Source organism: Humulus lupulus, chromosome 2 (assembly GCF_963169125.1).
Source record: "Humulus lupulus chromosome 2, drHumLupu1.1, whole genome shotgun sequence".
In the NCBI taxonomy this organism is placed as follows: domain Eukaryota; kingdom Viridiplantae; phylum Streptophyta; class Magnoliopsida; order Rosales; family Cannabaceae; genus Humulus; species Humulus lupulus.
In genome coordinates this window covers 86,472,669-86,544,757 of record NC_084794.1, presented here as the reverse complement: position 1 = coordinate 86,544,757, position 72,089 = coordinate 86,472,669, and the positions used below count along the sequence as shown (strand labels likewise).

The window sequence follows — 72,089 nt, the reverse complement described above, 5'->3', positions numbered from 1 at the left end:
AACACATAAATCATAAGATAACATATGGCATAACACATAATATCCTATCCTATTTTCCTTACCAATATACCGGGATGATGAGAACAAAGTCGGGATTTTGGAACACTGCTAAAAACCATAATATAGAGGTGAGTATTCTAAAAGAAATCGATGAATGAACTAAAAACCACCGAGAATATTCTTACCGACAAGAAACCTCAAGTTCAAAGAACTTAGATACCTAACCAAGAATAGATAAGACTGAGTTAGGACTATAAAACTAATGAAACAATACTGAAAGGAACTAAGAATAGGAATACCTTTGAAATTGCTATGATCGAACTACACCTCGAAACCAAAATACACACTATGAACCTTACTTCCCAAGTATTTATTAAGCTTATAATGATTCAAATTATAACCCCAACCCAAGTGTTTATCACTCTATAGTCTCACTAGCACTTGGAAGGCTCTGATCAATGCTTGAAGAATGAATGAAAATGCTTGGTGCTAAGTCCTATTTATAGAGTTCTAGGAATAAAAATCTTCTTTTTGGCTTTGAATAAAAATAATAAATTTAATTGAAAATATTTGAATATCCTTCAGCCAAAGGCTTAGGAATTGGTCAAATTGTTCAGAGAGATTTAAGGATTCAAAGCTTGATTTTTAAAACAAAAATAATAAAAACAAATAGAATCCTAACTTCTAACTCCCTAAATCTCGTAACTCTAAACTCCTCTACAGTAAAATAAACATATCTGGAGCTATAGGATTCTGATTTAGACTCTCTTTATACTGTTAGAAAGGTAATTAAATTATCTACAACGTTCTAGAAATACTATTTTTCAAAATTCATAACATAACTGGGTCAAAAATAGGTCAGAAGTTACAGTACCCTAAAGTTACGAAAAATCTATTTAATTATCTAAATAACACAAATAAATAAAATTGTGATAAATGTCATGCTCCTAACATATTCTGGTGAAGACAAGTCTTATATTTCCCTTATTTTATCATTAAAATAATAATTCCTTAATAACCATGCATATGACAAGTGACATAATCCTATTGGCTCTATCTAAACCTTAGGAATAACCATGCTCATGACAAGTGTCATATTCTTATTAGCTCTATCTAAACCTTAGGTTATAATAATTATCATATTAATAACTAGAAATATTAATCAAACCTTATGTTATAAGTAATATTCTTAAACTATAGGTTAAACTTATAAAATCCATAACTATTGCTAGGAGTTTCCAACTAAGTCCCGGCTTGAACCAAAATCCACAGTCATAAACATACTACAACTACTACTAGTTATTACTATTACTACTACTATCTAACTAGCTAAGTAAAGTTCTTGGACTCTACACCTGCTCATTTGTAGAAAGATATCATTAAGGCATGCCATGAATACTCACTATGAAACTGTTCAGAGCTTGAGTCTCTGTGTTTGTGCATGATCATTATTATGCTAGCAACTGTTAAGTAAGCATGATGAATGCCCATGTTTATATATTTGACCTATGATATATGCTTGGTAGCATTGCTTACTTGTGAATGGTACTGACTCATTAGTCAGGGCATTGACTCATAAGTCAAGGATGGTTTTTGCATGCCTAATGCAAGCCAACAAAGATTAGATCTAATCGACATCTGCATTGAATGACTCACATGAGCATTAATGCCGGACTGACCTCAAGTTCGATGAATATTAATACGCCCTTGTTTTGCCCAAGGCTAGAAATCTAGAGCCAAAGCCGGAAAAGGCTAAGGTGACCCACAGGTCACATGGCTAGGAGGGTATGGGACCTCCAGAGCGTGGCTCATTAGTCACCTAACCGGAGTGTGACTCATCAGTCGCTTGTCCAAAGTGTGTAGCTCATCAGTCACCTGTCCAAAGTGTGTGGCTCATCAGTCACCTGTTCAAGGTGTGACTCATTAGTCACCTGTTCATCTGATGACTAGAGACTTACCCAACAGTCACTCATCAGCTTAGAGCTGTAAGCTCTGTGTGATGTAATTACATCATATGATATTGTTTACTTACAATATGTGTTTTCTTGCTGGGCTTTGGCTCATGGGTGCTATGTGGTGCAGGTAAAGGGAAAGAAAAGCTCACCCAGCCTTAAGTGGAGAGCTGAGGCGACGCTGTGTACATATGCGGCCGCTTGACCACTACGGCCAAGAAGTTCTCAGAGGAACTAGGGGGTTTACCCTAATTTTGCCGCTTAGGTCGGCGGGTTGTAAATTTTGAATAGTAATGGGCATTTTGAGATGTAAATAACTTGTAAATGTTCTGGTGGGCCCATGAACAGTTTTTAATAAAATATATCATTTCCTTTTTATTGATTTTTCTCCTTAACCTAATAATGACACTAGAAGCACGTTTTTAACCAAAGGACTCAAGCAATGAGTCAAATTTCCGGTTCATCGATCACTGTCGCGTGTCCCGGGGAAGTTTGGGCATGACAGTAGTCCTCCAAGCCTGAGGTTGTCCTCCAAGCCTGAGGTGATCCTCCAAGCTTGAGATTTTCCTTCAAGCCTGAGGTGGTCCTCCAAGCCAGAGGTCCTTCGGCGAGAGGTTCTCCGGGCGAGAGGTACTCTGGGGCTGAGAGGTCCTCCAGGCAAGAGGTCATCCATGTGAGAGGTCTAGACGAGAGGTCCTCTGGGGCTGAGGTCCTCCAGGCGAAAGCGAGAGATACTCCGGGCGAAAGGTCCTCTGGGTGAGAGGTCCTCCGGAGCCGAGGTCCTCTAGGCGAGAGGTCCTCCGGGCGAAAGGTCTTCCAGGCGAGAGCGAGAGGTCCTTTGGGCGAGAGATCCTCTAGGGCCGAGAGGTTCTCTGGGTGAGAGGTCCTTTGGGTGAGAGGTCCTCTAGGGCCGAGAGGTTCTCCGAGCGAGAGGTCCTCCGGTGAGAGGTCCTCCATTCGAGAAGTCCTCCAAGCGATAGGTCCTCCAGGTGAGAGGTCCTCTGGCAAGAGGTCTTCCAAGCGAGAAGTCCTTTGGGGCTGGGGACTTCCAGGCAAGAGGCCCTCCGGTCAAGAGGTCCTCCGCGCGAGAGGTCCTCCGGGGCCAAGAGGTTCTCCGAGGGAGATTTCCTCCAGGCAAGAGCGAGAGGTCCTCCGGGTGAGAGATCCTCTGGACAAGAGGTCCTTCGGGCGAGAGGTTCTCCGGGGCCAAGAGGTCCTTCGGCCAAGAGGTTCTCTAGGAGAGAGGTTCTCTGGGCAAGAGGTCCTCTGGGCAAGAGGTCCTCCAGGCGAGAGGTCCTTCGGGCGAGAGGTCCTACAGGCGAGAGGACCTTTAGGAACCCAGGAGAAGGAATGTAATGCCCTGGTTACCCAAGAACAGTTACGGTGAACTGAAAATTTGACTTGCTACCCGAGTCCTTTGGTTAAAAACGTGCTTCTAAGTGTTATTAACATGCTAAGGTGGAAAACCAATAAAAAGGAAAGGATATGCTTTATTAAATACATAAAACTGTTCATGGGCCCATAAAAACATTTACAAGTTATTTACAACTCAAAATGGTCACTACTGTTTCAAATTTACAAACCCGCCGACCTAAGCGGAAAAAATAGGGTAAACCCCCTAGTTCCTCTGAGAACTCCTTGGCCATGTCAAGCGGCCGCATATGTACACATCACCACCTAATCTCTCCACTCAAGGCTAGGTGAGCTTTTCTTTCCCTTTACCTGCACCACATAACACCCATGAGCCAAGGCCCAGCAAGAAAACACAATATAGCACGATATAATATCAACAATGATCATAATAATCATTCAGGACTTTCAATCCAAAACAGGTAAGTGACAGTTGCAAAAGTCACTAAGGTGGGTACACCTCCCTTCAGCCATGTGACGATAAGGTCACCGGGGCTTAACAGATAAACGAACCTTTCACTAGCTTAAACAAGATAGGTGCATGATGACTAGTCACCAACATAACCTTCCTCATGACTCTAGAGTCATAACTATGGAACTCTGTTCCCTAGCCATGTGACAAGCAGTCACCTAGGCCTTTGGCCCTGGCTCTGAGTAACTAGTCTTAGACTAGCCAAGCGCTTATAAGTTTCATCGACCTTAGGGCCGGTCCAACATTAATACTTTAGAGCCATTCAATGCTGATATTGATTAGATCTAATCTTCATTCGGCCCTGCGTTCAGGACGCTTATGCCATTTCTGAATCTTAGGTCAGTAATACGCGACCAGTGCCGTCCCTGACTAATCAGTACCATACACAAGTAAACAACATCCTCTAGCATTTAATATGCAATAAATGTCCACATTTATCAACCAACATGCCTCAATAACAGTCATGGATGTCATATACACAGGGTGCAATTTTCTTACCTCTGATTCGAGCGAGAATGAATAAAAGAACGACCCTTGAGAACGATCTGACTTTTGGTCCTTTAGCGGTCACCTAGTCATAACCAAATATGGGAAACCATCAATAAAATGATAAACAAGGGTTCCCAAACCAAGATCTAGCCTCCAGGACAACAATCCCCACTAATCCGGGTAGTAGGAACAATCCCGAGGCCCAAAACCAAGTTCCCGGGGCCAAAACACTCAAACGGCCTCAAACCTGTCCAAGGGCTGCGGCCTTAACACCTTGGGTCACGACCCCCAGCCACCCCAGGAGCAAGGGCCGCGGTGCCCAGCAAGGCCAAACTTGCTCCACCTGCTTCTTCGAGCTAGGGTCGCAGCGCCCAAGAACAGGGCCGCGACCCTTAACCCAGAACCAACCCCAAACTCGTTCTCCTTCATCCTAAACCCTCCAAAAACATACCTAAACACTTCCAAATAATCAAATCAAAGTTCCCAAGCTTCCCAATGATCCAAAACCATCAAATCCCAAGGCTCAAACGAACCAAAAACTCAACGATTCACAAAAGCCAATTCTAAGCTTAGAAACTCTAAAAACTCAAAACTTAAAACTTAGATTACCTTTGATTGGGTTATTTCTCATCAAATCCTTCGGTCAAGAAGCTTCTAATCTTTCCTAGGATCGCTATGCCTCCACCCTCGCTTGATTCTGACTCCTAGAACTCGAGATTTCTCCGAAAATGCTTCGAACGGTAAAACGTACTAACGGGAATAGAAATAGAGGTTTTCTAACGTACGGTTCTATCTGACAAGCTACTTCAAGCTTAAGTAACCTCAAATAAAACCTAATGCTCGGGGTCCCAAAAACACCCCCGAGGACACTATAGTCAAAACTCCCAGAATTTCCTCCTGATCTCAATAACTCCCAATTTATCATCAAATAACATTCTCATAACTCCATATCCCAATAAAAGACCCCCGTTATGACAAAACTGCTAATTTATAATATAAGACCTGTTGGAAATGTGCCCTAAAAGCATATGTAGTAGACATTGTTTTATGAAATAAATAAATAAATTGAATTTGTTATGCATATATTTTATGGACTATATTATTCTGTGATAATATTATGTAAATATCAGGAAAATTCCTAAGTTCATATATGTGATCTCAAACACGTATTGGTACGGGAGGATTGTGTTTGAGATAAATGAACTTGAATAGTTCGCAGTAAAATAAAGTTATGGAATCTTTAGATTAATTACTACAAGTACGGTCCACTAGTATTATGAATACATGTGATCTAGATCCGGATCACTAGTGTGGTAAGACACTTTAGTGGGGGTGCTTTATATATTAGAGAATATATAGAACTGGACCAGATATGTTTATTAATACTTAGTTAAATACCGTTCCGAAGTATTAATTAAATATATCAATTGATGATCATATACAAATAGATCTTAATCCTGAAGTTACTATGAACTCCTATTTATGTTATATGAGTTCTTTGATTCACTTGTTAGGGTCTGTCAGAATGATCAGGCTATAAACTTTTATTTTGGGAACTCATTAATGTAGATGGCTGGGGACATAATATACAAATATGGAATCTATGCCTTCTCGCAAGAGATTGAATGATGGTTCTATTAAGGGTTGACTTTTGGGACTGAAAGCTTATTGAGATCAAATTCATAATTTAGTTATGAATTAACCTTCACTTGTAAAGTCAATGGTACTTAAGGAAACAAGAGATAATTAAAAGGTTAAAACGGTAATTTTATTCCCGATTAATTATGAACCATTATTAGAGGGTCAAGTTGTATGCAATGATTATATCAATGGACGATTTATGATTATAAAGTACTCAGTAAATGAAATGTCTATAATTACAAGAGTGCAATCTTATATTTATAGTGGAATAATCATGAGATTAATAAATTAAGATTATTTAATTAAAGAGTTTAATTAATATTCTCAAATTTATTGGAGCTTGGAATTATAGGTCCATAGGTCCCCATAGCGGCTCTATCAACACTATTCAAGGTAAGAGTTGATATGAAGGGAAAAATAGTTTAAAGACATATTTAAGAAGAAATTTGTTATTCATGCCAAATATGCAATTATATGATAATAGTAATTAATTAATTACTTACAAATTAGTTGTAGTTAATAAAATTAATTAATATTTAATTATTGTATAATTTTCGAAATTATATTAAATAATTAAATTAATTTCGAAATTTAATTAAATAATTAATTAATTATAATTTTCGAAATTATAATAAATTAAATATTTATTTTCAAAAAAATTGGATTTAATTAATTGGTAGAATTAATTAAATATCTTTATTTGAGTGGGAGATAATAATCTGATAAGTTCAAATTGAATTTGAACTTAAAAGATTAATATTTATTCAAATATTTAATTATATTTGATAATTAATTAAAAAGATAATTAATTTAAATTTGAATTAGTTATTAGGTTGTTAGATCTTATCTGACAAAGAAGTTTGAATAGATAATTAAATAAAAATTGAAAAACCAACATCTCTAAAATTAGGGAGGCTACACGTGCGCACATAGTCCATGGACTGTGAGTGGTGGACTGTGAGTGGCGTGTAGGGAAATTTTCAAGGATATGATTTTCATTTTTATTTAATTAATTAATGGATAATTCAAAAATTGGTTTTTGGATTTCTTTCATTAATATAATAATTAATTAATTAAAAAGTAAATTGTAAAATGGTTACAGATTTATTTTTTAAAATTTGAATATTTTCTTTTAAGTATGACTAATCAGAAAAATATTCAGATAAGTGAGACAGCTCAGTATATTCGCTCTGTGAAAAATAGAACGATAGTTTTCTCTCCCTGAAAAATAAAGAACCAATTCTCAGGCCTATTCTCTTGTTCTCATGTGTTGAGTACATCAAGTAGAATAACAACTAAACTATCATTCATTCTCTAAGTGCCCACACACTTCTTGAGGTGTAGAGAATGCTTTGGAAGATCTTTGTGTGAGTACGTGGGAGCGACTTGGATACGAAGATCGTTCTAAATACGAAAAGAAAGCAAGGACACTTGATAGGCTTAACTTGCTTATGATTAATGTATGTATATTAATGAATCTGCATATTTAAAGGTAGTTTAAACATGCCCCATGTCGAGCGACCATATGCAGCCGCCCCTAGGGTTTTAAACCATAGGGCTTGCATCAAAAAATTGTCCATTTAAATTATGGGCTTAATTAAGTTAACCCATAATTAAAATTGTTTTATTTTGAATTAATTGTATGAGCTCAAATTCAAAATCTGGGCCTAATAACTTATCGGGCATCAAACCCAAGTTAATTATTCTTAAAATTTGTTTAAGATAATTAAAAGTTATTTTAATTCAAAATTAAATGGATAAGTGGCTTAATGGATCAAGACTACTTGTCAAGGCCCAAAGTTATAGATAGAGATCTATTTAGGTCTTATTTAGTTTCTTACATTTTTGTGTATATTTTTGCAAGTGTTGTAATTTTTTCTAGAAATACCCAAGATACCCGGCCCGCATTTATTTTTGGCAAGTATTTATTTATTTAAATGTTTGAATGTGATTAAATTGTTTAATACTTTATCATGCATTTTTTGACATGCCATACATATAACCCACACGGTATTTAAAATTGTGCATGCATCTCATATGAGTAGAAACACGCATTAAGATTGTCCTATGTGATTATATACTGGTCCATATAATAATAAATCTAGTTTTTAACAAGTTCAAGAGCGGAAATTGATTTTAAAAGATGTTTAATTTCTAGTATTTAATAAAATTGTTTTATTAAATTATAAATGATATTCTTAGTAATTATAGCAAAATAAAATTGAACTAATTAGGGCATAGTTCTATAATTTTAATTTTGCTTAATTTGATTAGTAATTATTAGAATATCATTTGGTAAAAATAGATCACTTTATTTTTACAACCAATTAAACATAATAGGATGATTTGAGAAAACACATGTTCTAAAATAGTGAGTGGGAGAGGGAGTTATGACAATAAGTCCCATGGTCTCCATTATTAGTTAGCACCGAGGTAACATGGAGAGGGCCTCGCGACACCATTGCTTGTGTCCCCCTAAGGAAGGCTTCCGACTGTGTTATTCTCAAGGCAAACTTCTTTTTCAAGAATAGGATTTAATGATGTATTTCAAGTTTGACTGACCCTAAGGCACACTCTTGAGTTAAGTCATTGATCTAAAATAATGGGTTACACTCACAAGGTACATTAGGCTTTCGAGCGGACTAGTGTATTCTTGACCAAACAAGCGGTTGTTTATAAGTCAAAAGAGAAATATTGATTTAAGTTTTAACTTATAAATTTGAGAACTTGTCTCAATATTAATTTGGAATTAGTCTGACCTACCCTAAGGTTGGTCCATTAAGGTTCAAATTAATTAATCGTGGAATTAGTAATTATTTTTTATGTATTTTTTGTTGCATTCATGCATCATGTTTACTATTCCGAAAATAACTGATATTTATTATATGCATAAATTCATTTTGTTTATTTATTTATTTTCAGCAATTATGTCTAGCTCAAATCATGTATCTTCTTTACTTGCTAATGAAAAGTTGACTGGTGAAAACTGCATGAAATGGAAATCAAATTTGAACATTGTATTAATATGTGAGAAGCCTAAAAAGTCATCGAAAAGCAAAGAGAACAAGAACACTAAAACCTCCAAAAAGAAGACCCCAAAAGGGACTTGCTTTCATTGTGGAGAAAATGGTCACTGGAAGAGAAACTGTCCAAAGTATCTCGCTGACCTCAAAGAGAAAAAGACAGGTAAATTTGATTTACTTGTGTTAGAAGCTTGTTTAGTGGAAGATAATTCCTCATCATGGATAGTAGATTCAGGAGCCACTAACCATGTCTTCTTTTCTCTTCCGATTCTTAGCTCAACGAGGAAGCTTGCTGATGGAGAGGTGACTATGAGGGTAGGCAGTGGTCAGATTGTCTCTGTACCAGCAGTTGGAATAGCCCGTTTGGAATTTGAGAATAATAAATTTCTTGTTTTAGAAAACGTTTATTATATTCCTGGATTTTCTAGAAACTTAATTTCTATTTCTATGTTGCATGAACAAAATTTTAAAATATATTTTAATAATAATTCGATTGTTATTTCAAGATATGGTTTTAAGATATGTTATGAAAAATCTATTGATGGGCTTTATAAACTGCAAGCTCAAGAGAAATTTGTTAATAATTCTGAATTATTTAAAACAGCTAATCCTAGATCTATTAAACGACAAAAGACTGATTCTGATAGTGATACATATCTGTGGCACTTGAGATTGGGCCATATTGGTCTAGACAGAATAAATAGGCTTGTAAAGGATGATCCTTTAAGAGAAATGTCTATTGGATCTCTCCCTGTTTGTGAATCCTGACTAGAAGGCAAAATGACCAAGAGACATTTCTCTGCCAAAGGTTCAAGAGCCATAGAACCACGTTAGCTAGTACATATGGATGTTTGCGGTCCACTTAATGTACAAGCTAGAGGAGGTTATGAATACTTCGTCACTTTTATTGACGATTATTCAAGATATGGTTACCTATACTTAATGCAAAGAAAATCTGAAACTTTTGGAAAGTTCAAAGAATTTCAAGCAGAAGCTGAAAAGCAATTAGGTAAGTCATTAAAAGCTCTTTGATCTGATCGAGGAGGAAAGTACTTGGATTTTGAATTCAAGGACTATTTGTGTGAGCATGGCATTCAATCCCAACTCACAGCACCTGGAACGCCACAACAAAATGGTGTTTCGGAAAGACGGAATAGAACGTTATTAGATATGGTTAGATCAATGATGAGTTTCTCATCATTACCACTGTCATTCTGGGGCTATGCGATTCAATGTTCTCTATACATATTAAATGTTGTTCCATCTAAGTCTATCCAAAAGACACCCATAGAATTATGGAATGGTTGTAAACCCAGTTTACACCATTTTCGAATTTGGCAGTGTCCTGCACACGTGCTTAAAGGAAAGACCGGAAAGATGGAATCACGCTCTGAAGTGTGCATGTTTGTGGGATATTCCAAAGAGACCAGAGATGGAATTTTCTATAGTCCAAAAGAAAATAAAACATTTGTATCGACAAATGCAACTTTTTTTTAACATGACTATGTGAATAACCACAAACCTCGAAGTAAGGTTGTTCTGGAGGAGATGATCTCGAATGAAGTTGCAAAGTCACTAGCAACAACCAATGAAAAACGACAAGAGGAAACTGCTAGTTCTAGTCAGAATAGTAGTGAACCTCGTCATAGTGGGAGGGTTAGTAAGCAACCCACACGCTATGAGCACGAAGTTCATATGCTTGTGTCTGACACAAACAAAGACGATCCATTGACATTTAGAGATGCAATGAATGATTCTGATAAGGACAAATGGCAAGAAGCCATGAACCAAGAAATTGAATCGATGTATTCCAATTCTGTCTGGGTTCTTGAAGATCCACCTGAGAATATCAAACCCATTGGTTGCAAGTGGATATTTAAGAAGAAAATAGGAGGGGATGGGAAAGTAGAGATTTTCAAAGCAAGGCTTGTAGCCAAAGGTTACACATAGAAAGAAGGGGTTGACTATGAAGAAACTTTTTCTCATGTAGCCATGCTAAAATCCATTCGTATACTCTGGTCCATAGCTGCATGCATGGATTATGAGATTTGGCAAATGGATGTCAAAGCAGCTTTTCTGAATGGCTACCTTGACGAAACCATTTACATGTCTCAACCAGAAGGGTTCGAGTTAAAAGGTCAAGAGCAAAAGGTTTGCAAACATCTTAGGTCAATTTATGGACTCAAACAAGCTTCTAGATCTTGGAATCTTAGATTTGATGAGACAATTAAAACGTCCGGTTTTGAATAAAACGTTGACGAACCTTGTGTCTATAAACAAATCAAAGATGTTGTAGTAGTATTCCTCGTTCTTTATGTTGATGATATATTACTGATTGGAAATGACATAACATCATTATCAAAAGTAAAGAAGTGGTTAGCTGAACAATTCCAAATGAAATATTTGGGAGAAGCCAAGTATGTTCTGGGCATTAAGATTCTTAGAGATAGACAGAACAAAACTTTGGCATTGTCTTAAGCAACTTATATTGATAAGGTGCTAGAATGCTTTAATATGCAAAACTCCAAAAAGGGTGATATGTCAACCCGTTCTGGAGTATTCCTTTCCAAGGAGTAGTGATCTAAAACACCTCCGGAAGAGGAAGACATGAGACAATATCCCTATGCCTCAAAAGTAGGCAGTCTAATGTACGCCATGTTGTGTACAAGACCTGACATTTGTTATGTAGTAGGGATAGTCAGCCGTTATCAATCCAATCCTGGATTGAGTCATTGGACTGCAGTAAAGAATATTCTCAAGTATCTTAGAAATATTAGAGATTATATGCTTGTATATTCAGGTGAAGTCCTAAACCCCACTGGTTACACTGATTCTGATTTTCAATCAGACAGAGATAGTCAGAAATCGACTTCTGGATCAGTGTTTACTATTGGAGGAGGAGCGATATATAGCGGACTCCACCATGGAAGCCGAGTATATAGCGGCTTGTGAAGCAGCTAAGGAGGCTTAAAAAGTTCTATTCCGATCTGGAAATTGTACCAGATGTGGATAAGCCACTAGTCCTATATTGTGACATAGTGGGGTAGTAGCTAACTCAAAGGAACCACAGAGTCACCGAGGAGATGTTGCAGTTATGAAGATAGCTTTAGAGGGGAAAGCACATCGAGAGGATGTATCACTTGCTAAGAGAGATAGTTCATCGAGGAGATGTTGCAGTTATGAAGATAGCTTTAGAGCATAATCTTGCAGATCCTTTCACAAAGACTTTATCCATAAAATCTTTTAAGGAGCATTTAAGAAACATGGGAATGAGAGAGATGCATCATTTGCTTTAGGGAAAGTGGGAGATTGTTGGAACCCTGAAAGCATATGTAGTAGACATTGTTTTATGAAATAAATAAATAAATTGAATTTGTTATGCATATATTTTATGGACTATATTAATCTGTGATAATATTATGTAAATATCAGGAAAATTCCTAAGTTCATATATGTGATCTCAAACACGTATTGGTACGGGAGGATTGTGTTTGAGATAAATGAACTTGAATAGTTCGCAGTAAAATAAAGTTATGGAATCTTTAGATTAATTACTGCAAGTACGGTCTACTAGTATTATGAATACATGTGATCTAGATCCGGATCACTAGTGTGGTAAGACACTTTAGTGGGGGTGCTTTATATATTAGAGAATATATAGAACTGGACCAAATATGTTTATTAATACTTAGTTAAATACCATTTCGAAGTATTAATTAAATATATCAACTGATGATCATATACAAATAGATCTTAATCCTGAAGTTACTATGGACTCCTATTTATGTTATATGAGTTCTTTGATTCACTTGTTAGGGTCTGTCAGAATGATCAGGCTAGAAACTTTTGTTTTGGGAACTCATTAATGTAGATGGCTGGGGACATAGTATACAGATATGGAATCTATGCCTTCTCGTAAGAGATTGAATGATGATTCTCTTAAGGGTTGACTTTTGGGACTGAAATGTTATTGAGCTCAAATTCATAATTTAGTTATGAATTAACCTTCACTAGTAAAGTCAATGGTACTTAAGGAAACAAGAGATAATTAAAAGGGTAAAACGGTAATTTTATTCCCGATTAATTATGAACCATTATTAGAGGGTCAAGTTGTATGCAATGATTATATCAATGGACACTTTATGATTATAAAGTACTCAGTAATTGAAATGTCTATAATTACAAGAGTGCAGTCTCATTAATAGTTGAATAATCATGAGATTAATAAATTAAGATTATTTAATTAAAGAGTTTAATTAATAATCTCAAATTTATTGGAGCTTGGAATTATAGGTCTATAGGTCCCCATAGCGGCTCTATCAACACTATTCAAGGTAAGAGTTGATATGAAGGGAAAAATAGTTTAAAGACATATTTAAGAAGAAATTTGTTCATGAGGCCAAATATGCAATTATATGATAATAATGATTAATTAATTACTTACAAATTAGTTGTAGTTAATAAAATTAATTAATATTTAATTATTGTATAATTTTTGAAATTATATTAAATAATTAAATTAATTTCAAAATTTAATTAAATAATTAATTAATTATAATAAATTAAATATTTATTTTCAAAAATATTGGATTTAATTAATTGGTAGAATTAATTAAATATCTTTATTTGAGTGAGAGATAATAATCTGATAAGTTCAAATTGGATTTGAATTTAAATGATTAATATTTATTCAAATATTTAATTATATTTGATAATTAATTTAAATTTGAATTCAAATTTGAATTAGTTATGAGGTTATTAGATCTTATCTGACAAAGAAGTTTGAATAAATAATTAAATAAAAATTGAAAAACCAACATCCCTAAAATTAGGGAGGCTACATGTGCACACACAGTCCATGGACTATGTGTGGCGTGTAGGACAATTTTCAGGGATATGATTTTCATTTTTATTTAATTAATTAATTAATTAATTAGTGGATAATTCAAAAATTAGTTTTTGGATTTTTTCATTAATAGAATAATTAATTAATTAAAAAGTAAATTGTAAAATGGTTACAGATTTATTTTTTAAATTTTGAATATTTTCTTTTAAGTATGACTAATTAGAAAAATATTCAGATAAGTGAGACAACTCAGTCTATTCACTCTGTGAAAAATAGAACGATAGTTTTCTCTCCCGGAAAAATAAAGAACCAATTCTCAGGCCTATTCTCTTGATCTCATGTGTTAATTACATCAAGTAGAATCACAAATAAACTATCTTTCATTCTCTAAGTGCCCACACACTTCTTGAGGTGTAGAGAACGCTTTGGAAGATCTTGGTGTGAGTACGTGGGAGCGGTTTGGATAGGAAGACCGTTCTAAATACGAAAAGATAGCAATGACACTTGATAGGCTTCAAGAGGTATGAATTCTATCATTAACTTGCTTATGATTAATGTATGTATATTAATGGATCCGAATATTTAAAGGTAGTTTAAATATGTTACAAAATTTTTGTTTTACACTAGGCCAACCCCACCACCATTCCGCTGCAAATTAGGAAACTTGTTACTAACAAGACCGTCTCATGCCAAATAGCTCGAATATATCTCCATATGGGATCTCATTCACAAATCACAATATGCACCAAAATCACAAATATGCCCTCAACAGGCCAAATTACCAAAATATCATAATAATCAAATGTGGACCCACATGCATGCATATAATATCATATTATAATATAATTCACATAAACATGCATATATTCATTTAATGGCATAATTAAATAATTATGGCCCTCCCGGCCTACTAATCCAGCCATTAAATCACATTAGGGATTTCGGGGCATTACAACTTTCCCCTCCTTACAGAAATTTCGTCCTCAAAATTTACTTGAACAACTCGGGATACTGACTCTGCATATCTGACTCCAGCTCCCAGGTCGCTTCCTCGACCTTGCTGTTTCTCCATAATTCCTTAACCAAAGGTATCGTTTTATTCCTGAGGACCTTGTTCTTTCTGTCGAGTATCTGAACTTGCTGCTCCTCAAAGGAGAGATCTGACTCAAGCTCCAGATCTTCATAACTCAAAATATGATTCACATCAGATACATACCTTCGAAGAGCTGAAACATGAAATACATTATGCACGGCAGACAACGCCAGAGGCAAAGTCAATTTGTAAGCCACCTGACCAATCCTTTCCAAGACCTCAAATGGACCTACAAATCTAGGGCTCAGCTTGCCTTTCTTCCTAAATCTTCTCACCCCTTTCAATGGTGAGACTCTAAGGAAGACATAGTCTCCCACTTGGAACTCCACATTCCTGCGCTGGGATCTGCATAGCTCTTCTGCCTACTCTGAGAAGCGAGCATCCGAGCTCTAATCTTCTCAATGGCCTCACTGGTCCTCTGAACTGCCTCAGGACCCAAGTATCTCATTTCACCTGTCTCATCCCAATGAATGGGAGATCTGCATTTCCTACCATACAGTATCTCATAAGGTGCAACTCCAATGGTAGACTGATAACTATTGTTGTAGGAGAACTCTATCAAAGGTAGATACTTACTCCAAGATCCACCAAAGTCCAGCACACATGCTCGCATCATGTCTTCCAATATCTGGATCATCCTCTTAGATTGCCCATCTGTCTGAGGATGATAACCAGCATTGAACTTCAACTGTTTACCCATGGCCTTCTGCAAACTTCCCCAGAACTTGGAAGTAAAAGTAGAGTCCTGATCTGACACGATCAACCTCGGAGCTCCATGGAGGCGCACGATCTCTCTCACATAGAGATACTGATCAACTGTATAAGTAGTCCTCACTGGCAAGAAGTGAGTTGACTTAGTGTAGTGATCCACTATCACCCAAATAAAATCATGCTGGCCAACAGTCCTGGGTAAGCCCACCACAAAATCCATCGTGATGTCCTCCCACTTCCACTCTGGAATATCCAGAGGTTGCAATAACCCTACCGGCCTCTGATGCTCATCCTTGACCTGCTGACATGTCAAGCACTTAGCCACATACTCTACTACATCTCTCTTCATCCCTGGCCACCAATATAATGATCTCATATCCTGATACATCTTCGTAGTGCCTGGATGCAAAGAGTAAGGTGTAGTATGAGATTCGTCCAAAATCTCTCACCTCAAAGCAGTCTCTAACGGAACACATATCCACCCCTTGTATCTCAACAAGCCTAACTCAGACACTGTATAATCGTTGGATGCTCCAGCCAGAACATCCTCTCTGATCTTGATCAGTTGTGGATCACCCAACTGACCATCCTTAATTCTCTCCAACAGGGTAGACTGTAGCGTAATATTAGCCAACTGGCCCACCAACAACTCTATACCAGCTCTGGTCATATCATCTGCTAACTCCCTGACTATCAGCCTCATACCATAAATCTGTCCCGGACCCTTCCGGCTTAAAGCATCCGCTACCACGTTGTCATTTCCTGGATGATACAAAATCTCACAATCATAATCTTTTACTAACTCTAGCCAATGCATTTGTCTCATATTAAGATCTTTCTGGGTGAAGAAGTATTTCAGGCTCTTGTGGCCTGTATAGATTTCACACTTCTCTCCATAAAGATAATGCCTCCATATCTTTAAAGCAAAGACCACAGCTGCTAACTCTAGATCATGAGTGGGATATCTCTTTTCATACTCCTTTAACTGATGAGAAGCATAAGAAATTACCTTCTCTGTCTACATCAGAACACAACCCAAACCCTGATGAGAAGCATCGCAATAAATCACAAACTTCTCCTGATCTGTTGGAAGACTCAGAATCTGAGCTGTAATCAATCTCTGCTTCAATTCTTGGAAGTTGTTCTCACATTTATCTGACCACGCAAATTTTTGACTCTTGCGTGTCAGCTCAATCAATGCAGTAGCTGTCTTTGAGAACCCTTCCACGAAATTCCTGTAATAACCTGCCAATCCAAGGAAACTTCTAACCTCAGAAGCATTCTTTGGCCTTGGCCAATCTTTGACCACTTCAATCTTTGCTGGATCTACCTTGATCCCCTCCTTACTGACAATGTGCCCAAGAAAGGATACCTGAGATAACCAGAACTCACATTTCTTGAATTTAGCAAACAGTCTGTGTTCCCTCAGTCTCCGTAGAACCAACCTCAGATGCTGCTCATGCTCTGACTCAGACTGAGAATATACCAGAATATCATCGATGAAGACGATCACAAACTGGTCCAGATAATCCTTGAACACTCTGTTCATCAGATCCATAAAAGCAGCAGGGGCATTAGTCAATCCAAATGACATACTAGGAACTCATAATGCCCATACCTGGTACGAAAAGTAGTCTTCGGTATATCTCCCTCCTTGACCCTCAACTGATGATAACCTGAACGAAGGTCGATCTTTGAGAATACCTTCTTACCTTGCATCTGATCAAACAGATCATCTATCCTTGGCAAAGGATACTTGTTCTTAATTGTCAGCTTATTCAGTTCTCTGTAATCAATACATATCCTCAGAGAACCATCCTTCTTTTTCACAAACAGAACTGGCGCACCCCAAGGTGAGAAACTAGGTCTGATAAAACCTAAATCCAATAGTTCTTGCAACTGCACTTTTAATTCTTTCCACTCAGCTGGGGCCATTCTGTACGGTGCTCTAGACACTGGCTCCATCCCTGGTGCCAGTTCTATAACGAACTCAATTTCTCTGTGCGGTGGCAACCCTGGAAAATCTTCTGGAAACACATCCAGAAACTCACACACAAGTCTGGTATCTTCTGGTCTCACTGGCACAACCTAGGTGGTATCAACCACACTGGCTAAAAATCCAATGCAACCTCCTTGCAATAGAATCCTGGCCTCAATACAGAAATCATAGGTATGCGAGGTACATGCACAGTACTAACAAACAGAAAATGATCATCACCTTCAGGCTAAAAGGTGACCATCTTCCTTCTGCAATCAATGGTTTCCCCATACTTTGCCAACCAGTCCATACCCAATATCATATCAAAGTCAGTCATAACTAATTCTATCAAATCCACTGATAACTCTCTGCCTTCCACTATCACCGGCAAAGATCTAACCCATCTCCTAGATACCACTAACTCTCCAGTGGGTAACAAAGTTCCAAACCCCACAGCATAAAAATCACAAGGTCTACACAGTCTATCAATAATACTACTAGCAACAAAAGAATGTGTAGCACCAGAATCAATCAATACATTATAAGAGGTTCCAGCACTAAGAAGTTGACCTGTAACAACTGAGGGAGAAGCCTCAGCTTTTGCTTGTGTCAATACGAACACTCGAACTGGGGCCGAGCTGTCCGTTTTCCTGGGTTCTTCTTTCCTTGCCTTAGGACAATCCTTTTTAAAATGACCCACTGCTCCACATGAGAAGCAGGCCCTTTCCCTACATTCTCCCAAATGATGCCTCTTGCATCTAGGGCACTCAGGATAATACTTCCAGGCTTCACTACCACCTGGACGACCCATTGAAATACCACGGGGCCGCCTATCAGGACCCGGAACTGGGAAGGTGTCAGGAACCTTCCTCTTCTGCTCATTGGGGCCTCCACCCCTACCGGAACCCACAAATGGAGAACTTGTCCTCCTGAAATCCTTCCTAGCTGCACTATCTCGCCAGATCCTGTTCTCTGCACTCTCAGCTGTGACTGCCTTCTCAACCACCTGTGCTGTAGCACCCACATTATTTTGATATAATATAACCAATAATCACATGATTGCATTGCATTACATATCATACAATATGTATAATTTGAGCATATGCATATTCTTATAAGTGTTTTCATGTATAAGTATAAAAGTTGTGTATGTGATGTCTATATGTATGCTCTATATTATTAACCTTGTGGCATTTGAGTTGTCTTTTATGGGTGTTTGATGTGCTCAAGATATAAGAAAGTATGAAAAATATGGACAAGGCATGGAATTAAGTGATGAAAGTGAGATATAGAAAGCAAAATAGGTTAAGTAGTGAAAAATAGTATAATGTCGATTACTAGTATTTCGGTGTAAAATTGAGTATTTATGGATTTACCAAATGTAATCGAGGTATGATTAAGGTCTCATTGATGATGTAAAAATGGTTTTAGAACCATTAGATCAATTCTTGATGGGAGGTATACATAATCAGTGGTATTGATGCAAAATCAAAACGAGATTAGCATAAGTGCGCTACGCTCGATCGGGTAAGCATAACTATTGGGTATGAAGTCATATGGACCTAAGGTTTGGTGTGAGTGTTTTACACATAAGGATAATAGGCCTAGCAAATGATTAAGTCGAAATTATTGAAGTGATAAGGTTTTCATAAGTCAAAAGGTGAAATGATGAGATGAAAGGTGTCAAATTTTGATACAATAAGGCTAAATCATTGAAAATAAGGAATTTTCATCAACTTTATCACTTTGCACGACCATTACTCTGAAAAACGGAGAGAAAAGAAAACCAAAAACCATTTCTTGGCTGGTTTGAAGAAATTCTAAGGAGATCCAAGTGAAAGCAAAGCCAAAGAAGTAGATTAAGCTTAGTTCTAGCCTTTTTATGGTAAGTTCTTGTACTTGGAAGTTAAACCATGTTTTTGAATTTTTCTGAAAGCTTATATATGGTGTTTTATCCTTTTTAAGATATTTCTGGGGGTTTCCAAGTGGTTTGAGGTTTAGAAAAGCTTGAAGAGATTGTTTTCGCAGAAAAGTTGCTCGGTAAGTGAAATTTTGTGTTTTATGAGGTTTTTGGGGTTCTTGGAGTACAAGATGATTTTTTGTTATTTGATTGAGTTTATAAGAGATTATATATGTTTATAAATGTTTGAATAGATGTGGAGACTCATTTAATTTATGTGATGATCTAGAAAATTAGAATTTTATCAAAATCGGTATATGATAACTTTATGATGAATTATGTTGGTATTTGGGATATATACGGTTATGGCAGGTTATTTGATGTTGATTATTGGTTGATTTTGATATTTGAGGATAGCTAAAATTAAGGGGAAACTTTGTCAAAATTTCTCCAAATGTCTAAGATCTAATGCTCGATCTAGGTGGTTTAAGGCATTTTAGGCATGTTTTGGGTATGAAATTTGATATGATGTTTTATGGGTATTTTTTTTAAATGAGAGTTCAATGTATTACTGCCATCATTATGATGAGAAATCCATGCCATTGTCAGGATAAGCACATCAATACCTAAGACACCTCTTGTTACACGGTGAATTATATTTTGGACAGAAGGTAAGTAAAGTACTCAACTGCAACACAAGAATTACATATTATGTGAAAGTATGCATTGTATGAATATTTTGTGAGTAAGTGGTATTAACATACATTGACACTTCATCATAAATTTGTATGCATGGCATAATAGTGATATGGTAAATTATTATATGATATAAGACCATGCATGATATTATGATGATTAATCATATGATGCCTTTGCAAGTTTTGTGCAACATAAAAGAAATTTGTAATAAGAAGTTTAGGTTCAGTGCCACTGTTTTGAAAAGGCAAATGAAAGTGTTAATAAGTGTAAATGGAGGCCTATAGTAGGCTTATAGTGGCTGCCCAATAATTTGGGCTAGGTTTTAGTGAACCAATTATATTGTTTGCCATATTTCCGTTTTTATTTCTCCTCCATATGAGTTATTGTTATATGTATTAACACCACAGTGTGTGGCCGCCTTAACTCTTGAGCCCGACGGGGCAACGATGGAATAAGGTTTTTAATGTGCCCTACTGTGGTGATTACTAGCCGAAGGAGAACCCATGAGATTTTATATTATATGTGTAACAAGCCCTGCAGGCATTGACCAATTCAAAAAGTGTGCACAATATTAAGGGGCCCAAAATTCAAAAAGAAGTTGTGTATGTCCATTGATATTGGGTAATCATTAGCATTGCATGCATTACTTTTCTTACTGAGCTTTAGGCTCACAGTTGTCTTGTGTTGCAGGTAGAGAAAGAAATGTGTGAATGACATGAGGAGAATTGAAGCATGGTCCTGACCCTAATTTGTACATATGAACATATCGACCTTTTGTGGGTTATTTCAGTTATCAGTGAGATGTTTGTAATAAAGTGTGAAGTTATGTTTTGAAAATAAATTGGGTTATTTAATACTTATGTATAATATGTTTGAGACACACTTTATGTTTAATGTAAATAATGTGAAATAAGTTTTCAAGTTTAAAAAAAAAAAAAATGTCCAGACTTCCGCAGTAATAAATTATGATATAGTTTTAAAACGTAACACCTCAAATATGGTTTTAACTAAAATAAGTGAGGGTGTTACAAGTTGGTATCAGAGCGCTATGGTTAAAATGTTCTTGTAGACCGTTCATATGTACACATTGAGGAAAGGATAATGCTCAGTTCACCTGTAAGTTTTATGTGTGCATTTATTTTGTGCTTGTTGCATGCCTCATGTGCATTATTGGCTAAATGACATAAGCTATGGAAATTTTGTCTTAAAAGATATATAATAACACAGATGGATCGTGAACATGGAATGGGGGCTACTGAAGGCTCTTGCAGTAATAAATATGAACAAGAAATGGCTCAACTTCGAGCGGTAGTGAATAGACAGGCTGAACAAATTGAGAAGCTGTTAGCAGAACAACGACAAAGGCAAGCACCAACACCACCTACTGAAACTCCAACACCTCCACAAGCTCCTCCTCGACAAGCTCCACCTGCAGTGTACCCCATGGAACCACTATATGAACGGTTCTGAAAACAACGCCCACTAGTATTTGAAGGTAGCACTGACCCACTTGACGCACAAGACTGGAAGAGTTCTTTAGAAGACATCTTTGAGTTCATGCAACTAAGTGACAGGGAAAAGGTTTCTTGTGTTGCACATACACTGAAAAAGGATGCTAAGATCTGGTGGGAAGTGGTTAAGCAGACTAGAGAAGTGAATCAGATGACTTGGGCAGAATTTGAACTGGTCTTCAATGAAAAGTTTTATAATGAAGCTGTGTTGACTGCTAAAGTAAGTGAGTTCACTAGATTACAACAAGGGAATCTTTTAGTGGCTGAGTTCGCAAGGACATTTGACCGGTTAGCCAAGTTTGCACCAGACTTGGTTAACACTGAAACTAGTAGAGTGAATCGCTTCCTAGAGGGTTTGCAACCAGAATTGGCTAGAGATGTGGATATGGGACGTACAGGGCCTCTTTCTTATGCTCAGGCTGTGGAGAAAGCTTTGAGAGCTGAACACAGAGAAGAAAAGATAACAAAAGCTAAAGCTGCTACTAGCATGCCTCGTAAAGACACTCCATTCAACAAAGAACAAAGCCGCTTTCACAATGACAACAAAAGAGGGGCCTAGAATTTCCAATTTAGACAAGGACAGAATAAGAAATTTAAAGGAGGTCAGCAAAACAGGCGATCTGGATTCCAACAAATTCCACGATGTCAAACTTGTGGAAAGAATCATTTCGGGGAGTGCAGGCTTCTAACTAAGAGCTTCTTCAAATGTGGCAAGGGGGATCATTTTATCAAAGATTGTCCGTTGATGAAGAACCAACAAATGAAGGATGAACCTCAAAGGACAAATGCTAGGGTGTTCACGATTACTCAGGCTGATGCTGATACCAACAACTCTGTTGTGTCAGGTGATATTTTTGCATCTGGCATTCTCACTCATGCATTAATAGATTCAGGTGCCACGCATTCATTTGCATCCTTGACATATGTAAAAAGGTTGGGTAGATCGTGTGAAAAATTGTCAGAAGTTTTTAGTACAATGTTACCATCTGGAGAGATTTTGTATTCTACTCATTGGTTGAGGGGGGGTTCATATTTGCATTGATGGTAGGGAATTATATGCTGATCTAATAATTTTAGAGATGCATGATTATGAGGTGATTTTGGGTATGGATTGGCTTTCACAGTATAATGCCACTATTGATTGTAGAAAGAAAACCGTTATATTTAAGCCTTCAGAGGAAGATGAGTTTATGTTTACTAGAGCGACATCAAAAAGTTGCATTCCATTAATTTCTGTTATGAAGGCCAGGCGACTGTTGGAAAGTGGATGTGTGGGTTATCCCGCCAGTGTGGTTGACACGTATAAGGAGCAAAAGTTAAAACTGGAAGATGTACCGGTAGTTAGAGATTTCTTAGAAGTATTTCCAGAAGATTTACCGGGATTGCCTCCAGACAGAGAAATTTAATTTGTGATCGAGCTACTTCCTGGTATAGCCCCTGTGTCCAAGGTACCTTATAGAATGGCACCAGCAGAACTAAAGGAATTAAAGATACAGTTGCAAGAACTTCTGGATAAAAAGTTTATCAGGCCTAGTTTTTCACCATGGGGAGCTCCGGTGCTATTTGTGAAGAAAAAGGATGGGACAATGCGAATGTGTATTGATTATAGAGAATTGAACAAGTTGATAGTCAAGAATAAGTATCCACTTCCTAGAATTGATGATCTTTTTGATCAATTACAAGGAAGAGGAGTATTTTCAAAGATTGATTTAAGATCAGGGTATCACCAATTAAAGATTAGAGAAGAGGATGTACCAAAAACTGCATTTCGAACTCGGTATGGCCATTATGAGTTCCTTGTGATGCCATTTGGATTAACTAATGCTCTAGCTGCATTCATGGACTTGATGAACAGGGTGTTTAAGGACTACCTTGATAAGTTTGTAATAGTGTTTATTGATGATATCTTGGTGTATTCTCGATCCCAAGAAGAACATGAGGAACATTTGAGGTTGACGTTGGAGAAATTAAAAGAAAAACAACTCTATGCCAAATTTAAGAAATGTGAATTTTGGCTAGAGAAGGTGCCATTTTTGGGCCATATAGTCTCAAAAGATGGTATTTCGGTGGATCCATCAAAGATTGAAGCTGTTAGTAAATGGAATAGACCAACAAATGTTTCAGAAGTAAGGAGTTTTCTGGGATTAGCAGGCTATTACCGAAGATTTGTTGAAGGATTTTCCAAGATAGCAATGCCATTGACACAACTGACGAGGAAGAATCATAAGTTTGAATGGACTGAAGCTTGTGAGAAAAGTTTTCAAGATTTGAAGCAAAGATTGGTTTCTGCTCCAATACTTACTATTCCATCTGGATCAGGAGGACTTGTGATTTATAGTGACGCTTCAAAGCAAGGTTTAGGGTGTGTGTTGATGCAGAATGGCAAAGTTATAGCTTATGCTTCTAGACAATTGAAGGACTATGAACAAGAGTATCCAACACATGATCTGGAGTTGGCAGCAGTTGTTTTTGCACTAAAGATTTGGAGACATTATCTGTATGGCGAGAAGTGCGAAATATATACCGATCATAAAAGTCTCAAGTATTTCTTCATTCAGAAGGAATTAAATATGAGACAAAGGAGATGGTTGGAGCTAGTGAAAGATTATGATTGTTAAATACGTTATCATCCTGGAAAAGAAAATGTAGTTGCAGACGCACTGAGTAGAAAATCTCATGGTAATGTGTCATTTTTGAGGAAATTGACAAGACCACTTCAGGAGGACATGTGCAGAGCGGAGATTGAAGTAATCACAGGAAGATTATCAGTAATGACTACTCAGTCTACCTTGTTAGAGAGAATCAAACAAGGTCAATGTGAGGATCCTTACTTGGTGGAACAAAAAGGTGAATTGGAAAGTGGGAAGGTCAATGAGTTTAGTGTGTCATGTAATGGGATGCTAAAGTTCAAGGAAAGAGTTTGTGTCCCTAATAATGAGGAATTGAAGAGAGAAATCCTTACCGAAGCTCACAATACCTTGTATTCAGTGCATCCGGGGACGACCAAGATGTTTAATGACTTGAAAAGACACTACTGGTGGCCCAACATGAGAAAGGATGTGGTCGAGTTTGTAGCCAAGTGTTTAACCTGTCAACAAGTGAAAGCTGAACATCAGAAACCTGCTGGTTTACTACAACCAATACGGATACCAGAGTGGAAATGGGAAGAAATTACTATGGATTTTGTAGTTGGATTGCCAAAGACTTCTAAAGAGCATGATGCTATCTGGGTTATAGTAGACCGATATACCAAATCAGCACACTTTCTTCCGGTACGCATGACTTATACTATGGATCAGTGGGAGAAGTATTTGTGTCTGATAGAGTTTTCTTATAACAATAGCTTTCATGCAACGATTGGTCTAACACCGTATGAAATGTTATATGGCAGAAAATGCAGATCACAAATTCATTGGGATGAAATGGGAGAAAGAAAGTATCTTGGTCCAGATCTGGTCAGAAGGACAACTGAAGCAGTAGAGAAGATAAGAAAAAGAATGTTAACTGCTCAGAGTAGGCAAAAGAGTTACGCTGATCGAAAGCGAAGAGATGTGGAGTTCAACATTGGGGACAAGGTATTTCTGAAAATTGCCCCTATGAAAGGAGCAATAAGGTTTGGAAAGAAAGGGAAGTTAAGCCCAAGATTTATTGGACCTTTTGAAGTATTGGAAAAGGTGGGAAAGGTAGCCTATAGACTGGCATTACCGCCATCACTGTCAAATGTCCACGATGTTTTTCATGTCTCATTCTTGAGAAAATACGTCCCAGATCCTTCACATGTGCTAAACTACGAGCCAATAGAAGTTGAACAAGACCTAACATATGAAGAAAAACCAGTGAAAATTCTTGACAGAAAAGAGAAAGAGTTGAGAAATAAGAAGATTTCACTAGTTAAGGTCTTGTGGAGAAGTTCAAACATTGAGGAAATGACATGGGAACGGGAAGATGAAATGAGATCTAAATACCCAGAGCTATTTGGGTAAGAGAAATTTGGAGGAAGAAATTTTTATAAGGTGTAGAGGATTGTAGCACCCACATTATTTTGATATAATATAGCCAATAATCACATGATTGCATTGTTAGGAGTGTGTCCTAAAAGCATGTAAAGACATTTGTTTTTTCTGTGAATAAATAAATACGATGGGTTTATTATTATTGTTATATTTAGATTGTTAAAATATTGTTTGAATAATTTTCTAAATATCAGAAAAATTCCATATTCATTATTGAGGATGTGATCTTGTATTAGTACGAGAGAATTAAGATCACATGAATGAATAAAAATAGTCAACAACAACAAATTAAAGTTATGGAATTCTTTAATTGGAGTTGTAAGTACGGTTTACTGAGTATCATAATGATACAAATAATCTAGATTCGGATTATTGATGTGGAAAGACATCTCGGTAAAGGTGCTTTATATAATATGATTATATATGACATGGACCGATATGAATTAAAGTCTTTATCCAAAAACCATTTAACAATAAAGACTTGTAATTCATATCATAACAGATGATCATTTATAGATCAACCTAAATCCTGAGTGTTCATGAACTCCTGTTCATATTTATTAAATCTTTTGATTCACTCGTTAAGGTCTCTTCAAAGAATGAGGCTAATGACTTTTGTTTTGGAGATTTAATATCATGGATGGCTGGGAACATGTATCAACAATACAGAATCTAATCTTTCCTAACGGATCGTATATTAGTTCCCTTAAGGGTTAATTCTGGAACTGAAAGATTTTGAGCTCAAATCTATAATTAGATTATAGATTAATTATTCACTAGTGAATTAATGGTACTTAAGGAATAAGAAGTAAATTAGAAAGGTTAAATGGTAATTCTTCCATTCTAATTTATGAACTAATTAATTAGAGGGTTGAACTATTGTAAGATGGTTATATCAATGGACGACTTAAGAAAAAGATTTCTGTAAAAGTATATCTATAACATAAAGAGTGCAATTCTGAATTTATAGTGGAGTAATATCAGAATTAATAAATTAACTATTATAATTAAAGAGTTTAATTATTTAGTTTCAATTTATTGGAGCTTAATGTTATAGGTCCATGGTCTCCAAAATGGCTCAAACAATCACTGTCAAAGGAAAATACAAAAATGGGCAAAAAGGACTTATGTGATAAGTAAAATATTTTTCTATGTATCAAACATAATTATTGATTAATTATGTGTAATTAATTAATTAAGAATTAATTAATTATTTGATTTATCAGAAATATAATTAATTTGAATTAATTTATTTTTGGGATTTTTGGTATTTAAATAATAATAAAAAATTTGAAAAATCACATGCATGCACATGCATGTGGTACACGTGCGGCACAGTGCACAGGCATTGTGCTACACGCATAAGAGATGGACTGAGTCTCTTGATTCCACAATTTTAGTTATTTAAATATTAAATAAATAATGAGATATTTTAATATGATTAAAATATTATTATTTAAACAAAAATCTGATAACTGATCAGTTATTTTGAATTTGTTTAAAATAACAAATATTTTAATATATTGGATATTATTGGGATATCAGTTTTCACAGAACGTAAGTTTTCAGGGATAGAAAAATATCTAGGATTCTCTCAGAGAAAAAGATCAGTGACAAAAACAAAGGTCATTATTCTTCACAAAATCTAGGTCCAAACTTTATCAGATCTCATGTGTTGAGAATATCTGATAAATAGTTATTGCCTATTATTTGTATAGCGAGCCCACACTCGTTCTTTGGGTGACTGAGAACATTTTGGAAGATCTTGGTGTGAGATCTCAAGGATTCAGCCATACGAAAAGATAGCAGCAAGGAAGGACCTGAGGTAATGTTTCTATTCTTGTCCTTGATTCAATATATATATGAGTGTGAAGAAGTAGATCTAGAAATCTTATGGGATTAATCTGACAATTTGATTGTTGTTCCGCTGCGCATAATCTCTTATTTGATCAATAAAAACCAACAAATGGTATCAGAGCCATCTTCACATATATATGTATTGAATCTGTGTGGGTTTAATTTTATGCATTTATTTATGAATGGATGGCTTAATGTGATTGAATTCGTGGGAATATTGAATCGTTAATTGTATGGTGTTTTTGGGTTAGGATTTGTTTATGATTAGATCATTGTGTAAGCCATTAAAGGGCATAGGATTTATGTAATTTTATTTGGTTTTCGACACCATAAAATTGTAATTCCGATCACACAAAAGTCAGAACGGAGCCCGGAATTCAGAAATCAGCCACCGCACCTCCGAGGCCGACCTCCGAGCCACTGCCCGACGTCGTACGGACGCCGTACGGACATGTCCGTACGGTTCGTACAGTCTGGCCCCGGCGGCCCCGTTTTGACGCCGTGTGGCCTTGCCTGACAGTCCAGAATTTTTTTTTTTCTGAAATTAATCTGTTATTTTTTTTAAATTTTAAAATGTTTAAATATCCTATTTTTGAAATTTGATATTTAAACAATGAGATATTTTTGTTGTCTTAACAAAATTTTTTTTAATATCTTATTTAAAATTTATTTTTTCAAAATAACAGATTTAAATTCATTTCAGTTTTTAATTAAAAGTTGTTTTAATTGAAAAGAAAAATAAAAAGAATGATTATTTAAAAGTTTGTTTTAATTAATCAAAAATAATTTGAAAATTGTTTTCTTATTGTTGTTCTGGACCAACAATGCCACAAATCCTACTGACAGTAAAGTAAAGAAGCCCGATGGAGATCAAGGCATTTTATTTTATTTTAATTTTATAAAGTGGTTGTAAAATTAGAAATACCCAAAAGCACCCGGTTCAACATTTATTGTTTATTTATTTATTTAAATAATTATATTCATGTGATTAATGTGATTGATAACATGTTCATGCATTGTTTGTCATACATAAAAAACCCACACAGTTATAATCATGCATCTCATTAGTAGAAACACGATTATTAGGATTGTCCTATATGTTTATATGAATTGTTTTGTGAAATCAATTGCATGTAAATTACTTAGTTTTATTTTGAAAACTTGGTAAAATGTCACACCAATGTTTTAAGTCTTTATGACTTAATTTCTTTAAACCAACTTTATTTTAAAAAGTATTTTTTAGTAAAGTTTAGATGAACATGATTGGTAATTTAAAATTGGACATGGACCTAGAAACTCGCTTTCTTTCCAATTTTAATTGTGTTCATAAATTTTAAAGAAACTATAATTAATTTGGAATTAATTAGGTTAAAAACACTTATTTCAAAATAGTGAGTGGGAGAGGGTTGATATCTCAAACATAACCCATGGTCTCCATTATTAATATGACACCGTGAGATATGAATAGCGCCTCGCGACGGCTTTGTTTTCGTCCCCCTAAGGAAGGTGTCTGGACATATCAATAGCAAGGTTATATTTCTTACATAGATAGGAACTAATGATGTATTTTAGGCTTGACCGACCCTAAGGTGGCATGTCCTAAGTTAAGTCATGAACTCCGAAATAATGGGTTACACTCACAAAGTTATGATTAAGCTTGAGAGTGGATAATCACAACTTGACCAAACTAAACGGTACTTTAATGTTTAAAAGAGAAAATAAAGAGTTATTTTAAGTATTAAACAATAAAGATAAGAATGTCTTATAAATTCTCTAAAATTAATTTGACCGACCCTAAGGCGGCACTTTAATTGTTAGAAAATTTTACCGTGGAAATTAATCTTTATTTTATGTGTTTTAATTGTGCTCATGCATCACGTTTAATTTCCGAAACTTTGATATTTATTTTTCTAAATATAATAATAATAATAATTTGTACTTATTTATTACCAGCAAAATGTCTATCGGTGAATCACACACTGATGCCTTTCTCAAATCCTTGGATTTTGAACCTGGAAATATGAAACACTAGTTTCGAGGCATGTTGACTATTTTTTCTTATAAGAAGATGATGTCAATAGTCTGTGAAAAACCTCCAACAGAACCACCTCTGGCTACTAGCTATGAAGCAGAAGAAAAATATGCAGATTGGATGAAATCCGATCGTATGGCACGTTATTGCATGCTTTCCACCATGCCTGACAAAACAAAGGAAAAATATATACACTATGACTCAGCCCATGAGATGTGGAGAGCAATGACAGAGGAAGTCTATGCTGAGAGTCGTCGTTTATATCAAACAAAAAAGGTAAATAAGATTTACATATATTTTTCAACTTTGAATAATAGATTCAAATACAATGAATATCAGATCCAAATTTTTGGATAGTAGATTCAAAAATATATGCCACTAAACTATTTTTCTTTTGTCTTTCCTTTTGCAGAATCAGAACCCTAAAAAGGAGGAAGAGACTGATGAGGATTTTGGTAGCGAGTAAGGAGCTGGAGAAGTTGGAGAGCAGTAGTTTTATTTAGTAATTTTATTGTTAGTTGAACAATTTAAATTTCTTTATTTTGTTTTAGAAATTTTAGATTTCTTTAAACAAAGAAAACTACAGTCTAGAAATTTAGTTTATTGTTAATAATTTTGATTATTAATGTTTGGAAACTTATTTCTATTTTTGCATAACATTTATTTCTTTTATTAATAAAGTAGTTATTATTTAAAGAAATTATCTATTTATTTGTTATGCAAATGCTTTGGGATAAACAAAGTGTACATACTTATATCGAATGACAAATTTTTATAATTTTTGAATTATTTAAAATCAACTAATCCTAGATCTATTAAACCGATTCCGAAGTTTAAGTTCAGTGCCACTGTTTTGAAAAGGCAAATGAAAGTGTTAATAAGTGTAAATGGAGGCCTATAGTAGGCTTATAGTGGCTGCCCAATAATTTGGGCTAGGTTTTAGTGAACCAATTATATTGTTTGCCATATTTCCGTTTTTATTTCTCCTCCATATGAGTTATTGTTATATGTATTAACACCACAGTGTGTGGCCGCCTTAACTCTTGAGCCCGACGGGGCAACGATGGAATAAGGTTTTTAATGTGCCCTACTGTGGTGATTGCTAGCCGGAGGAGAACCCATGAGATTTTATATTATATGTGTAACAAGCCCTGCAGGCATTGACCAATTCAAACAGTGTGCACAATATTAAGGGGCCCAAAATTCAAAAAGAAGTTGTGTATGTCCATTGATATTGAGTAATCATTAGCATTGCATGCATTACTTTTCTTACTGAGCTTTAGGCTCACAGTTGTCTTGTGTTGCAGGTAGAGAAAGAAATGTGTGAATGACATGAGGAGAACTGAAGCATGGTCCTGACCCTAATTTGTACATATGAACATATCGACCTTTTGTGGGTTATTTCAGTTATCAGTGAGATGTTTGTAATAAAGTGTGAAGTTATGTTTTGAAAATAAATTGGGTTATTTAATACTTATGTATAATATGTTTGAGACACATTTTATGTTTAATGTAAATAATGTGAAATAAGTTTTCAAGTTTAAAAAAAAAAATGTCTAGACTTCCGCAGTAATAAATTATGATATAGTTTTAAAACGTAACACCTCAAATATGGTTTTAACTAAAATAAGTGAGTTAAACGATCAAACTTTAAGGCATACTCAGTGACTGACAAATTTCCCTGAAGTAGCCTAATGAACTCCTCGGCCTTCGCCGCCCTGATGGCATCATTATAATAGTTTTCATTAAACAGAGTTTGAAACTCTTCCCAACTCAGGGCATTAACATTTCTGGTCTGGGTAATAACCTCCCACCAGATTGGGGCATCCTCCCGAAACATATAAGTGGTACAGGCCACCCTCTCATTACCAGATACCCTCATGAAATAAAGGATAGTGGTAATCATACTCATCCATTGCTTTGCCTTTAGGAACCCAGGAGAAGGAATGTAACGCCCTGGTTACCCCAGAACAGTTACAGTGAATGGTGAACCGGAAATTTGACTCGCTACCCGAGTCATTTGGTTAAAAACGTGCTTCTAAGTGTTATTAACAGGCTAAGGCGGAAAACCAATAAAAAGGAAAGGATATACATTATTAAATACATAAAGATGTTTATGGGCACATAAAGATGTTTATGGGCCCATAAAAATATTCACAAGTTATTTACAACTCAAAATGGTCATTACTGTTTCAAATTTACAAACCCGCCGACCTAAGCGACAAAAATAGGTAAACCCCCTAGTTCCTCTGAGAACTCCTTGGCCGTGTCAAGCGGCTGCATATGTACACATCACCACATAAGCTCTCCACTCAAGGCTGGGTGAGCTTTTTTTTTCCCTTTACCTACACCACATAGCACCCATGAGCCAAGGCCCAGCAAGAAAACACAATATAGCATGATAAAATTGTTATATTATTTTATAATATAATGTAATATTATATTATATTATAATATAATGTTTTAGATTAAATAAATGATACAAAGAGTGTCACAAATTGTAACATATAATAGAGAGTTACAATATTTAGATATATGAGATATATCCCAATAATGTAACATATTTGGTGTTACAAATTTGTAACTTCTAAATATTACCTTTTATTGTGTAAATTTGTTGTTACACAATATTGAGATGAATTTCATAAAGCCATATGTGATATGGCTGTTAGAGATATGATTTTAACCCCAATAATGTGTTTTGGGAGTTACAAAATCATTTGGGAGGGTTTGGACCCGTTTGGAAAAGCAACACATTTTTAAGTGCTGAAATTGGTCGGTGGCCACGGCCTGTGGGACAGAGACTAGTGGTCGCGGCCACTAATGTCTCTGGCCGCAGCCACAGGCCAAAAACTGACCAATTTTTTCAGTTTTTTCAATCTTTGTTGAACGGCTCAAAAAACCCAAATAACTCCCAAATCTCATTTTTAATTCCATATTAATTCAATTAAACATTGGTAACAGCCATGGGGGTTGGTGGAATTTGAAATTTAAAGGGTGTCCCCAAACTCTATAAATAGGAGCCTATAGCTCACTTGTAAGACACAACATTTTCTATCCATTAGAGCACTTGGCTAGAAACACCCTGAGGCTTGATTATTCCAGAAAGCTTTTCCTATAATCTATGAGAGATCCCTTAGTGCTTGAGTTAAGGGGGGAATAAGCTTTTGGAAAAAGGTTTCAAACCTTGTTCAAGTTGGTGATCCCCAACACTCTTCACTTTGGTTGTGTGAGTGAGAGTTTATTGTTTTGGTTCTTGTTCTTATTTTCTTCTATTGCTCTTTCTTCTTTTCTTCTTATTCTATTTACTTGTACTTTTGTTTAAGAGTTGTAATCCTTTTATTTCCTTTGTTCAAACACTTCTAGTTTACGTGTATCCTTTTGTAATAGAGTTGTACTTTCTATTTCTATCATCTTACATCTCCTTCTCCTTTTATTTGTATTTTCAGTTATAGAGTTGTAACACTTTATTTAATCAATCCTTGTCTATTGTAATATTTTGCATAGAGTTGTAATATTTTCTTACCATTTCCATTGAGACAATTTATATTTTCCTAACATTCAAAAGCTTAACCCTTTTTGTTTCAATGGAAGGGGAAACCATCAAGATCATGAACCAAGACCTAGTAAGGTTGGATAGGTTTGATGGATCCAATTTTACTAGGTGGCAAGACAATGTGAGGTTTCTATTAACCACTCTCAAAATCGCCTACATCCTTGAGTCTTCCTTGGCACCTCTAGCCGAGCCATCCGACAAAGACACTCCCGAGGAGGTGGAGAAGAGAAGGAAGAGGGAGGAGGACAATCTCCTTTGTAGGGGTCATATCCTCAAGGCCCAATTCGTTAGGCTCTATGACCTCTACACCGAGACTAAATCGGCCAAGGAGATATGGGATGCACTTGAGAAAAAGTTTAAGGCGGAAGAGGAAGGTACCAAAAAGTTTTTGATATCTCAATACTTCAATTTCAAATTTTTTGGTGATAAACCTATTCTTCCTCAAATTCATGAATTGCAAATTATTGTTAATAAATTGAAAGTATTAAAGATTGAGCTTCTCGAGGCCTTTCAAGTTGATGCTATAGTGGCTAAATTACCACCAACTTGGAAGAGCTATAGGAAAAGAATCCTTCATAAAAATGAGGATTATTCTTTGGAGGAAATCCAAAAACATATTCGAATCGAAGAGGAATCGATATGTAGAGATAAACTCTTGGAGGGGTCTAATGGAGAGACTTCCAAAACAAATGCGGTGTCACAACCAAAACATCCCAAAAACAAAGGGAAAAAGGGTAATGAGAAACCTTTGGGTCCAAAAACCAGCACAAACAAGTTTAAGGGCGAGAAAGGCCCTTGCTTTGTGTGTGGGAAAAAGGGTCACAATGCTAGAGAGTGTAGGCATAGAAAAGACCAACAAGGACCTAAGGTGAACTTAACTCAAGAGGAAAACATAGTTGCTACCCTTAGTGAGGTGAATGCGGTCCAAGGCAAGGTGAAAGGGTGGCGGTATGATACATGTGCCACCGTCCATGTCACCTATGACAAATCATTGTTCAAGACCTTTGAAGAGTCAAATGGCAACCATGAGATACAAATGGGCAATGAGGGAAAATCCAAGGTACTTGGCAAAGGTACTATTGAAGTCTACTTCAGCTTCAGCAAGAGAGTTACATTAGTGAATGTACTTTATGTTCCCGAAATGAGTAGAAACTTGGTAAGTGGTGATTTGCTTGGCAAGCCCGGCATTAAAGCCGTTTTTGAGTCCGGTAAACTTATACTTACCAAATCAAATGTATTCTTGGGAAAATGGTACTCTTGTGAGGGAATGGTTAAATTGTGCACCAATGATGTAACTTTCAATGTTATCAATAAAAATGCTAATTTCGCCTATATTATTGAGTATGATTCTTTATTTTTGTGGCATCTTAGACTATCGCATATAGGTTTCTCTACCATGAAAAGAGTAGTAAAATGTGGTATGATTGCATGCAATATTAAAAACTATGGTAAATGTGAAACATGTGTTAAGGCGAAAATGATTAAGAAACCATTTCCTAGTGTAGAAAGATCATCTAATTTACTAGATTTAATCCATAGTGATCTTTGTGAATTAAATGGTGTGCTAACTAGAGGTGGTAAAAGGTATTTTCTTACTTTTATAGATGATTTTAGTAGATATACCTATGTGTTCCTTTTAAAGCATAAAGATGAAACTTTTGATGCTTTTAAATTGTATAAATTAGAAGTTGAAAATCAACTAAATAAAAAGATTAAGGTGCTAAGAAGTGATAGAGGAGGAGAGTACTTCTCTAATGAATTCAATACATTTTGTGAAGAAAATTGTATAATTCATGAGTGCACTGCACCTTATACACCACAACACAATGGTGTTGCCAAAAGGAAAAATAGGACTTATCTAGAGATGATAAATTCTATGTTGGTGTTTTCTAAGTTGAACTTCAACTTATGGGGTGAAGCGCTTTTAACCGCTTGTCACATTCTTAATTGAATACCGATGAAGAAAAATGAGATATCTCCATATGAGTTATGGAAAGGAAGAAAACCCAACATAGGGTCCTTCAAAGTGTGGGGGTGTTTTGCATATTGCAAGAAAAACGAACCTAATAGAACAAAGTTAGGTTCAAGAGCCATAAAGTGTGCTTTTGTTGGTTATGTCAACAATAGTAAAGCTTATAGGCTATTAGACTTAGAGTCTATTAGACTTAGAGTCTAATATTGTGATTGAATCTAGAGAAGTTGAATTTTTTGAGAATATGTTATGTGACAACAATTCTCAAGCTTCAACATCTCTAAAGGATAATTTGTTATATGAGAACAATTCTCAAGCTTCTACATCCAAAGTTGATTCTCAAGAGGAGAATCTTCAAAAGGATGTAAAGCAACCCTTTGAACCTAGAAGAAGTCAAAGGCTTAAAAATCATAAAAGTCTAGTAATGAATGAGATAGATTCTCAACGAATTTCATTCTACATGGTAGAAGGAAATAGAGAGGAAGTCATTAGGAAAATTCCTATTGTACTTCTCATTAAGGATGATCCTAAGACTTATAGAGAAGCTATGCAATTGAGAGATAGTGCATTTTGGAAAGAAACCATCAATGATGAGATGGATTCCATTCTTTCCAATAACACTTGGGAATCGGTAGACCTCCCACCGGGGTCTAAGCCAGTTGGGTGTAAGTGGGTATTTAGGAAGAAATATCACACTGACGGCACTATCCAAACCTTTAAAGCTAGATTAGTAGCTAAAGGGTTTAGGGAAAAAGAGGGCATCGATTATTTCAATACCTATGCGCCTGTTGCAAGAACAACCTCTATAAGAATTTTGTTCGCTTTAGCTTCCATACACAACTTGTATGTTCATCAAATGGATGTCAAAACGACATTCCTTAATGGTGACCTCAATGAGGAGGTCTATATGGAACAACCCGAAGGGTTTGTCCTACCAAAATATGAACATAAAGTTTGAAGACTTGTAAAATCCTTATATGGATTGAAACAAGCTCCTAAGCAATGACATGAGAAATTTGATCAAGCCATCATATCTAATGGGTTTAGACATAACAATGGAGACAAGTGTTTGTATTCCAAAACTTGTAAGGGATATGTGATCATTGTTTGCTTATATGTGGATGACATGCTTATTTTAAGTAATAACATGAAAGGGATAAAAGAAACGAAGAGGTTTCTATCATCAACCTTCAAGATGAAAGATCTTGGAGAAGTTGATACCATACTCGGTATCAAAGTAAAGAAACATTTTGGGGGGTTTTGTGTTAGGGCAAGCCCATTATGTTGAGAAAGTATTGAACAAATTTAACCATCTCAAGATTAAAGATGCCAATACTCCATTCGATCATAGTGTAAAACTAGAGAAGAATGAAGGAAGAGCGGTGGCTCAATTGGAGTACGCTAGTGCTATAGGGAGTCTAATGTACGCTGCCAGTGTACAAGACCTGATATAGCATTTGCGGTAAGTAAACTTAGTAGGTTTACAAGTAATTCAAGTGTGGATCACTGGAAGGCAATTGGAAGAGTCCTAGGTTATCTCAAGAAAACCAAAGGACTAAGCCTTCACTACTCCAAATTTCCTTCGATATTAGAAGGATATATAGATGCAAGTTGGATATCCAATCTTGGGGACAACTTGTCCACAACTGGTTGGGTATTTACACTTGGTGGAGGTGCAATTTCTTGGGGTTCCAAGAAACAAACCTGTATATCCCATTCAACTATGGAAGCAGAGTTCATAGCTCTAGCTGTTACCGGCAAAGAGGCCGAATGGTTAAAGGATCTGTTGATAGAGATTCCCCTAATCAAAGAGAATGTATCTCCTATATCGATACATTGTGATAGCCAAGCGACATTGGCTAGAGCATACAACGGAGTGTATAATGGGAAGTCTAGACATATTAGTCTAAGACATGGATATGTAAGAGAATTGATTCAAAGAGGAGTCGACTCAATATCCTATGTGAGAACAAGTGAAAATCTGGCGGATCCTTTCACTAAGCCACAAACGAGGGATTTAGTAGCTGCATCAACTCGAGGGATGGGACTTAAACTCCCTAAAGAGATTCACCATTGATGGTAACCTATCTTAACACTAGTTATTCAACTAGTGTTAGGTTCAATAGGTAACAACAAGTCAATCAAGTGAATATTAGTTGTACTCAAATAAGTCCCATATGAGATATTGAGTACTTGTGTGTTACCAAGTTGAGGGTTAAAACCGAAAGGTTTTTTAATAGAATTCAGTCTTGTAAAGACAAGTAGTTTTGGGTAACAAAATATTGTAAGAATTCTACCTATATGGACCTAGAGGTGGTGCCGCCTCTCATGAGAATTGGGAGTATTCTCAAGAACGTCCATGAATGGAAAGTGCACATGGCCATTAACGATGCAAAGCGAGACATAGAGGTCTCAAGTGAACATCGCAAAGGTGTGTGTGTTATCACCGATTTGTTATTATGAAAAGATGGTTCAATGCCTAGTGCAACCAAATTTTTGACAAATTTTGTGATAATTACACTATAGTAAAGCTCAAGTTGAAAAACACTTTGCTTTTCTTTATGCACTAATGCAATGACTCCTATAAGATAGAGTTCTTATTTAATATAGTGGGGGATATGTTATATTTTAAAATATAATGATTGATTAAATAAATGTTACAATAGATAACTATTTAATCTAGTGGGGGAATGTTATATTATTTTATAATATAATGTTTTAGATTAAATAAATGTGACAAAGAGTGTCACATATTGTAACATATAATAGAGAGTTACAATATTTAGATATATGAGATATATCCAAAAAAATGTAACATATTTGGTGTTACAAATTTGTAACTTCCAAATATTACCCTTTATTGTGTAAATTTGTTGTTACACAATATTGAGATGAATTTCATAAAACCATATGTGATATGGTTGTTAGAGATATGATTTTAACCCCAATAATGTGTTTTGGGAGTTACAAAATCATTTGGGAGGGTTTGGAACCGTTTGGAAAAACAGCACATTTTTAAGTGCAGAAATTGGTCGGTGGCCACGGCCTGTGGGACAGAGACTAGTGGCCGTGACCACTAATGTCTCTGGCCGCGGCCACAGGCCAAAAACTGACCAATTTTTTCAGTTTTTTCAATCTTTGTTGAACGACTCAAAAAACCCAAATAACTCCCAAATCTCATTTTTAATTCCATATTAATCAAATTAAACATTGGTAACAGCCATGTGGGTTGGTGGAATTTGAAATTCAAAGGGTGTCTCCAAACTCTATAAATAGGAGCCTATAGCTCACTTGTAAGACACAACATTTTCTATCCATTAGAGCACTTGGCTAGAAACACCTTGAGGCTTGATTATTCCAGAAAGAATTTCCTATAATCTGTGAGAGATCCCTTAGTGCTTGAGTTAGGGGGAAATGAGCTTTTGGACAAAGGTTTCAAACCTTGTTCAAGTTGGTGATCCCCAACACTCTTCACTTTGGTTGTGTGAGTGAGAGTTTATTATTTTGGTTCTTGTTCTTATTTTCTTCTATTGCTCTATCTTCTTTTCTTATTATTCTATTTACTTGTACTTTTGTTTAAGAGTTGTAATCCTTTTATTTCCTTTGTTCAAACATTTCTAGTTTACTTGTATCCTTTTGTAATAGAGTTGTACTTTCTATTTCTATCATCTTACATCTCCTTCTCCTTTTATTTGTATTTTCAGTTATAGAGTTGTAACACTTTATTTGATCAATCCTTGTCTATTGTAATATTTTGCATAGAGTTGTAATATTTTCTTACCATTTCCATTGAGACAATTATATTTTCCTAACAATAATATCAACAATGATCATAATAATCATTCAGGACTTTCAGTCCAAAACAGGTAAGTGACAGTACAAAAGTCACTAAGGTGGGTACAACTCCCTTCAGCCATGTGACGATAGGGTCACCGGGGCTTAACAGATAAGCGAACCTTTCACTAGCTTAAACAGGATAGGTGCATGATGACTAGTCACCAACATAACCTTCCTCATGACTCTAGAGTCATAACTATGGAACTCTGTTCCCTAGCCATGTGACAAGCAGTCACCTAGGCCTTTGGCCCTGGCTCTGAGTAACTAGTCTTAGACTAGCCAAGTGCTTATAAGTTTCATCGACCTTAGGGTCGATCCAGTATTAATGCTTTAGAGTCATTGAATGCTGATATTGATTAGATCTAATCTTCATTCGGCCCTGCATTCAGGATGCTTATGCCGTTTCTGACTCTTAGGTCAGTAATACGCGACCAGTGCCATCCTTGACTAATCAGTGCCATACACAAGTAAACAACATCCTATAGCATTTAATATGCAATCAATGTCCACATTTAGCAACCAACATGCCTCAATAACAGTCATGCATGTCATATACACATGGTGCAGTTTTCTTACCTCTTATTCGAGCGAGAATGAATAAAAGAACGACCCTTGAGAACGATCTGACTTTTGGTCCTTTAGCGGTCACCTAGTCATAGCCAAATATGGGACACCATCAATAAAATGATAAACAAGGGTTCCCAAACCAAGATCTAGCCACTGGGACAACAATCCCCACTAATCTGGGTAGTAGGAACAATCCCGAGGCCCAAAACCAACTTCCCGGGGCCAAAACACTCAAACGACCTCAAACCTGTCCAAGGGCTGCGGCCCTAACACCTTGGGACGCGACCCCAGCTACCCCAGGAGCAAGGGCCGCGGCGCCCTATACCTAGGGCTGCGGCGCCCAGCAAGGCCAAACTTGCTCCACCTGCTTCTTCAAGCTAGGGCCGCGGCGCCTAAGAACAGGGCCACGACCCCCAACCCAGAACCATCCCCAAACTCATTCTCCTTCATCCCAAACCCTCCAAAAACATACCTAAACACTTCCAAATCATCAAATCAAAGTTCCTAAGCTTCCCAATGATTCAAAACCATAAAATCCCAAGGCTCAAACGAACCAAAAACTCAATGATTCACAAAAGCCGATTTCTAAGCTTAGAAACTCTAAAAACTCAAAACTTAAAACTTAGATTACCTTTGATTGGGTTGTTTCTCATCAAATCCTTCGGTCAAGAAGCTTCTAATCTTTCCTAGGATTGCTATGCCTCGATCCTCTCTTGATTCCGACTCCTAGAACTCGAGATTTCTCCGAAAATGCTTCGAACGGTAAAACGTACTAACGGGAAGAGAACGAGAGGTTTTCTAATGTACGGTTCTATCTGACAAGCTACTTCAAGCTTAAGTAACCTCAAATAAAACCTAATGCTCGGGGTCTCAAAAACACCCCAGGAGTTACTATAGTCAAAACTCCTAGAATTTCCTCCTGATCTCAATAACTCCCAATTTATCATCAAATAACATTCTCATAACTCAATATCCCAATAAAAGACCCCCGTTATGACAAAACTGCTAATTTATAATATAAGACCGTCTCATGCCAAATAGCTCGAATATATCTCCATAATAATATGATCTCATTCACAAATCACAATATGCACCCAAATACACAAATATGCCCTCAACAGGCCAAATTACCAAAATATCATAATAATCAAATGTGGACCCACATGCATGCATATAACATCATATTATAATATAATTCACATAAGCATGCATATATTCATTTAATGGCATAATTTAACAATTATGGCCCTCCCGGCCTACTAATCCAGCCATTAAACCGCATTAGGGGTTTCGGGGTATTACAAGGAATTCTCCAAAGTAACTCTTCCCTTCAAGCTCTCCTAAGCGACCCAGACATGTCAATTTGTGAGCTACTGTTCATATCTGTCTAAAATATTGTTGAACAAAGATGGTTTGGGGCAGCCTGTTGCTGGGGTGAATTTCAATGACATCAACGTCTTCGTCCTTGTGTTCAGCTCTCAATGAAAACATCAAAATGTTAACTCGTTTTTTCGTTAACTCATCTAACACCCAAAGAATAATATTGAGAAGATTTTTTTAGAGCTAAATAAAAATTAAGAAATGTGTCTAGTGCCCATAAATAATGGATAAAGAGAGTTTTATAGTGGTTCAACCCCAAAAAGATGGCCTACATCCACTTAGTCACCGTCATTGATCTTGCAAGCCATGGATTACATTTGTATTTAGCTTTTAGCTATTTGACTCCATGGAAGATGGAGAGAACTCTCTCTCTGTGAAAAAGTTGCCTTTCCTCTCCTCTCTCCTCTTATTTATATTAAAGAGCTAGGGTTAAATTTGAGTGTTGGCTTAAGTTATTGGGCTTGGCCCAAGAATTATACAAAGTTACAATTGACTTGGCTTTAGGCATGATCTGTGCTGATGGGTAATGATACTCCAAAAATGGGTATAACAAGTTGTTTTTCAGATTCACATTATTTTTGGGATAAAAACTAGTTGTAGATCACAAATTTTGTTAAATACAAAATTCCACATTTATTTAAAAATTTGAAGTTATTTGATTTAACATCATATTAAAATTATGCTTATTCGAGTTAATTTTGGAGTTTAAAATAAAAAAATAATAATGATGATAAAATTATTTCATTTGGAAATACAATTAGATATTTACACATTTACGATTTTATATATAAAATATTTTTATTTATCTACTGTACACTACTTATCCCAATTATATTATGTTTTAATTTATTTTAAAATTATTCATACATAATAGCTATATTTAATATTGATAACAACTCTTCTTTCTCTCACTCTCTTTTTGACTACGCATATCTTCTTCTTCTCTCTCTCTTTACGTATATATTTCTTTTCTTTTTTTGTTAATCATGCTTCATAAATTTTTGCTTTAATTGTAATTTTTTTCTTTATGTGTGGCTTTTTTGTGGAGAACTCTTCTATGATTGAATTGTTTGGATACTATATTCCCAAGAGCCGGTATCTAACGATTACTTATAACACATTGATTCAAAATTTAAAATCACCACTATTTTTCTCTCTCAATCATATGATCTCTTTGGTTCTATTATTTGTCTACTTCAGTAAGAGTATTTGTACACCCTACTTATCAAGAACCGTTACTACGTGTGTTTAAATTAGCGCTAGGCTCGCTAAATGAGTCATTTGGACTAAAATATGTGATTGAGTGACTAATGGCTCAAGTATTAAAAATCTTGGTCAAAAGATCAAACATTTCCATTATAACTTTAGTCTTTACATGGGATCCCCAAAATAAAAGTTTGAAAATGGTTTACAACACAGAGATTACAAAATAAGCCAACCTAAGCGGCAAAACAGGGTCCAACCCTAGTTTCCCCTGCGATATCTCTGTCGTGGCGGTCGAGCAGACTGCATATGTACACATCGCCTCTAACGCTCTCCAACTTATGGCTGGCCAAGATTCTCCTTACCCTTACCTACACCACATAGCACTCGTGAGCCAAGGTTTAGCAAGAAAACATATTTAAACAGATTCAGAAAATCAACAGAATATAACAGCATGCTTAACAATGACAACTAAAACAAAGCAGACACATTGTACAAGTAAGCGAGCACAGGGTCACACAAGTGTGTGTCGCACTACTATTTATTCAAGTGGCATTTGAGCCAGTCAAGTGTATAATACACTCTCAGTGTGGCCTAGTCATAACGACATGCTTTCAACACGCATAGTGCCGACCACAGCTTATAATCCGGGCTTTCCAACCAAGAACAATCATACATATAGTGCAATCATCGTATAAATAAATACAACGCATTCCAGTGTGCTTAAACATATATTCACCGACACGATTATAATCATGTTCATTAACAGGGGCCCAAACCCTAATCATATTCACATTTCACAGTTGGGCTAAGCCCTAATCATATTTACATTTCACATTCGGGCCAAACCCTAATCATATTTACATTTCACCACGGGCCAAGCCCTAATCACGCATCTTATGCATCGGGTGCAGTTTTCTTACCTCAAGCTTCGTGCGAATAAAGAAATGACCCTGAGTGTAGAGTCCAAGAACTTTACTTAGCTAGTTAGATAGTAGTAGTAATAGTAATAGCTAGTAGTAGTTATAGTATGTTTATTACTGTGGATTTTGGTTCAAGCCGGGATTTAGTTGGAAACTCCTAGCAATAGTTATGGATTTTATAAGTTTAACCTATAGTTTAAGAATATTAATTATAACATAATGTTTGATTAATATTGCTGGTTATTAATATGGTAATGATTAAAACCTAAGGTTTAGATAGAGCCAATAAGCATATGACACTTGTCATGAGCATGGTTATTCCTAAGAGCCAATAGGATTATGGCACTTGTCATATGCATGATTATTAAATAATTATTATTTTAATGATAAAATAAAGGAAATATAAGACTTAGTCTTCACCATAATATGCTAGGAGCATGACATTTGTCACAATTTTATTTATTTGTGGATTAGGTAGTTATTTAGATAATTAAATGGATTTTTCGTAACTTTAGGGTACTGTAACTTCCGACCTATTTTTTACTCAGTTATGTTATGAATTTCGAAAAATATTTTTTTCTAGAAAGTTGTAGATAATTGAATTAGCTTTCTAATGGTATAAAGATAGTCTAAATCGAAGTCCTACAACTCCATATATGTTGATTTTACTGCAGGTGAGTTTAGAGTTACGAGATTTAGGGAGTTAGAAGTTAGGATTCTATATGTTTTTATTATTTTTGTTTTTAAAAATCAAGCTTTGACTCCTTAAACCTTTCTCTGAACAATTTGACCAAGTCCTAAGCCTTTGGCTGAAGAATATTCAAATATTTTCAATTAAATTCATTATTTTTATTCAAAGCCAAAAAGAAGATTTTTATTCCTAAAACTCTATAAATAGGACCTAGCACCAAGCCTTTTCATTCATTCTTCAAGCATTGATCAGAGCCTTCCAGATGCTAGTGAGACTATAGAGTGATAAACACTTGGGTTGGGGTTATAAGCTTTATCATTCTAAGCTTATTAGACAATTGGGAAGTAAGGTTCATAGTGTGTATTTCAGTTTCGAGGTGTAGTTCAGTCATAGCAATTTCAAATGTATTCCTATTCTTAGTTCCTTTTCTGTATTGTTTCATTATTTCTTATAGTTTTTCTCTACTCAATTCCTAACCCAGTCTTATCTATTCTTGGTTAGGTATCTAAGTTCTTCGAACTTGAGATTTCTTGTTGGTAAGTATCTTCTCGATGGTTTAGTTCATTCCTCTTCATCTCTTTCTTTTAGAAAACTCACCTCTCTATTAATGGCTTTTAGGAGTGTTCCAAAATCCTGACCTTGTTCTCATCATCCCGGTATTTCGGTAAGGAAAATAGGATAGTTCTTATGTGATATGTGCTATGTTATGTAAGATGTTATGATTATGCTATAGTATGATTTTATGTGTATGATATATGTATGATTGGGGCTTATAGTTGTTATATAGCAAACCCTATCACATTTATGTTTTGGGGCTTATAGTTGCTATATAGCAAACCCCAATAGTTATATGTTTTTGGGGCTTATAGTTGCTTAACTAGCAAACCTCATTGTAGTTTGAGGCTCATAGTTGCTTTGTTAGCAAACCCCAATAGTCACCATGTACATGGGTTAGAATTATGATATATGTGTTATAGTATATGATATATGTTCATAGTTTATGTGTATGATTGTGTTTCATGTTTGTAGTAGATTTTCCTTGCTGGGCATTAGGCTCATTCCTTTATGTTTTATATGTGCAGGAAAATAGTTATGGCGGCGGGAAGGTTCTTGGTAGCTTGAGAATGTGTATTGAGGGAGAATGAAATCAGTGGACTGCATGAACGATTCGAGGATGAAGTTGTTTAAGTCTTTTAAATTATGATTTTTATGTATTTCCGCACTTAATATTGTAACCATTTTATTTAAGATTTAAGTTATGCTCTATTTTATTAATAAAACAATGGGATCCCATATCCTACTATGAATTTTATGTATTTTAACTCTTTATAGTTTTAATAAAGTTATGGTTATTTCATATATATGTTTTCTTAAGATTAGTGTCTGTGTATAGTAGTTATTAATGGTCCAAAGTCTAGAATAGTTGGGTCGTTACAGTTGGTATCAGAGAAATGGTTCATTCGCATGAAGTTCTCCTCGATACACACACTCAAAGCTTCGAATCTAACCGCCAAGTAAGTGTTTAAGTTATAGTTATTATGTTTATATGTATAGCTAACGATTTTAGTCTTTATGTTTCATTTAAGAATGAACGGAGCATTAACTTATGAGGATATCTGAGCCATTAAGGCTTTAAAAAGAATTAGAGAATCAAGAAACACCGTAGGAGTGCTAGAAAGAATCACTCGGAGGCTGGTTTTGTTCCACAGAGAAATAGGTCACCTCCAAGAATCCAAGTAGACCATGATGAGAGCAACGGGGTAATATGTTTTAGTAATTAGATTATTTAGAGATTATCATACTGTAACAGCAGCCTTAGAGGAGATATGGGAAACAATGGATAATGAAGATGAATTGCCGGTAGCAATGAGATATTATTTTCTCTTGATAAGGTTCACTTCAAAAATAGAGTTTCATTTTACAAATGAGAAAAATCATAGAATTTTTATGAACCTTCCTCGAGGGCATTTTGAGGCACATGATAATGAGGATTATGAGGAGTTAAATGATGATATGCTAGATGAAGGATCAGATATAGAAGATACCAATTTTTAGAATAATTAGTTTCATTGTTTGTTTTAATTTATTATTTGTTTTCTTTTATGGTTGTAAATAGTGAAAACTTTCTTTTCCAAATTAATATCATGGTTATTTTTTTTTCATGTATGAGTTTGATTTTATTTTGCAATCATAAAAAATAATAAATAAAATAAATAATGACTAAGTTCAGTGAGGGTTGATACAAATCAATGAACCAAGTTTCTATATTGAGAGTTAGGGGGCCATAGTAGTGGGAACGATTTTACTGATCCCAGCCCTCCCTCAATATGGTTAACGTTGGAACAAAGATGAGTTTCGAGCTTGAGAATTAAGTCATATAGGATGATTAGAAACAGACTTAGAAAATAATAAAGATGGCTTGTTTTTCTAAGTATAGAAACCCACTCTAATAATAAAGGAGACTTATATAATTTTCATAAGAAGTCATAATCTATAGGTCCGAGTTATGTTTGTTTAGATTAAGTTTTTGCCTTAGAGCCTATTAGGGTAAAGTTTTGACATGTTTCTCTCAACTGTTAGAACTCTGCTGCAATGTCACTCCGAAGATCTGCTCGCACCAACGGAAACGCCTCCAACGCTACTCCGGTGAATAATGAAGCCCCTCCAGTTCGCAAAAGGGGAGTGCGTGCTACTGCCAGCCGCAACGCGCCGCCGCCACCAGCTAACAACACTGTAGAGATGGCCAGACTGCGCAACAAGTTGAGGAACTATTGTAGCAACAACGACAACAGGCTCAGCCCCAGACTCAGCCTCCACCTCCGCCGCAGCCACAACCGCAACAAATGGCCTCAGCACCCCAACAAGTTGATCCATATGAGGGATGGCCAGTGGAAAATTATGCGCCATATCCAGTACAACATATGGAGCCAGTTTATGAGCGGTTCCATAAGCAACACGCTCTGAACTTTGAGGGGACTACAGACCCCTTTGAGGCAGAAGAGTGGCTAAGAAACGTGGAGCCAATCCTGACGAACATGAACCTCAGCAACGCAGACCGCATATCCTACGTTTCGTCCTTGCTCAAGAAAGATGCCAGGATATGGTGGGACTTAGTCCAGCAGACGCATGATGTTGCCACCATGACTTGGACTCGATTTTTGGAGTTGTTCCATAAAAAGTACTATAATTTGGCTGTACTCGCTCAAGATTTGAGGAGTTTGCTGGCCTGAAGCAAGGAAGTTTATCAGTGGCAGAGTATGCTCGGCAGTTCAACCGTTTGGCTAAGTTCGCACCGAAAATTGTTCCAACCGACTATCTGAGGGTGTCTAAGTTTGTAAGAGGACTTCGATCGAGCTGGGGGTTAAGTTAGCAAACCCAGGAAATACTACTTATGCTGACGTTCTAGAGACAGCAATAATAGTAGAAAGGCTGCAGGCTAACGTTAGTAAAGAAGAAGCCAGTAAGCCTGAGCCTAGACAGCAGGGTCAACCTCAGACAAGTCAGAACAACAACCTTAACAACAACAATAAGTCCAGCAACAACAACAACAACGGTCAGAAAAGAAGGCATCTTGACAATAAGCAGTCCGACGGCGATAAAAGGGCACAGACAAATAATGGAGGTAGTAGGCCGGGTTATGTAGAATACCCGCCATGTGCTAAGTGCCAAAGGAAACATACTGGGGAAGGCCGGGCAAACACCAAAGGATGTTACAACTGTGGTAAAGAGGGACACCAAAAGAAAGAATGTCCTCAGCTTAAGTCAGAAGGGAAAAAGGAAGATAAGATGGTTCCTGCCAGGGTTTTTTCCTTAACCCAAGGAGAGGCTGATGCTAGCAATAAGGTGGTCATAGGTCAGGTTTCTATCCTCAATAATATATGTTCTGTATTATATGATTCGGGAGCCACTCATTCGTATATCTCGCTAGGAATGACAGAAAAACTAGACAAACCTTGTGAAAGATTTAGAACTAGGTTTGTAACCGAGTTGCCTTCGGGCAAAGTAGTTCTATCGTCATTGATGGTACGAGGTGTACCGATCAAGACTGAGGACGTAGAACTAGAAGGAGACCTAATAGAACTGGAGATCAAGGACTTTGACGTAATACTAGACATGGACTGGCTAGCACGACATGGCGCAACCATCAACTACAAATGCAAGAAGGTGATGTTCGAGACTCCTGACGGCCAGAGATTATGTTTCATGGGACAAGTTTCAGGACTACGTACACCGCTAATATCATCTCTCAAAGCCCAAAGAATGATAGAAAAAGGGTCTCAAGCATTCTTAGCCAGCATCACGGATGTGGTAAAGGAAACACCACTTAAGGTTGGAGACATCCGTATTGTAAGAGAATTCCCAAAGGTATTTCCCGATGACTTTCCAGGGTTGCCGCCGACTCAGGAAATTGACTTCACGATTGAATTAGTACCGGACACTGAGCCTATCTCCAAGGCACCATATCGGATGGCACCTACGGAACTCAAGGAGTTAAAGACGCAGCTGCAAGAACTCCTAAACTTGGGTTTTATTAGGCCGAGCCATTCTCCATGGGGAGCTCCGGTTCTATTTGTGAAGAAGAAGGATGGGAGCATGCGGATGTGCATAGACTACCGCGAGCTGAATAAAGTAACGATTAAGAATAAGTACCCGCTACCCCGGATTGAAGACTTGTTTGATCAACTTCGAGGTGCAACCATATTTTCAAAGATTGATTTACGGTCCGGATACCATCAGCTTAAGGTGAGGGGAGAAGATATTCCTAAGACAGCTTTTAGGACTCGTTATGGGCATTACGAGTTCTTAGTAATGTCTTTTGGTCTTACCAATGCACCAGGCGTGTTTATGGACTTGATGAATAGGGTCTTCAAGGACTACTTGGATAAATTCATCATAGTATTCATCAACGACATCTTAGTATACTTCGTCGTACTATGCGTGTGGCCTATCCCTAAAAAATGGGATTTTGATTTTTCATGTGTTTTTATTTTTAATCAATCAATAACTAGATATTCAAATAAGGTATCATCTTTTTTAAGGAAAAAGATAACAACTTAAATTTAAAAATTCAAAATTCAAAATTTGAATTTCCGTCATAATCTTATTATTAATTAAATGAATATAATAATCAAAACCAATTTTGACTATCAATATTTATTTATTCACACTTAAATAAAATAATTGATTAAAATCAATTTCTTTTATTTCTACACAATTTCAAAATTGCACAAATGCAATAAATTGTGCAACTTCAATTATCACATAATTGCACATTTATCCTAAAGAATAAATATTCTCTCAAATATCTCATTCACAGTTTAACCCTTCTATCAATTCTTGCCTTAATAAATGTTGATAGAGCCACCCCAGGGACCTATGGACCAATAATTCCAAGCTCCAACAAATAAAAATTTATTAACCAAAACTTTTTGATTCAATAATCATATTTATTAATCTCATGATTATTCCACTTTAAATATGAGACTGTACTCTTAAGAATTAAAAACATATATTTACTGATTACTTTATTGTAACCATGAAGTATCTATTGATATAATCATTACATTCAAATTAATCCTCTATTGATGATTCATAATTAAATGGGAATAAAATTACTATTTTACCCTTTTAATTATATATTGTTTCCTAGTGTACCATTGACTTTACTAGTGAAGGTTAATTCATAATCTGATTACGAATTTGACGTCAATAACATTTTCAGTTCCAAAAGCCAACCCACAAAGGGAATCATCATTCAATCTATAAGAATGTATAGATTCCATATTTGTTAAGCTACGTCCCCACCCATATACATCATTGAGTCCCCAAAACAATTGTTCTTAGTCTGATCATTCTGACAAACTGTAACGCATGATTCAAAGGATCAAGTAACATATGTAGGATTTCATAGTAACTTCAGGATTAAGATCAGTTTGTATATGATCATCAGTTGATGTGTTTTATAATATTACGAAACGATATTTAAACAAGTATTCTTAAAACACATCTGGTCCAGTTCTACATACTCTTAGCATGCAAAGTACCTCCACTAAAGTGTCCTACTACACTAGTAACCTGGATCTAGGTCACATGTATTTATAATACTAGTGGACCGTAGTAGTAGTAATTAATCTAAAGATTCCATAACTTTATTTTCCTGTGAGCTATTTAAGTTCATTATCTCAATCTCTATCCTCTCATACCAATATGAGATTGAGACCACATAGATGGGAATTTTATGATATTTACTTTGTATTATTAGTAATAATATAGTACATAAGCTACATATATGCAATAATTCAATTCATTTATTTATTTCATTAAAACCATTGTCTACTACAGTTGCTATTAGGACACAATTCCCAACAATCTCTCACTTGCCCTAAAGAAAATGAGGGATTAGCCTTAACCCCATGCTTCTCACATGACCCTGAAAATATTTAATAGATAAAGTCTTTGTGAACAGATCTACAAGATTATCCTCAGAGGCAATCTTTAAGACAACAACATCTCCTTGGTTGACTATCTCTCAGATTAAGTGATATTTCCTCTCGATGTGCTTTCCCCTCTTGTGACTTCTAGGTTCCTTTGAATTAGTTACTGCCACATTATTATCATAGTATTAAACAAGTGGTTGATCCATGCCTGGAACAACTTCCAGATCAATATAGAACTTCTTGAGCCACACAACCTCTTTAGCTACTTCAGAAGTCGCTATGTATTCGGCTTCCATGGTGGAGTCTGCAATACTAGATTGTTTAATACTTCTCCAAACTACAACACCTCCTCCAAGTGTGAAAACTAATCTTGATGTCGACTTTTGACTATCTTTGTCTTATTGAAAATCAGAATTAGTATATCCAGTGGGGTTCAGGTTCCACCTGAATACACAAGCATGTAATCTACAATATGCCTAAGATACTTGAGAATATTCTTTACTGTTGTCCAATGACTCAATCTAGGATGGATTGATAACGACTGACTATCTGTACTACATAACAGATGTCAGGTCTAGTGCATAGCATTGCATACATTAGACTGCCTGTTGCAGAGGCATAGGGATATTGTCTCATTTCCTTCTCTTCTTGATGTGTTTGTGGACATTGTTCTTTAGACAATTTAGCTCCTGACCGAGTAGGCATAGTGCCCTTCTTGGAGTTTTGCATGCTAAAGTGTTCTAGCACTTTATCAATATAAGTTGCTTAAGACAGTCCCAAAATTTTGTTCTTTTGATCTCTACAGATATGAATTCCCAAAACATATTTGGCTTCTCCCAAATCTTTCATTTGGAATTGCTCAACTAACCATTTCATTACTTTTGATAATGTTTCTATGTCATTCCCAATTAGTAGAATATCATCAACGTAAAGAACGAGGAATACTACAATCTTATCTTTGATTTGTTTATAAACACAAGGTTCATCAAAGTTTTGTTCAAAACCAAATGTTTTGATTGTTTCATCAAATCTAAGATTCCAAGATCTCGAAGGTTGTTTAAGTCCATAAATATACTTAAGAAGCTTGCAAACTTTTTGCTCTTGACCTTTAACTTTGAACCCCTCTGGTTAAGACATGTAAATGGTTTCATCAAGTTAGCCATTCAAAAAGTTGTTTTAACGTCCATTTGCCAAATTTCATAATCCATGCATGCAGCTATGGATAAGAGTATGCGGGTAGATTTGAGCATGGCCAGAGGTGAAAAAGTTTCTTCATAATCAACTCCTTCTTTTTGTGTGTAGCCCTTTGCTACTAGCCTTGCTTTGAAAGTCATTACTTTCCCATCTGCTCCACTTTTCTTATTGAATATCCATTTGCAACCAGTAGGTTTGACATTTTCAGGTGGATCTTCAAGAGTCCAGAGAGAATTGGAATACATCGATTCCATTTCAAGGTTCATGGCGTTTAGCCATTTTTCTTTGTTAGAATCTTTCACTGCATCTCTATATGTCAATGGATCATCTTTGTTTGTATCAGACACAAGCATCTGAACTTCATGTTCATAGCGTACTAGTTGTTTACCAACCCTCCCACTATGACGAAGCTCTCTATTTTTCTGACTAGAACTAGTGATATCCTCTAGCTGTTTATCTCTTGCCATTGTTGGTGATTGGTCTTGTTTACTTGAGACCATTTCCTCAAGTACGACTTTACTTTGAGGTTTGTGGTTATATATATATATAGTCATGCTCTAGAAAAGTAGCATTTGTAGATACAAACATTTTGTTATCTTTAGGACTATAAAATATACCACCTTTTGTTTCTATGGAATATCCCACAAACATGCACACTTCAGTGTGTGATTCCAACTTCCCAGTCTTTCCTTTAAGCACGTGTGCAGGACAACCCCATATACGGAAATGATGTAAACTAGGTTTAGTACGATTCCATAATTCCAATGGTGTTTTCTTACTAGACTTAGATGGAACAACATTGAGTGTGTATAGAGAACATTTTATTGACAAAATTGTCAATGAAATTGACAAAATATTTCATAACCTCCTCTAGCTTGGACATTTAGTGTACCACAAACATCCGTATGTACAAGTTGAAGTGGTTCTGTGGCTCTTGAATCTTTAGCAGAGAAAGGTCCTTTGGTCATTTTGCCTTCTAGGCAGGATTCACAGACTGGGAGAGAACCAATAGATAGTTCTTTTAAAGGACAATCATTTGTTAGTCTATTAATTTTGTCTAGACCAATATATCCCAATCTCAAATGCCACAAATATGTTTCACTATCGAAATATACCTTTTGTCTTTTAATAAATCTAGAATTTGCAGTTTTAAATAATTCAGAATTATAAACATACTCTACGTTGGGCTCTAACTTGTAAAGTCCGCCTTTAGACTTTGCTGAACAAATAAAACCATATTTCGAAATAACAATTGAATTATTATTAAAAGAAACATGAAAACCTTGTTCATGCAATTTTGATAAGGAAATTAAATTTCTAGTAAATCCAGGAATAAAATAAGCATTGTCCAACACAATAAATTTATTATTATCAAAATCTAGGCGAGCTTTTCCAACTTCAGTTGCCGAGATCTCCTGACCACTTCCAACTCTCATGGTCACCTCTCCATGAGCCAGCTTCCTTGAAGTACTAAGAATCTGCAAAGAAAAACAAACATGGTTAGTGGCTCCAGAATCAACTATCTAGGATGATAAATCACTTTCCACTAAGCAAGATTCTAAAACAAGTAAATCAAATTTACCCTTCTTTTTGTCTTTCAGTTCAGCCAGGTACTTAGAACAATTCCTTTTCCAATTACCATAAAATCCACAATGAAAGCATGCTATTTTCAGTGCCTTCTTTTTGGAGTTCTTTGCATAATTATTCTTCTTGGAAGACTTATTGGTCTTTTCTGGTTGTTTGTCCTTTTTCTTGTCTCTTCCTTAGCCACCCTTCCTCTTCCTTGAATTGCTGTTTGAAGTCGAAGACTTAGTTTCAGCAACATATGCCTCCTCAACCTTAGTGGAACTTTTGTTTAGAGATTCAAAAGTTTGTAACCCATTCAGCTATTGGGTCATATTATACTCCAACTTTTTCATAATATAGTTGGTAGTGAATGCCGTAAAAGCTGGTGTGAGAGATTCAAGTATCACACTTACTTGAGTTCTCTCATCAATGGTTGGTCCATGGATTTTTGCATCGTGCAATATGTTGATCATGTCTAGGACATGTTCTCTGACGGAAACATTTTTCTTCATTTTCATATTCATGAAGCTTCTAGGCATCATGTCTGCACTTATCAAATTGCTGGCCAAACATGCCTTGTAGAGATTCCTAAATCTTATAGGTTGTTTCAACAGTTTCAAACTTCTTTCTAATTACATTTCTCATACTAGCAAGCATATAACATTTGGCCTTATTGTTAGATAAGATCCAATTGTCATATTTCTCTCTTGCAGTTTTGGCAGCAATGAGAGCAAGAAGTTTAGGACACTCCTCATTAAGAACAAACATGTGATTTTCACATATCAAAACAATGTTCATATTTTGTTTCCATTTCATGTAGTTATCACCAGTCAATTTCTCATTAGCAAGTAAAGCAGTTACAGGGTTTGGATTGGACATATTGCTGAAAATTAAATAAATAAATATAATGAATTAATACATATAATAAATATCAGTTTATATTTGGAATAGTAAATATGATGCATGAATGCAACATATAAAATAACACATAAAAAAATTAATTACTTATCCACGATAGATTAATTTGAAAATTAATGGACCACCTTAGGGTAGGTCAGACTAATCACAAATTAACCTTGAGACAAGATCTAAACTCCATAAGTGAAAACTTAAAAACTCTTTTTTCTCTTTTGACTTATGAAGTACCGCTAATTTGGTCAAGATGTACTAGTCGCGTCCAAAAGCCTAGATACATCTTCAGAGTGCAACCCATTATTTTTTATCAATGACTTAACTCAAGAGTGTGTCTTAGGGTCAGTCAAACGTGAAATACATCACTAATCTTATTCTCATAAGAGAAGTCAACCTTGAGATAAAATAAACATAATCAGAAGCCTTTCCTTAGGGAGGCCGCAAATGGAGGTGACACGAGGCCCTTCCTATGCCTCTCGGTGTTCAACTAATAATGGAGACCATGAGACTTATTGTCATAATTTCCTCTCCCACTCACTATTATAAATTGTGTTTTTCTCAAAATCAAGATTTTTTAATTAGGTTGTAAAACTAATTAAATTAGTTTTATCAAATAATATTCTAATTAAATACTAATCCAATTATGCAAAATAAATAATCGTGCCCTAGATTTTATTTTGCTCTTTTAAATAGAATACCATTTTATTTAATAATTTTTTTTATTAAATAAGAAAATAAATAAATTTAAATTACTTTTACCATCCTAAATAATTAAGACTAAATTAATTATATGAGTTATCAAATAAAAACATATAATCAATCCTAAGCATGTTTTTAAAAAAAATGCATGCTTAGTATGTACTATGTGGGTAATATGTATGGCATGTTATTATGCATGATAAAGTATTAAACAATTTAATCATGTTCAAGCAAATAAATAAATAAAAGCGGGTTGGGTGTTTTGGGTGTTTCTAGAAAATTACAACACTGGCAAAAAAATACACAAAAATAATTAAACTAACTAAGGCCTAATAAAGAACAACTCCTTTGATCTTGGACCTTCTCTTTTAGTCTTTGGGTCATCACCATTTTAATTAACCATTATGAGTTAAATAACATTTTAATTATTTTAAACAAATTTAAAATAATAAAACTTTTGGGTTTTAATACCCAACAATTTATTGAGGCCCAATTGGAATTTGGAAGCATCACAATTAACTCAAAATTTACAATTAAAACACTTTTTAATTATATTGGGCTTAAACATGCCCAAATGGATAATTACACATCCATTAGGGTTTGCATAACACAAACCCTAATGGGTGTGTCAATGGTTGGGTTTCGGCTGGTAGGGATGCAGTTGTAGGTGTACAGGGGCACTGGTTGCTAGGCGTGCAGGGACGCAAGCGTGGATGTTGCGCAGGGGCGCTAGGCACGCTCCAGGGCGCAGGGGGCACTGGGCGCACACCAGAGCGCAGGGGGCACTGGGCACGCACCAGAGTGTAGGGCGGGTGCACATAGGGCTGGGCACGCATAGGCTGTGGCTGCGCAAGAGGCTGGGCGCGTGTAGGGGCGCAGGCTGTGGCTGCAGGGGCAGCGACTTGGGCCTCAGACCATCATATAATTTTTCAGAATTTAAAAAAAATAAATTACAAAATTCCTATTCCCCAAAATGGCATACAATTTTTGTATATCCAGAAAAATTAAGAACACTTCCTAATCCAAAAACACCATGAAAACCAACCCTTAAGAACATAAATTATTCATATACAAACATCTATCCATTCATATATTACATATAATATAAAAATGCATATAATACCCACACAATAATTAACATATGCTGGGATTAAAGATGGCTCTGGTACCGATTGTTAGGAATTAGGAACAGTTCCTAGTGCGCAACGGAAATTGCGGTAATGGTATACAACAAATTTTTTTTCGTATAAAAAATCTTTATATGAAGATCATTTAATATGCAATATGTTAATCAATATATGTATAATATGAATATATAAAAATAATACGAAATGATTTACCTCATGCAGCCTATCAAGAATCCTTGAATCATTTCGTATGTATTTCGATCTTCCTATTCTTGCTTGAGTACTCCCACCTAGATCTTTCAAGACATTCTCTACACCTTAAGATGTGGGTGGGCACATAGAGAGCAAGGATCAATTTTGTGAATAAAAAATATTCTCAACACATGAGACTTTTGATTATAGGCTAGAGAGAATAGGTTTTTCTTTTTGTGAAAAAGATGATAGCTTTTTCTTCTCTATTTCAAACTTGTCAAAAACTATTTATTTCTATTTTCTATCAAATAGAATATATAGACATTATTGCCATAATAATCATAATGAAGAAAAATCAATTACCTTTTATAATAATAATGATGATAGACAAAAATCTAACATAACATTTTAAAACCCCTTTTAAAATGTTTATTTAATAATTAAAAAATAAAATTGAATAACCAATATCAGATACATCTGATGTGCCACACACATAGAGCAATCCAAGCCATCACTACAAGAAAAAATACTTTCAATAAGACTGAAAAAGTATTATCAAATATATACCATAACACTTTTTGATGTGTTAAGGAAAGCGGTGTTATAGTAGGCCAGAGCACTTTGCATAACACTTTTCCATAGTTATAGACAAGTGTTATGGTATGGCTTACGATAACACTTTTGTTGTGTTATTTTAATACTTAGATAAGTATTTCATTATGCTATTTATAAATAGATTATATAACACTTTTTTGTACTTATAAAGTAGTGTTATGATACACTTTATAATAACACACTTTCTGCATTATAGAAAATAGTTTGCATAACATAATTTTATGCTTATAAACCAGTGTTATTGTAAAAGATACAATAACACATTTTTTGTATTATTCGAATATTTGGATAAACTTGAATTATTATTATATAAACCTGTACATTGTAATCATTTTTTATTTCTTTAATTCAAACCCACTTCATTTAATATACTTAAGACACCCTTAACATTGTACAAATATATTTTTGAGTACCAATTATATGGTTCATAACACATATAACCAAATAATTGTCAAAATACATTCAAGATTATCTTAAAAACAATCCAAAAGTCTTAAGATATTCAACACTGCCTAATTAATAAAAACAAAATATTCTCACAATAGTCAACAAAATAGCCTTAAACAGTTGCATATTATGATCTTCCAAATGTTAGCACACCAAAGCCTTTGGACTTGTAACTTTGAAGAATTGGACGAGTGGCGCCTTTGGCTGGTGATGGCAATGCATCCCCCACCATTCTCGTACTAGCAGGCGAATCATAGTAGGTAGAATCAGTTCCTATAGTTGCAACATCACTTAATATGCTGCTTAGAATATCCAAACTCCAGTCAGCCAAGTAACCAGGCCTTGAGATTTGAGTGTTTACTTCAATATCTCTTGAAAGCATTGCCACAACTCTAGACATTGATGGCCTTGATGTTTTTGATGTTTGATTGCATAAAAGAGCTACTCTTATGAGTCTTCTCACTTCATCTTCATTGAATTTAGATAACTCTGAATCCACAAGATCAGCTTCATTGTTTTGTTCTTGTAAGTTCCAAGCCTAGAGAAGCACGAATTAGTTAGAATTGGGCCTTGTTGTGTTGTGATTCCATAGCTAAAACATATACATTGAATAGTAAGGAATTATGTACCCATTCAAGAAGATATATTTGTTCTTCTTCCAAATTAGGAGCAGAATTCTACCTATCACTGATAGTCTCAAGCGCCACAACACCAAAAGCAAACACGTTGGCTTTTTCTGCAAGATGTCCGCACATGGCATATTCTGGTGCAAGATAGCCACTACATCATCATCATCATCATCATCCATGGTTATTTTTTGTTGCATGATCATTTTATGACCCCAAAATCAAGCTTAAAAGAAGCAATTATGACCCTAAAATCAATAATGGATTTAAGACTTAACTAAAATACAGGACAAGCATCTTGATGCAAATGAAAACATTTTACCAATAAAAAGACAAGTAGTATACTATAATTATTTACCGAATGGTGGACCAATCATACCCAGTAACACAATTTGTAGATTTCCATGTCCAGACAATACTTGGGATCACACCTAGCATTGTTACTTTAGCATCCTACAAATATTAGAAGAGTTTCAATTGATTAAAAAATGAAAATACTGAAACTATTACACATCTTTTAAACTTGTAGTTAGAGCCATTAATTTAACATCACATCAGCAAAAAAGTCCTTCTGAAAGTTTTTTTGTATGAGACTAGACCAAAAGTAAAGAATTAAGAAGCATTCAAATCTTATCCACTCCCTAATAGCTAGGCTTACAATATCCATTATGATAATTTCCATATGTTATAAAGCATGTGTTTCATACATCATTAATCAATAACATTGCCATTCAGGATGTGCATACCAGATAAATTCAGCAGAATGTATTAAGAACCACAACAAACAATTGAAAATTTTGACATTCTTAATACAGATAAATCATTTACATGTACAAACTTGGTAAAGCCAGATCCAAGCGGAGATCCACTATATAGGGAAATAGAAGCTCCATTTAACAGTGAATCATACACTAGCCAAGGCCCATCATCCAACCCAGATTAGTGGGCCAAGCAAAAACATCACCTTTCCCCACCGTGCCATTCTAGGTATATTGTAAAATTACAAAATAAAACTTATGCATTATCAAATAAATGATAATATCCAGGTAAATGAACAATATAACATTATATTTTGCAGAGGAAGATATAACCTATGGTAGAGCTTCACGTTTTAAATTACCTGTAGTTCCAAATGAGAAGAGGATATTTGTATATGCGTCAATTGTTGCTCTACAACGAAAAATTCACATTTTCTGTAAATTTGATAGGGAAAAATACAGGGGGTCACAATTTCTATTTCAGCAACACAGAAGCATACAACTTAGACAATACACTACTTGCTTTACATACATTAGCTTTCAAAAAGCAAGAGAAAGCGTAAAAGCAGATGAAGCCTAATCAAGCTAACCTACTACAAAGTACATGCTTGGGTCCAAACAAATGCAGAACAACATTAGTAAAAACTTATAAGCAGAGGAAACTAATCACATCTTAGTACCAGAAACAAAATAAGAAAGAAAAAAATAAAAAATAATTTAAACAGCATATCTAGACAAACTCTGGAAAATACAAATGGAAAATAATTTAAATGGAGTACCTAGACCAAATAGAAAATAATTTAAATGGACACTAACCCAAATCTGGAAAATACAACCAGAAGAGTACCCATACAAGTCAAATGAAACCCTTCTCCACAAAGACAAAGAATAATAAGAAATTTCCAAAAATTATTAATAGAACAACATATGATATTTGCGTACCTTTTACAATGGAACAAACATTTGGAACATGCCTCATTTGATTTATTTCGCTATTAAAAATATGCTGCAATCACCATGGAGCTCATTGAAATTGTCACATTATCTGAATTTTTTTATTAGTCTAATAATAATGAAGCTCATGAATTGGATATATAGTACGATTAGTGATAATAAACAACTAAGTTTTGATGGTACCACTCTCATGTGCGTCTAAATAATAAATTTAATAAATAAACCAAAAATCATCTTCTATATTTTTCTTTCTCTTCTTTACTAGTAAATACAAGTAATGTGTGTTTGGACGAGAAGAGGAGAAGTGAGAAGAAACCAACTTTTATAACTCCAAAAATTACAAATGGCCTAATACGGAGAAAAACCCATATGTAACTCTTTATTTTATATTGGGTCAGAACTGACAGTAAAAAATAGTCAAAGTAACACTACTCACTTAATGACCAAAAGTGACCAAAAGCTATACAATTTTTTAAATGAAACGTTAACATAAAAGTTTTTTGTTATTTTGTGTGATCAAATTAAGGTCTTCTATATATGTATAAAAAAAAAAAGAATTACGTACAAAAATATATATTATTCTCACAATAAGACCAACAATCTTAAGAAAAGCTTAACAAACTAGTGATGTGTGTGTGTGAGTGTGTTTTTTCTTCTTCTTTATTATTACATAAAAATTATATCCAGAATTTAAGTACAATAAATTGGGATATGTTTTTACTTCTTTTGTTCTAAAGTGCATCACACTCTTGTTGGTTTTTAAGCTAAGGCTGCAAAGCAAATAAGTACCATGTACTGTTCTTAAAAAAACACTATTTCACATTAATGGGATAAGTTATCCTTATTATTCTCTTTTTATCTTTCTGAATTACAAAACAACATATATAAGCATTTACATGAAAGTGAATTACGAACAAGAAGTACACGTTAAAAACCACACAACTAAAAGTACTCTCCCACATGATATTTATCTTTAATATGTACTGCAAGTTGTGTATAGGCACTATATGTGGTGCAAACAAGGTCAAAGATGTTTATATATATAATAAAAAACATATGAATCTGTGCATATAAATATAATAGCATAATGTAAGAAGCAATAAAGAGCACTACATATGCTTGTGTGCATATAAACATAGCTGCATGATGTAAGATATATATATAAGATCCAATGGTGTAAAATCTAGATGACACTCATATAATATGTGTGCAAGGCAAACATGTGATTAGGCTTACTAAAAAAGAAGTAATAAAGAGCATAAATGGTTGTGCCAATTCATTAGTCTAAAATAGTTTGAGAGATTAAATAAAGAGCATGACCATGTATTTAGACTAAGTCCAACAAGCCATAAGAAACTCATAAAAGAGAAACACAAATAGAACACCACAATAAACTAAGCTACAAAAATCAGCAGCAGAGTGTGCTTTATGATCGAAGCCACTGCCAAAAAAAAAAACAGAGAGAAAAAACACAACAGACTAAACTTGGAAGTTTGATTAACCAACAATTCTGGACCAAAATCATTGTCAGAGAAGGATCCCTTCTAGTTATGAATCAAAGACTATTTTGCAACATCAAGAGAGATATTGACAATCCCTTTAACACAATCCAAACCCAAACACAAATAGAGATATTGACACCTAGAATAAACAACCAAACAAAAAGCTATTATGCAGGCACAACGTTACTTCAAAAACATAAAGCATGCATAAAGTACAACATAGTATTACTGTCTCATGAGCAGTCTCCTGAAAGAAATCATCAAAATAACTTATAGGTTCAAAGGATATAGAAAAACTGTTGACAACATAGTATTACTGTCTCTAATTCTCTACTCATACAGTAATAAGAAAGGAAAAAGAAAACCTTTTGGATAGCTAAATTATTTCATCACTGAACACACAATTTTAGACTGAACAAGGAAATGTTAAGCTACATCTCAATGCTTGTAAGAGCGCAACAAAACTTTCATGAGTGCAGCATTAGATTCTGGTTCCACATACTCTCATAGAGTTCATAACTCCCACATGGCATCAAAAAGTATTCAAGGGATTTAGAAGAAGAATTTTACGTTAAAAAACACAAACACTTTTAATAGTATGATCTTACAAACGTACACTTGAATTTATTAATATTAAGGGGATAAAAATAAAGAAAAGTTTCACAAATGTTACATAAGATTATATTTAAAACAATTGATATTTTTTCTAATGGGGAAAAAAGAAATGAGGTATTTCTAACCTGAGGAATATATTTGATGACTGTCATAAAGACTTAGATTGAGCTGAAAACGGAAAGAATCAGTTCCAAGTCAGAAAGTGAATCAATCATATATTTCATAGCAAATGGAATTTAGAAACCTAAAGCTAATCATGATAAAGCGATTAAGCCAATAAATCGAAGCAAAAAAATGCTTTTATCATCTAGCTTTCCAATATTTTTTAATCGAACTGAACTGTTTGGAACTCAAAATTCTGAAAAAAAGAAAAGAAAAGGGAAGGTAACTAAAGAATGAATCTTACTTAAAAATGTTAATCAACCAAAGCCAGTAATGGTTTGGCAAAGCAATGAAAAAGCAAACTCCAGCAGCTAACCAAACAATAGAGACAATTGCTAGAGTAATCTTAGAGACAGTCTGACCTCCACGCTGTATAAATACAAGGCCATCATCACCAACAAAAGGTAAAATTCAAAAATATCAATGCATAACAACATAATTACCACACCAAAAAAATAAGGCTCCTCAATCAAGAAGAAGAATCTTACTTCATAGATTGCAATTTGTACTAAGGTAATTGTCGTCAAGAGAACAACATGTGATGAAAAAGCAACATCATTTGCAGCGACGAGTATCATCTGATTACATAAACACATTATTCATATACAAACAAAGAACAAGTATACCTTAACACAATCTTCTCACAAACTCAAAAGATCTTATATGAAGAAATTTGAATACACAAACCTCCTTGGAGCCATACTTCTGAAGATATTGATTTTGAACGGCTGAGCTAAAGTAAAGGGTGGCGTTTTAAATGAGATAGGAGGAGTGCTTTGTTATATTAACCCATATAATATTGACTAAAAAGAAGACCAAAAAATACTCAATATAAATAGAATAAATATACTAACAGATGGGTTATATGATTTGATATATATATATGTGTGTGTAAATATAATATGATAAAAATGAGTTATGCCACTATAACATAGAACGTATGTATAATATGTGTGCAAATATAAAAACAAGTCAGATGAATTAACACAATAACAAATCATAACAAACCATAGTACACATTCATGACCAAAAAATTAACACAATAACAAGTTAACTAAATCTTTGTTAAGACAAATATTAACATAACAAACCAACAAAAATATGGTTTGAAGGGCACCATCAAACTATTTTTCGAAACAAAAGATGCACATTTACACAATCCACCAGTTTGGTGCAACTTATTTTACAATAACCACTGTCAAACAGACTTAATAAATTAAACATGTTTACAATTAAAGTGTAAATAAAAGCTGCTCAAACGAATGGTTTATCTTCAATGATTTTAATTGCTAGTGCAGGATCCTTGGGTTAAAGTTTCTGAACAACAAGCCTAAAATTAATAAACTGCTTAAGTTGCACTAGATAAAACATGAATGAAGAAACCTAACCTCAACTCTCAACCGGCAACCCAGTTCATATTGAGCATTTTTATCACCCATGTTTGCAGCTTCTACTAACAATGCAACACCCCTGATATGAAAAAAAAAAGAGAAAATAAATAATCAAAAGCATATAGTGATTTAGAGAAAATAATAACAATCGACAATTAATTCAAATATAAAGAAAAAAATTATGAGCATATAAAATTAATCAACAATTGAGAGAGAGAGAGAGAGAGAGAGTAATAAATTGGGGGCCATATCAACTTGAAATTTTGAAAATTTTCTTTCTTAATCATTTTACATTCTAGAGAAAAAGAAACCATTTCTGTAACTATTTCCAAAATTTTCTATTTTTTTAATAACATAGAGAGGGTTGCTTCACCAAAGTATTGAATTTTATCTTAAACAGCTTTAACATCTCTAGTCAAGAAATTAACATGGCCGGATCCTTACATACCCAAAACTAGACTATCATCTTTTTACCCTCTTATTGATAGAGAGTCCATATATTTTTCTTCTCCAAAGTTGAATTTTGAAACATTAAAACAATGATTATATCTCTTAAATTGAGTACATATCATCACCAACATCAGAAAAGGTAAGCCAATAAACAAAAAGCCCAATTATAAAATTCTCCTTACACTGCTTTACATGCTCCAGGAACATGATATTTCATATGCAATCTAGACAACCAATATCTGGCATGGGTGTTTGAGTTGTCTGCCTCTAGAGCCAACTCTAAATTTTCCTTTGCTGTCTGATACTCATAAAATTTAAAACATGCATATTGTTAGACAAAGCAAAAAAATGGAGGCTAAATTAACAAGAAAACGATACATTTAAGATTGATTCCAAAATAAATTTAGAGATAACTAATCAATTACTTCAAAAATAAAATAAAATTGACAGCAGAATCATACCCTGAGGAGAGGAATAAGACGTTCATCATGGAGAATCAACAGAGCATTGTCTATCAAACATAGTTAGAGCACATGTTTAGACTCTCCATAAGAAATATGACAACTGAAATTGAAGATGGCTGTAATTTTTGTACATTAAAGCTGAAGTCTATTATCAAGTATATTGATTCAAGGAAAGAGCTTCAAGAGAGAGAGGGGCCTGTTCCTTTGAAACATCCTCTTTCCACTGACTCCGATACTTCTGGAACAAAAGCAAAAGCATTTGTTGAAGATCAACGGGCAAATCAGGCAGAACAAGCTTAAGAAGATCATCGCCACTAAAGTTTCCATAGGCGCATTTTCTAATCATCGAATGAAGGCATGCCAAAACTTGTTCAAGCACCACAAAAGTCAAAATTTTCTTCACAAGATCACTAAGCAACAAAAACCCACCAAGAAAAAAGCTCCATTTAAGAAGAAAAGTTAAGTCGTTCCATACTGGGTCAAGGTCGGAGCAAGAAGGGAGATTGAGGAGGGTCTGGAAATGGGACTTGTCATGGTGACCACGAAGACCAGTCTTCCTGGTTTTCCAGAGAGCAGAAATCAATTGGTCAAGAGCTTCTTCGGACTTCACCCCTTATAGCTTATGAAGTTGCTGGTACAATGTGTTTTCTCCAACCTCCATTTTGGAGCAGCTCTTGCGGCGGAGCAGAGAGGAATCAGATGGAAAGAATGACTTTGCCTTTTACATTTGCTAAAAAAAGGGTTTTACATTAATTAAGCGGGCTACCCAAAAGTACCCAGCCATTTTTCCCTCCATTTTAAAATTTAGTTTACCGCCTTCTAATTTTTAGCTTTCCTAGTATAATACTTTTCCAATTAGCTTATAACTATGTATTATAAAAAGAGGTATTTGGTGTAGTGCATATACATCATTGAGTCCCCAAAATAATTGTTCTTAGCCTGATCATTCTAACAAACTGTAACACATGAATCAAAGGATCAAGTAACATATATAGGAGTTCATTGTAACTTCAGGATTAAGATCAGTTTGTATATGATCATCAGTTGATGTATTTTATAATACTACGAAACGATATTTAAACAAGTATTATTAAAACACAACGTGTCCAGTTCTACATACTCTTAGCATGCAAAGTACCTCCACTAAAGTGTCCTGCTATACTAGTAACCTGGATCTAGGTCACATGTATTCATAATACTAGTGGACCATACTAGCAGTAATTAATCTAAAGATTCCATAACTTTATTTTACTGCGAACTATTTAAGTTCATTATCTCAATCTCGATCCTCTCATACCAATATGAGATTGAGACCACATAGATGAACTTGAGAATTTTAAGATATTTACTTAATATTATTAGTAATAATATTGTACATAAGCTACATATATGCAATAATTCAATTCATTTATTTATTTCATTAAAACCATTGTCTACTACAATTACTTTTAGGGCACAATTCTCAACACTCCACGTTCTTGCGCTTTGGATCCACATAACTTTTCTGTCTACTCTGTGATGCGAGCGTCCGAGCTCTAATCTTTTCAATAGCCTTATTGGTTCTCTGAACTAATTCAGGACCTAAGTATCTCCATTCACCCATCTCATCCCAATGATTGGGTGATCTACATTTCCTACTATACATCATCTCATAAGGAGACACTCCAATGGTCGCCTAGTAGTTGTTGTTGTTGGAAAACTCTATCAGAGGCAAATACTTACTCTAGAACCCTTCAAAGTCCAGTACACATGCTCTCAGCATGCCCTCCAATATCTGGATAGTTCTCTTAGACTGACCATTAGTCCACGGATGATAAGTTGTACTAAACTTTAGCTGCGTGGCCATGCCTTCTATAAACTTCCTAAAAACTTGGAAGTAAATGTGGGGTCTCGATCTGACACGGTCGACTTCAGAGCCCCATGAAGACGTACTATCTCTCTCACATAGAGATATGTATATTGGTCAACTGTATAAGTCGTTCTCACTGGTAGAAAGTGAGTTGATTTGGTGTATTGATCTACAATAACCCACACCGAATCATATTGACCCACCATCCTGGGCAATCAAACCACAAAATCCATTGTGATATCCTCCCACTTCGACTCTGGGATATCCAAGGGCTGTAATAGACCTGTTGGTCTCTGATGTTCAGCCTTGACCTGCTTACACGTCAAGCACTTGGCCACATATTCAGTTACATCATTCTTCAACCCAAGCCACCAATATAAAGTCTTCAGATCCTGATACATCTTCGTGGTGCCTGGATGAAAAGAGTACGAGGTAGTGTGAGATTCATCCATAATCTCCCATCTAATAAAAATATACATCGGAACACAGATCCGACCTTTGTATCTCAGTAAACCATTATCTAATATTGTATAGTCCCTAGCTACTCCAGCTAGGACGTCTCCTCTAATCTTCATCAACTGCGGCTCTTTCAGATGACTCTCATTTATCCTCTCTAGAAGAGTAGACTACAAGGTAATGTTGGCTAAATGGCCCACCGCTAACTCTAATCCTGCTCTAGTCATATCCTCTGCCAATTCCTTGGATATCTGCCTTGAACTATACAATTGTCCTGAACCTTTCCGACTTAAGGCATCTGCCACCACATTGGCTTTTCCTGGATGATAAAGGATTTCACAATCATAATTCTTCACCAGTTCTAACCAACGCCTCTGCCTCATATTCAAATCCTTCTGTGTAAAGAAGTACTTCAAACTCTTGTGGTCAGTGTATATTTCACGTTTCTCTCCATAAAGGTAATTCCTCTATACCTTTAATGTAACGAGCATTGCTACTAGCTCCATATTATGAATAGGGTACCTCTACTCATAATCCTTCAACTGACGTGATGTATAAGCAATCACCTTCTCTGTCTGCATAAGTACACAGCCTGATCCTTGTCTTGAGGCATTGCAATAAACCATGAACGTTCCCTGATCTGTCAGGAGACTCAAGACTGGAGCGATAATCAAATGCCGCTTCAACTCATGGAAGTTGTTCTCACATGTACTGAACCACGCAAACTTATGGCTCTTGCATGTCAAATCTGTTAATGGATTACTTATCCTTGAGAACCCTTCCATAAACCGCTTGTAATAACCTGCCAACCCAAGGCAGCTGCTGATCTCTAAGGCATTCCTTGGCCTTACCCAATCTATGAAAACCTTAATCTTAGATGGTTCCACCTTGATTCCATCTCTGCTAACAATGTGACCCAAGAAAGTCACCTGAGGTAAGCAAAACTCACACTTCCTAAACTTCACAAACAATCTGTGCTCCCTCAGCCTCTCTAAGACCAACCTGAGATGTTGGTCGTGCTCTTCCTCTGACTGCGAATAAACTAGGATATCGTCGATAAAGACGATCACAAATCGATCCAGATAGTCCTTGAACACCCTGTTCATCAGATCCATAAAAGCTGCTAGGGCATTAGTCAAACCAAAAGACATGACGAGAAACTCATAATGCCCATATCTGGTGCAGAAATTTGTCTTTGGTATGTCTTCTTCCTCGATCCTCAACTGGTGATAACCAGATCAAAGATCTATCTTCAAAAATAACATTTTACCCTGCGACTATTCGAACAGGTCATCTATCCTTAGCAGAGGATACCTGTTACTAATGGTCAAATTATTCAGTTCCCTATTGTCTATGCACATCCTCAGAGAACCATCATTCTTCTTCACAAATAGGTGTGGCGCACCCCATGGTGAGAAACTGGGTATGATAAAACCCAAGTCTAACAACTCCTATAATTGTACTTTCAGTTCTTTCAATTATGACGAGGCCATTTTGTAAGGTTCCCTAGACATTGGCCATCTCCCTGGTGCCAACTCAATAACAAATTCTATCTCTTTGTGTGGCGGCAACCCTAGTATTTCCCCTGGAAACACATCTAGGAATTCACAAACTAATCTAGTCTCTTCTGGCCCCACTAGCACAAACTGATGGTGTCCACTACACTGGCTAGGAATCCTATGCAATCTCCTCGCAATAGGTCCCTAGCCCTCAATGCTGAAACATAGGTACACGGGGTCCATGCACAATGCCAACAAATACAAAGGGATCCTCACCCTCAAGCTCAAAGATTACCATTTTATTTTTACAATCAATGGTTGCCCTATTTCAACCTAAGTAGTCCATTCCTAGAATCATGTCAAAGTCAGTCATAACCAACTCTATCAAGTCAACTAACAACTCCTTGCTGTCCACTGTCACTGGCAGTGATCTGACCCATCTCCTAGAAACTACTAACTCCCTAGTGGGTAATAATGTCCCAAACCCCACATCATAGTAATCACATGGCCTACACAGTCTATCAATAATCCTACTAAAAAGAAAAGAATGTGTAGCACCAGAGTTAATCAATACAATATAAGAAGTGCCAACACTAGAAAGCTGACCTGTCACTACTGAGGGACTAGCCTCAGCCTTTGCCTGCATCAGTGCGAACACTCGAGCTGGAGTCAAGTTGTCCGCCTTTTTCAGCTCCTCTTTCTTTATCCTTGGGCAGTCTTTATTGAGATGCCCCACGATTCCACATAAAAGCAGGCCTTCGCCCGACACTCTCCCAAATGGTATCTTCAACATCTGGCACACTCTGGATATGTCCTCCAAACCTCATTGCCGCCCTGGTGGTTAATCTACTGTTGGATTTTATGCCCTTATAAAACCATGTCGGACATGTAACACGATTTCATATTGTCAATAAAAGTAGTAAAAATCATTTAGTTTGACAACCATGTTGCTTGCTTGTGTTTATTACATGATTATTGAAATAATACAAACATTTATAAAATCTCGAACATATGGATAGTTAAAATTATAGTGACTAGGTCACAGTGGATTATAGTTGTAATTATATGTTCAAAAGAATGAGTACTAAGATTAGATTAGTGCATTGGATTTTAATTGATTAGGAAATCTATGATATGATCTACTTACACATTCAGGGTGTGATGTCTTTTCCAAGGCATTGACCAAGTAGATAAGTCAGATGTATTTGGTTACATCGGACTAGGACCGATATTGATTATTGATTGATAAATAAGTATCGTTGTTATCAAATCTAATCAATGTCACAACGCTGACCATAGGTTAAGTCGATCTTAATTCTGAATGATAATATTCTGCTAATTATATCATTTAAATCTTTTGACTTGTTCATTACCAGCTTACCCTACGGTCTAGCCCATACTTACATCTTGTATATTTAGTAGTGTAATTCAGTGGGAGTATGATTCATAGATATGAAATCTATAACTTATGTATGAGAAGTGAAAAGAAGATTTCCTTAATTGCTTTGTTCAGAACGTTAAATGAACTAGATCTCATTTCTGTGATTAAGTTCACGAAAATATCATTTATAAGGAACTTAGTGGGAGTTAAGGATAAAATACTAATGAGGGGTAAAATGGTTGTAACGACCCAAAATTGCTAATAGGGCTTAGGACCTTGAAAAGCGTGCAGGGAGGCACAATTGGTTTATATGTGTGTTTAATTGGTTAAATGCGTGACTATGCGACATGCATGATTAATATGATTATTTGAATATATTATATGCATGTTTATGAGTATTAGATATGCATGTGGACCCATTGAGGGCATTAATGTGGTTATATGTGATAAATGGTTGAGACCACATTATTATGTAGATATATTTTCTATATATGGTTTGAGACGGTCCTAGTGAGCGGATAAGCGAAATAGTCACAACGGAGTTTAATACCCAGCTGCGGGGTGGGGGAGCCTAGGGGTATTTTGGGATTTCAGATAATATTTTGGGATTTATTGGATATTGAATAAGTGTTTGGTAATTAGTTAAACGTGATGAGGTTAATTGGTTAAATGTAGGAACACTTGAGGAATAGCGGGAACTAGAGGGAAAAGACTAATTTACCCATAGAGCAAATTAAATGGCTAAGTAAATTCAAGAGGGCATTTTAGTCATTGTTTGATCAAGGCTAAGATTAGCTAAGGCCCTAGAAGTAGACAGAACCCACTAGACACAAAAGGAAGTCTCAAATACTCTCTCTCCCTTTCCTTCTATAGGATTTCTTCCTCTCTCTCTTATGTTTGAAGAAGTCTTGAGGAGCTAAAGCATTGAACCAGTGAAATTAGCTGGGAAAAACTTGGGAATTTAGGCTCAAATATTGAAGATTTAAAGCTGAGGGATTCAAGTACAATCTGAGGTAAGAATTCAAGTTTGTTTTTCTAGAATTCTGCTGAAATCATGTTAAGGTTTAAGTTTGCATAAGGCCTAGTTGTTAGGAACTAGTTTCCTAATACGCAGAGGAATGGTGGTGGGGTTGGCCCAGTGTACAATAAAAATTTTGTGACATAATTAAACTACCTTTAAATATGCGGATCCACTAATATACATACATTAATCATAAACAAGTTAAGGATAGGATTCATACCTCTTGAAGCCTATCAAGTGTCCTTGGTATCTTTTCGTATTTAGAACGATCTTCCTATCCAAGCCGCTCCCACGTACTCACACCAAGATCTTCCAAAGTGTTCTCTACACCTCAAGAAATGTGTGGGCACTTAGAGAATAAGGGATAGTTTATTTGTGATTCTACTTGATGTACTCAACACATGAGATCAAGAGAATAGGCCTGAGAATTGGTTCTTTATTTTTCAGGGAGAGAAAACTATCGTTCTACTTTTCACAGAGCGAATAGACTGAGTTGTCTCACTTATCTGAATATTTTTTCTGATTAGTCATACTTAAAAGAAAATATTCAAATTTAAAAAATAAATCTGTAACCATTTTCCAATTTACTTTTTTAATTAATTAATTATTCTATTAATGAAAAAATCCAAAAACCAATTTTTGAACTATCCATTAATTAATTAATTAATTAGATAAAAATGAAAATCCTATCCCTGAAAATTTCCCTACACGCCACACACAGACTGTGTGTGCACGTGTAGCCTTCCTAATTTTAGGGATGTTAGTTTTTCAATTTTTATTTAATTATTTATTCAAACTACTTTGTCATATTAGATCTAACAACGTGATAACTAATTCAAATTTAAATTAATTATCCTTTTAACTAATTATCAAATATAATTAATTATTTGAATAAATATTAATCTTTTAAATTCAAATCCAATTTGAACTTATCAGATTATTATCTCCCAATCAAATAAAGATATTTAACTAATTCCACCAACTAATTAAATCCAATATTATCGAAAATAAATATTTAATTTATTATAATTTCAAAAATTATAATTAATTAATTATTTAATTAAATTAATTTAATTATTTAATATAATTTCAAAAATTATACAATAATTAAATATTAATTAATTTTATTAACTACAACTAATTTGTAAATAATTAATTAATCGCTATTATCATATAATTGCATATTTGGCCTGAAGAACAAATTTCTTCTTAAATATGTCTTTAAGCTATTTTTCCCTTCATATCAACTCTTACCTTGAATAGTGTTGATAGAGCCGCTATGGGGACCTATGGACCTATAATTCCAAGCTCCAATAAATTTGAGAATATTAATTAAACTCTTTAATTAAATAATCTTAATTTATTAATCTCATGATTATTCCACTATAAATATGAGACTGCATTCTTGTAATTATAGATATTTCATTTACTGAGTACTTTATAATCATAAAGCGTCCATTGATATAATCATTGCATACAACTTGACCCTCTAATAATGGTTCATAATTAATCGGGAATAAAATTACCGTTTTACTCTTTTAATTATCTCTTGTTTCCTTAAGTACCATTGACTTTACTAGTGAAGGTTAATTCATAACTAAATTATGAATTTGAGCTCAATAACCTTTCAGTCCCAAAAGTCAACCCTTAAGAGAACCATCATTCAATCTCTTGCGAGAAGGCATAGATTCCATATCTGTATACTATGTCCCTAGCCATCTACATTAATGAGTTCCCAAAACAAAAGTTTTCAGCCTGATCATTCTAACAGACTCTAACAAGTGAATCAAAGAACTCATATAACATAAACAAGAGTTCATAGTAACTTCAGGATTAAGATCTATTTGTATATGATCATCAGTTGATATATTTAATTAATACTTCGAAACGGTATTTAACTAAGTATTAATAAACATATCTGGTCCAGGTCTATATATTCTCTAATATATAAAGCACCTTCACTAAAGTGTCCTACCACACTAGTGATCCGGATCTAGATCACATGTATTCATAATA

At 35.3% G+C, this 72,089-nt stretch overlaps 1 protein-coding gene, 1 long non-coding RNA gene and 1 pseudogene across 2 annotated transcripts; 1 reads left to right on the top strand and 2 right to left on the bottom strand.

Annotated features, from left to right (window-relative positions):
* Positions 1-22,326: 22,326 nt before the first annotated feature.
* Positions 22,327-31,104, top strand: LOC133816161 (uncharacterized). The gene is made up of 2 exons (XR_009885043.1): positions 22,327-22,570; positions 30,935-31,104. It is a non-coding gene; the product is annotated as an uncharacterized LOC133816161 (long non-coding RNA).
* Positions 31,105-60,615: 29,511 nt separating this feature from the next.
* LOC133814486 (cystinosin homolog) lies at positions 60,616-62,586 on the bottom strand (annotated as a pseudogene).
* A 1,432-nt stretch (positions 62,587-64,018) lies between these two features.
* Positions 64,019-64,651, bottom strand: LOC133814485 (uncharacterized). Its single transcript, XM_062247439.1, has 2 exons — positions 64,644-64,651; positions 64,019-64,424 (listed from the first exon to the last, which is right to left on the bottom strand). The coding sequence occupies exons 1-2, from the start codon at positions 64,649-64,651 to the stop codon at positions 64,019-64,021; spliced, it is 414 nt and encodes a 137-aa protein (XP_062103423.1).
* Positions 64,652-72,089: the final 7,438 nt, after the last annotated feature.